Here is a 72,089-nt window from a genome sequence, read left to right as displayed (position 1 = left end):
GGGCGAGACCAGCGCCACCTGCTGCAAAAAATTCTGAAGCGGTGTTTTTCCCCATACATTTTCGCGATTTCCTCATATAAACTTCAACGATAAAAAGCGACATGTTAACTTTAGGTTGAATAATAAACTGTCACTGAATCCGCTTTGTAAATGCCGACCCCAATACTCTTCACGGGTGTTCCCCTCAGGAATAGGGAAAGATTTACTTTTTTTAATTTTTCTGAAGAGTCATTTAGAACAACGTAATTGACCCACAATTTTGCCACAATTCTACAACTTTGTACAACATTGTTGCACTCTAAAAATAACCAACAAAAAACTCGAAATTTTAAAATGAAATTCGTTGTTCTGAATGAAAAAATACCCTTCTGGGTTATTGTAGATTCGAAAAGCACATTTAATCACAGAAATTTGTCTGTCATTAAATTTCCCATAAAATGACATGTCCCAAAAAAATACATAACAGTTGAGTAACGAAAACTCGCGCTGGTTTTAAACTATTTTTTATTGTTTTCGATGAAAAATATTTTTTGCCTTCCTCGCGTTACTGAGGAAAGGCTATAAAATCACTTGAAAAATGAACTTCTTAATTTGACCTCGTAGACCCACCTTCACGTATACCTATCGACTCAGAATCAAATTCTGAGCAAATGTCTGTGTGTGTGGTGGGATGTTGCTCATAAAAAATTGCACTGGATTATCTCGGCACTGGCTGAACCGATTTGGACCGTTTTGGTCTGATTCGATCCGTCTTGGGGTCCCATAGGTCGCTATTGAAAATTATAAAATTTAGTTACAAACTTCAAAAGTTATGCTAAAAAAAACGATTTTGATAAAAGCCCAGAACGTTGTTAAAAGGGTGGTTTTTGTAAGAAGCCCCATCATGTTATACATTTTTTAGAAAGGTATTTAAAAGACCTTTCCAATGCGTCCAAGACATTGAAGATCTGACAATCCTATCAAAAGTTATAAGCACATAAGTGTTATTTACGCACTTTTTGGAGGCCGAATCTCAGATATTTTGATAAAAACGTTGTCCGGATCTCTTATGCGACCTTTCGTTGGATAGGTACCCGAGCAGACGGAAATAACTTGGGAATAACATTTTTTGATATTTGAAAATACTAGGCCAATAACATTTTCTGTTATTTATATCAAGATTTGTTATTCGTCGTTATGAATTTTTTTGTAATTGGATTGTTATTGTGATAACGGACTTATATCATTTTTAGCTATTCTTCGAACAAATCTTTGTTGTTATTTTTTGTTATTTTAACAACTAATCCGATCATCCCAATAACAGTTGGAGGTATTCATCCATAACAAAAAATGTTATTCCAAAGTTGTTTTGGCTTTCAACCAATATCAGACCAATAACAATTTTTGTTATGATAACATAAACTGTTATTAAACCCTTATGCAAAAATGGATTTTTCATGAAGATTCCATAACACTTTCTGTTATTTTAACAGTATTTGTTATTGAAATGGCATGAATTTTGTTATTACCGTCTGCCCGGGTATTCAAAAGAGCTTTTCAACGCGTCCAAAACATTGAAGATGTTATTTACGCACTTTTGGGATTTTGGATAGCACCCTTTAAATGTGAGGAAGGCGCCAACCACTAAGGATGGATTAAGTAACTTTTTTTATATTCTGAGTACGCCATCACCGCTCCTCCGTCACTGTCTATTATTTTATGGAACATTTAATTTGCTTTTTGATTTTGCAACAACCCAGCTGGGTAATTTTTCATTAAGAACACAGATAAGTTAGTTTATAGCTGGAAATACCCTGACCAATCTTTGCAACTTTCCAAACGTGACACTCGTAAGATCAAAGTTTGTTTGCTTTCTTCCAGAGGCAGAGGCCGGGGACTCGGACGAGACGGCCAACGTGATACCCGATGAGCTGGACGAGCTCGAGGGCCGCAAGGAGCTGCTGGACGAAATGGTAAACACAATCTAAAACCAAAAATCGTTTCTTTCTCCTAATTGGTGTGGTCAAGTAAAAACCCTTTCCCGGCGTGAACCCAAAGGCGTTACTAACGGGGGCTCCTTTTTGCCTTTTAGATGGACATCCACACGAGGGGCACCGAGGACAAGACGAAAAAGGGCCGTTACTGGAAGTGTTACTTTAACGCTGTTAGTTGTTTTTAAGCTGGTTTTGCGAAGATTGCGGCACGGGAGAAGCTGCTCAAGATTGGGTATGGAGCACTGAACGGGGGAAACATCTCAAAGGAAGGCCATCCAGAGGAAGTGGAAGAAGGAAAAAAATGCAGGAAAGAACTGAAATATTGTTCCAAACAAAGACTTTAAACTCACCGTTTGCTGTATAATAAAATTATACACACCCTAATATCCCCAATACTGACATATAGTGAATAGCTTTTAATTCGATGTTTTACTCGTAACGAACACGCACTTGTTTGTAAATACTCTGATTGTTTCGTTAAATATACAAACACAACACACGACTTACCAGAAACGAAATGATTCGCGGAAGTGTTACGCTTTCCATGCGTAGCGGTTTGATAAAAAGGCGGCCCTATCCGAAGTGGGAAGCTTTCCGTTCGAGGGGAGCTTTTATCACAGAGTGCATGAGAGGAGAAGTTGAAAGTAGAAAGGGAGGGCTTTTATCAGAAACGGTTTTCACTGGAGAGAGCTTTTATCATTTTATGGGGACAAGTATTCTCTGGGTATAACTATACGACGAAGGGAAAAGATAAAGTAAAGAAGTATAAAAGGTGAAATGAAGTTTACATTTTTTTAACGATGCACATCAATAAGAATTTGGGACATCGAGATTTCTCTTACAAACATTTAGAATTATTTACAATCAACTGCTGAGTTTCGAATTATTTCTCCAGTTTTTTAAGACATTTGCTTGAGCAATTTTTGTTCTGGGAAAAGTTTTAAACTGTTTTATTTATTTATTATTTATTTTCAGTATTTTTCACAAGTACAATCACTGTTGCCTAGTTGCTGTCTTTTACATTTTTCCAGACAGGTTTTCGATTAGCCATTGCTTATTACATTTGTTTGGGTAAACTTAAACCATAAGCTATAAAATCGCAATAAAAGGATTCAATGCATTTTTTTGTGATAAAACAAAAGGATTCGCGAGAAAAGTCGAAGGCCAAATGGTCGAATGGTCAAAAGATTGAATTGACAAAAGGTCGAATGTTGAAAAAGTGAAAGAAAATAATTTAATTATTATATGAGTTTTTCTGTTCTTTCAAAAAAGGTTCAATTGGAAAAAGATTTTTCATTCTTTGAAAAATGATCAGTTCTTTTAAATAGATAAAGTCTAACTTCTATTTACTTTTACCGTCATTAGGGGTAACATTGGGTCTGTGCGGTTAGATTGAGTCATACAAATTTTAGCATTTTTGTATGACCCAATCTACCATTTAGTGGCGGCCTTGGATTGTTCAGGGTCAATCTTACGATCATTAGGGGGATTTTTTTAAAAAATCATCAAAATTCCAGTGAAATGAAAAGTTGAATCAACACAAATTTACAAAACATTTTTTCTATGCAATTTTTCATTTTTATTTTATTTGGGAATTGTTAATAATATTTATAATATTAGATAAATTCTGACGTACGTGGATGGTTACGCTGTTCGCACTATTAGCGGATGATCATGGGTCTATAGTTTTCTTAAATTATGCAAATAATTTTAATTTTAATAACATAAGCAACATTTTTATACATAATTTCAACTAATTGAAAATCGACAGTATTAGAGTTTTTTGAAATTAAAATTAATTAACATAGAAAAAAGCCATAATCATGCTAGCTCAAATTTGTCATTGCATTTACGAACTATTTTTTGGTTTTGTTTTGTCATAAAATGTTAGATATTTTCAGAAAAAAAAATGTTTTATTTTTTCACAGTCTTCATCGATACAGTCATCCCTCACATTCGGAACAGTTTACAGATCGGCCAATGTTTAACAAATCATAGAAAAGCAATAATGGAACATAATGATTTGCTTTTAATCTTAAGGTGAAACTCCTCATCATCATCAATGTTGATGTACAGTCGACTCTCTGGCTGTCGATCTTCTCGATATCAATAATGCTCCATGTACCGATGAATTCTTCAGTCCCTTCAAACTGCATACTTCGATTGTCTTTATTCCTCGATATTTTCTCTTGCTTGAAGGATCTTTTCCTCGACGGTCCCTTGAATTCTATTTGCTTTAAATATCTATTCCGGTTGTCAATAATTTTACTTTCTCATGGCTTGCATAGACATTTTTCTTTGAGAAACGAAGCTTTGAAGGGTGTTTGACATTTATTTGTTTTTATTTGCTGGACGTTGCCATGATTCTTCCCTATAGCTGGTCAGCAAGAAAAAACAAATTTCAATCGAGTCTTCATTTTGCATCGTTCTGTAAACTGATGATTCTCTTCCTCGACGGTCCCTTGGATATTGACAACCAGAGAGTCGACTGTATTAGTGCGGTGAGAATGCATTGGTACAATGATGATCATTGAAATTTACATGTATTAGTCATCACGTCAATCGAGTAAAAAAGTTGTAGTGATGTTATATCTTGCTTACTTTTTAAAAAGTCCCTTGGCGCTTTGGTTGTTTTCAAAAAGTAATCTAGATATTGTTTATTTATGTTTTCTGTTATGCTGTTTATGTCATGAACATGTTCACATTTCGAGCCAAACATTTCATTAGGGCACAAAACCAAAAACCGCGATTCTAGAAAAACGCTTGCAAAAAGTGGACAACTTGTTTCAATTCCTATTTAAAAAAGAAGCTTGACTGACGGTATTTTTACTGATGATACGATAAAACATATCATTATCCTCAACTCTGCTTGAATGCTTCTTAATTTTTTGTTGATTTTCGCAATTAAACTCATAATTTAAAAAAAAGTCGTTATTGGGCCCTTTAAACTTTCCAACTGTTGTTCATAATGGGCCCTTTCTAAATGCAATTTCGATGAGAGCTGAAAGGGCACTAAAGCGCTGTCACCGGATTGTTGTTTTGAATGATGTTTACGGGCCCTTTTGTTTAGTTAGAAATAATGAGTAATTCAGTAGAAATTTTGATTATTGGTGAAGTTTTGTGATTGAATAGTGTAGATAAGGTATGTGAAACATGAAATTTCTTCAAAAGTGTACTGAACAACAGCCGCGGGACCGTATTAAATATTGTTTTTTGACGAAGTTTTTCTCTGCAGAAATCCTTGGGGAAAAGTAAACCAAACTTTTTTTTAAGTGAATTAGTGTTAAGAATGTATGAAAAGTTCACTTTATAACACAAAAAGTTCCTCAAGTACGAGAACCTAACGAAAAATAAAAGGGCACATTTGAACTTTTTTTTGGTTTGCAGTGAACATGGTTATGTGCCCTTTTGTGTTTTTGATTTTTTCAATAGGAAATTGTTTGTTATCAATCTGATTCTTGGAGGGCATGTAGGGAGTGTACTAATGAAAGGAATAGTGGAATAATCCCGAATGTTTACGTTTTGGTTTTGTGCCCTAATGAAATGTTTGGCTCGATTTTTCGATATTATTTTAGAAATTTCAGTCTGCTCCTCTTCAGTTTCCACTTTTTTCCACGTTCTGCAGCGGCAAGTGGAGGGATTAGGTGGCTGCTCAGTCCGTAGATTTTGATTTGCTTATCGGTGGATCATTCTCCCTGCTGGCCACATCCGGGTCGGCCTGATCTGGCTGCCATCCGACGAATTTTCGGTTGTTGTGCCGTGGTTTTCTTGCGATCTTTCGATTGATGTATAGACCGGCTGTATATTTTTACGTTTTATATCATGTTTAAAAAAAACATTGACCCTTGAAATCCACAAATTTGAAACACTGTTTTCTTACGATGTAAACAAACTTTTTTTTCTCTCCAGGAGTACTTATTTTTTACAAAATAATGACTTCACACTCTGAAACCAATGAAACTCATGCTTAGTAATGTTTTATGAATGGTCTGATAACTTTTTTGTGAAAATATCAGTTAAATTCAGGTGTTCCACAATTGTGGGAGGCACAATAACATCCCACAATCATGGAACAGGCAATTTGGAGGGAGTGTTTTGCTGCTCTGGATAAAATAGTCTTGAAAGGCAGGTTTTTGTTTAAAAAGTACTACTTTTACTAGTGAAATAGCAAGAGAATGTCCAAATAAAGGTCCTAAAAATACTAGGGTTGACAGCAAAGTTGCATTTTGCATCCTATTGACAATTTACCACAAAAGTGTTCCGAATTTGTGGGTGTTCCGAATATGTGGGATGACTGTATTTAATTGTTTAAAGACACCATTTCAATCAGAAGTTTCGTTCACAAGTGCCTTGTTGTAGATCCAAAATTTAAACCAAGTCCTTCAAAGATACTCTGTTTGTTTTGTAGTGTTTGTAGATCTATGTCGTCATGCTATCTTGTCGCACCCGCCATTTCGACGTTACGAGAAAAACGCGTTTTGATGTTTGACCTTGAATAAATAAAAACGAAAGCACGCAATGTAAACAATAACAAACACGTTTTGTTTGGCTGACCATTAAGTGCATTGTCCCGAAGTTTGGTTGAAGTTGGTTACTGGAGTCCCGAGATATAATTACAAATGTTTGCAGTAGTCGAGCTCGTACTTGTGTCAAACGCGTTCTGACCTGAAATTCCTCTCGCCAATTGTCGCACATACATCAATTTTCAGGGAGTGAAAAGATAGCACCACAAGATTGATACTACTTTCATATGTAAAGTGACAAAAATGCACGGAGTTTTTTCGGATTTTGTTGTATATCTCAGGATTGAAAACGAAATTTGGGGGTCTGTGAAGGTCAAAAATTGAGGCATTGTGGGCTGTACAAAATGGCGTTCTTAACTCAATTTGGCCCAAAGTAGGAAGTTTGAACTTGTAAAAAACATAACAAAAGAAGCAACGTTTTTTTAGGAATGCGACTGTTCGTGGGAAGTTTGATGTTTTAAAAGGAATTTGATCAACCCTGATTTCGCATCTATTTATACTCGTCAATTAATAGCAAAGCTGTCTCAGCCGTTTTTCATGTTTTTCAACATTTTGGAGTCAATTTTGGAAACCGCTGACGTCAATCAATCGCCGGAAGGCTCTTTTTCGAGCCACACTCGTCACCGGGTCTAAACAGATAATGTGGGTTCCTGCATGAAACCGTTGGAGTTTTATACACACAACTATGACAGCTCCTCCACTTCACAGCTTCACACCTATACCCAATCGATTGCATAAAATTCAATTACTGGATTATAATTTTTATTAGCACTTTGCACTGCAACAAACACGTTGCTGCCGGTTTGTTTTCCCGCGGAAATTCCAGTTTCTTAGGAAATCAACCAGCACGAAGGAAAGAGAGCCACCGGCAGCGCAACACGTGTTGGTGGTTTATGATGGTACACATCATTATCCTTGGACGAGGTCCTGCATGCAGCTGCGGTGTGTTGGGCAACATTTTTACTCCAATCTTCCTTAACAGCGTTCGCATAACTTGAGACAGAGGCAGATATCATGTGTCACTTTTCCTAAGATGATGATCTTTGGGTATCGTGGGCAATGGCGGCTGGACTACACTGCAAAAAAAAAAAATTATTCTACATTCCCTGTTAAAACAGAATGCAATTGAAAGTATTGACGGTCCTAAATATCTGTTATTTTTATTTTATTTTCAAGCACAAAAATCAACTCATTCAGATTTTTTTATAGTAACCATGGATACATGTTCCTTGGTTGGTCTTCTGCTCTGCTCAAGTTTACCATTTTCTCTTTTGAGACATTATAGATTGAGTAGTACGCCGTGGTCAAAAACTCAACATTTACCCTTTAAATCAGTTTGAGCAGAGGAAAAAAGTTGAACACATGGAATCGTAACGTGTATTTATACTGGTGGTCATCAATAAAATCTGAGAAGATGACAATCTTACATAACCTGATGATAAAAAAGAATGGCGATTTAATTAAAAATCCAGCAATTTGCTTCTAAAATATGGCGGTACCAGAATGCATTGCCAAAAATAATACACTCAGCCCCCGGTGTTTGGTCACTTTTTCGTTTGACACTTTTTTAGTTTGTACCCCGTTGATTGGTCAAAGTCAAATTAAAAAGTGACGAACTGTCACTTTTTACACTGTGCTCACGCACACTATCGAAACAAACGTTTGGTAGTGTGTGTGAACTCCGTGTAAAAGGGGTGTCAAACTAAAAAGTGACCCCGTTCGTTCGTTTGGTTGGTGTCAAACCAGCGGGGTTTGAGTGTAGAATGAAACAACATACATTGCCCTCTAATTGTGTCTGATACTGCGCGTATTGCCGAAAAAGACACGCGGCATACCAGCCTCAAAACGACGCGCCGCACTTTCGGCAAATGCGCGCTGTCAAATCCCATACTGTGCGTTTACTTTTTGTTGATCTTCTTCTTCGAATTGCATGGCATTGTTGCCGGGAATGTTTTTTATTACACCAAAAGTGCAGAAAATCGCTGGCAACAGTGTCTGCGGCACATTCTGAAATGCCGCGCGGCGTGTACCTTCGAGAGAAACGGACAATAGTAAATATTATATAACTCAAACTATTCTTGAAATCTGGACTTTATTTTATTAGGTCCTATTAACAAATTTTAACATTAAGTTTATCCCTCTCGTACCCTATGTAATTGTATGTAGGACCTTATCAGGTCCTAAAAACATATGAAAAACTAAAGGGCCCATCCCTTAAAAAAACTCTCAACGTATGTACACAGAAGAAATTTTTGTAACATTCATCAGGAAATGGTGACAGATTTTGTGTCAAAAAAAGTGTAATAATACATCAGGAATGGATGAATATTCATCAGTTTCTGATGACTTTTCATCAGGTTCACATTTTTACACATTTCTTTAGTATATTACTAAAAAAAGAGGTCATTTTCAACCAACCAAAATTTCAACCACCCAAAATAAACTTTTTTTGTGAAGAACCCCCCATTCAACACAACACTGAATGAAGCAATTCTTGATGATTATTTCATGTAATGTTGGAGTATCGTAACTTGATTTATTTTTGAACATTAACCCAAGTAACAAGCAAAATGCCTTTACTTCTTAACAGGTTTTATAAAAGGTTTGAAATTTGCTTTTCTGTTTTATGAAAACATTGATAAAAACTTGCTGGGTTTATGATACGAAAGTTTTAAAAATATCTTTAAGAATACTTTAAGAGCATGGAACATAGTTTTATATCACACTTCATTGTTTCTCTTAAAGCTATCCCAGAGAGGTTATTTATAAGACTTTTAAGCATTGTCAAAACTGCTTTGAAACTAAATTAAAACTACTCTGTTCTATGAAAGCATATTTCCAGATTATTTGAACTTGATCTGTCAAATCACATTTTTTTGTACAGTCGGTCGGTTTAGTGTCAAAGAAACTTTTACCAAAATTTGTGATCCCGGTAAACAAGTGATACTTTTCGCCCGTTTCCGGCTCCAGCGCGGATGTAACGGAGTACACCTATCCGAGGGTGATCGAGTACATGCCGATTTGGTCCATTGACATGCATGGGCACTAGATGTTTTTTTCCGGCACGTGTTGATCGAGTAACACGAGAATCATCATGGGCGCCGATTCCGTAGCTCCGTGAAGCCGATGCGCAGAATCAACAAGCTACAAATCATCAGTTAGGTCATCCGTTTGTCCGTCAGAGCCTTTCGAGGATAAGCTGGATAAGGCGTTCCGAGAAGCGGATAAATTCGTCGCGGAGTGCTAGTGTTTTAACGTTGGTCTAGTGTTGTTTATTGAAATCAGTGTTGTTGTGTCGACGGTAAATTCCTTTATGCGAGGAAAACTTATGATGATCCCAATCAAATAAATGAATAAAGAATATGAAAAAATGTATTTTGTTTTTTTATCCAACGATGAAAAAATAACCATAAAAAACGTTTTGGATCTACCTCCTGCTAACTAAAATTCGCATGCGCTACGGTCGCAGTACTACGCCTTTTGCTCTTGGTTAAAATCGCCTTAAAGCTCACTGCAGTCTACATGTTCTTGCTTAATCTTGAACAAGAGCTTCGCAAGAAACAAAGCTCTTAAAGTTTCTTGTACAAGAGCTTCTTAAGAAAAATGGCCCTAATAACTGCTTTGAGTAAGAGAGAATAGTTTTTATGAGTTCAGCCATATTAACACGAAAAAGCAACGGCCAAAAATGGAAGCCATGTTGATTTTTCAGAAAAAAAAATAATTAATCGGTCCATCAAAATAAAAAATCGATGCAATTTTGAACGATTCATGCCTTCGATGCATATTTTTTCGAGGTATCTAAGAAAACTGACCAGTGAAATTTTGATGGCAAGAATTTTTCAGTTAGAACGGCTGCGTAAAGTCACAGTAATTTATTATTTTGATATTATTTTATAGTTATCAATATAATTTTATCTTTTTTCATTGGCCATTTGTGATTTATTTCATAAAGAATTATTGAATTTAACGAGATAATAATTAGAACTGATTTTCCTTCCACAAATCAATTTTATCTTCAACGAGAGAAAACATCTTTAATGAAAGTTTATTTCAGTCTTGAAAACCTCTTCTGTGCGGTTATAAATTTAAGAAGCTTGAGCATAAGTTTTATTTAAGCATTTAAATACACCTGCAGAGTGTTTTAAAAATCAATGTCTATGCTGATGAGTTTTAGATGACTCCTAATAAATGGTCATGATAACCTCCTAAAATAGTCCACTTTGCTCTTAACTCAGGTTCAATGCTGATTTATTGTTGTCCTGGAGATAAAATGGCTTTATGGTCATTTTTAGCTAAGATAACTTCAATCTCTCCTCAAGATAGGTACAAAACTGAAAATGTTACTTGGGTAAGTGCTTTGGTTAATTTGACAATTTTATTAGATTTGAAATAGAAACATGTTAGATCACAAACACAGTAAAAATTGTGTAAATTTGGAAAAATGCATATTTTTGGAAGGTTAAAAATCATCTTTTATGATGTAATTTTAGCCCAATTTAGACTGAAAAAGTAATCTTACAACAAAAAAGTGGTAAAATTACACATTTTCAGAGGTAAAACTACACAGTTTTTTTTTCTGACATAAAAGATGTAACCTTTCCCAGATAAAATATGATTTTTTAACTGTATAGGCCAAAAACAACAACGACCAAAGCGTTAAATTATTTCCCACGTAAATTTCCCCGAAACGGTTCTTATCTGTACAACTTCAGACCATCACATGTAGATAAGGTTACGCGATAATTAACATCGTCATACCAACATTCACAACCCGTCCCTGGTGCAGCTGCCGGGTGTCACAAGAACTGAGTTGGTACGTATACTACACCTTTAGTACGGTTTCGTGTGATGTCAAAGTTAATCACAAGTCTCTCTTATTTTTTTTTTGCTGGTGAAGCCAACTACGAAAAAACCCACACATTTACATTTAGATATGTGATTTACGAACCGGCAATGAAAATACACGCATAGCTCCAAATTACCGAAATCCCACATTTGCAAGAGGGGGTGTTATCTTTTCCCGGGACCGGGCTGCTAGTCACCTGGAAAAGTGTGAAAGTGCTAGGGATGAAAGGATTTGGGAGCGCTTAATCTCTCCCAAGCCTCAACCGAAGCCACCCACGCAAGTGCATACAATTATCCCCGATTTTGGCGGATTTATAACCCGCACACAGGAAATGGATATCCCTCTCCCCCGGGGCCTGTCTGATAAGCCAAAGTCGTATTAAATGAATCAGTATCAATTATGCCAACAAGTCTGACCTTATCTGGTGGCAGGCCGAGGCCGTCCGAGGTTCATCAGCCATTGTTGTGCCCTAGGTAATCCTAGCCACGAAGGTAACCAACCGTTACGACATCCACAGTGCAATGTGTTTCTAGATGGAAAGTGTTGGTTAGTGGTAGATTGATTCCAGAACTGACAGCGTGGTTGACCATTGCACGTTGAGTAACACCACCCAACATTAATGTAGAAAATGGTTGACGCAATGGAGCACCCGCAGTCGAGCAGTTTTTGACAGTTCGCTCCATAAGAAATTAGAGAGCCTATATGGAGAGGCGAAATGTCACTCTCAGGGTTCCAATCGAACTGTCAAATCGGGGTTCCAATCGAGCAACAAGATCATGCAAGAACAAGGTTGGAATCAATTAAAAATAGTTTTGGCAAAAAAACGAGACTTATAACAATTACAAGTATTGTAAAACTGTTGTTGATAATAATCTGGTAGTTCTTGTTATGTTTGTGCTTGTTCGGTATAAGAAAAGTGCCAGCACGAAAGAAAAACTACAAGTTTTTCTACCTTAAATTTGAATGACTTTGGGTGTTTGAAATTTCTCCCAGAACATTTCATTTCCCTATGTAGGTCCCTATAAGAAATACATTGTAGAAAAAAGCAAAAACTGCTCGAATGGAAGTGCTCCATTGTAATGGGTTTAATGGAGCATTTCCATTCGAGCAGTTTTTGCTTTTTTTCTACAATGTTTTTCTTATGGAGCGAACTGTCAAAAACTGTTCGACTGCGGGTGCTCCATTCGTGCAACAATGTTTATTAAAAAAACATATTTGCAAAAAAAACATATTATCTTCATAGCCCAGCGAATGACCAAGAAGGTTAAAGCTGCCAGGAATAAATTAATAAACAATATCTAAAACATTATCACCAAGGGTGCAACTATTTATTTTTCTTCTAAATATCTGATAACTACAACTACAGAATTTAACAGTTAATTTAATTATACGCTACATAACAGATACCAACAAATTTTCTGTTCATTTTTATTTCTTAAGGAAGCAAACATGAGAAACTCCCCAGAATTCAATTTGATATTTTTCCATGAAATTTTGAAAAGGCCAAATGGTTTTACTAGCTGGGTAATCCTCCGCCAACTCACACAGCAGTTGCCCCGCCCCTCTTCGATTTGCGTAAAACTATGTCCTAAGGGGTAGCTTTTGTCCCTGATCACGAGTCAGAGGTCCGTTTTTTTAATATCTCGTGACGGAGGGGCGGTACGACCCCTTCCATTTTTGAACAATCGAAAATATACGTGTTTTACAATAATTTGAAGCCTGAAATGGTGATGGTTTAAAAATTTGGTGTCAATGGGACTTTTATGTAAAATTAGACGCCCGATTTGATGGCGTACTCAGAATTCCGGAAAAACGTATTTTTCAAAGAAAAAAAAAAACTAAAAAGGTTTTAAAAATTCTCCCATTTTCCGTTACTCGACTGTAAAGAATTTTGGAACATGTCATTTTATTTGAAATTCATTTAGACTTTGACACCAAATTTCTATCTCATCACCGTTTCAGGCAGCAAATTATTAAAAAAAAAACACATTTTTTCGCATGTTCAAAATGGAAAGGGGTCGTACCACCCTCCGTCTCGAGATATCAAAAAACGGACCTCTGATTCGTGATCAGGGACAAAAGTTACTCCTTAGAACAAAGTTTCACGCAAATCGTAGAGGGATCGGGGCAACTTTTCCCGATTTTGTGTGAGTTGGTGGAGAATTACCCAGTTTTAATTTTATGAAAAATTTGTGCGGTTCCTCTATTGACACTGTAAAAACTGGATTTTTACATCAGATTGTGTATCAGAAACAAATGTGTAATCTATTTTTGTGTAATTTTATTTTTCCACCGAAATTGAGGCAAAATTACACCGAAAAAGAGTTCCTTCATCAGGGGTGACATTGGGTTATACAATACTCAGCATTTTTGTATGATCTAATCTCACCCCTTAGACCCAATGTCAAATATCACAAAAGTACTTTTTAATTGCAAATTCGTTTATACATCCAAAAATGAGGTTGATAAAATTTTGCAACCAATATTTCGATTTTATAACTCGGTCAAAGATTGTTTGATCCACGCTGGAAATTTTTGAAAAAGTTGGCATTTGATGTTCCTTAAAACATATCAAAATTAAAAAAATAAAAATAGTGTTTTTTGCAAATCAAGTTTGAGTGAAAAAGAGTGAAACTAAAAATCACAAAAAATTACCTTGTATCATGTATGAATGGTATGAATAATCATACCTACAACTTTGCCGAAGACACCAATTCGATAAAAAAAAATCCTTCAAAAGATACCGATTTTTGAATTTTCATATGTCATTTTTATGGACAGCTGCCAAATTTGTGTGGAAAAATACATGGTCAAACTAATGATGCAAAATGGCTTCTTTGGGCATACCGAAGGCATCAAAAAAGCTTCAGCTGGATGAAAAAATACAAAGTCAAAATTTAAAAAAGGCTGATTTAGTTGAGAATTACCCATGTATCTAATGTTTATTTCTCCATAAAACTTTGAAAAGTAAATTAACACTCAAACGCTCGGGTAGTCATTTGACCCCTATTTTTTTTCTTAAAAATCTCATAACTTTTGGTAGAATTGACCAAATTCGATGCTTCCGGTTGCAAAAGATCCAGATTTGTCTATATTTTGAACTGTCAGATGGGGGACAAATATGGTACACTTTTACTGGAGATATTCCGGATTCCGTTGGGGTACCTCGGCCATCCTATTTGGGGTTTTGGTCAATAGAACAAAATCCATTTCACAGAAAAATGCCGGAAATGATGCAAAACTTCAAGGCATCCTTCTAATACATCATCCAGCAAAAATAATTGACATGGTTAAGTCATACGGGGCACTGGAACCGGTTCCATCTGGGCATCAATCGACATCAGCTCAGTGAACCGTTTTCGGTTGGAACCTGTTTCGGTGCCCGAAGGTCTTGGCCATGCCATGTGTCTATGCAGGATGATGTATTAGAATGATGCCTTGAAGTTTTGCATCATTTCCGGCATTTTTCTGTGCAATGGTTTTTGTTCTATTGACCAAAACTCCAAATAGGAGGGTCGAGGTACCCCAACGGAATCCGGAATATCTCCGGTAAAAGTGGACCATATTTGTCCCCCATCTGACAGTTCAAAATATAGACAAATCTGGATCTTTTGCAACCGGAAGCATCCAATTTGGTCAATTCTACCAAAAGTTATGAGATTTTTAAGAAAAAAAATAGGGGTCAAATGACTACCCGAGCGTTTGAGTGTTAAATTCGAAATATATTATAAAATTTTCATAATATATAAGATTCTGGAAACTTTTGAATGTTTTATTTGTCGATAGATACAATTTGTACAATGTTTTTTACGAAAAATAAATAGTAATATAATCACAACCTCATTCCCGGGCACTATTTTTATGACGTGCTCCCTATTGTGCAATTAGTGAAACGATTGCTCCCTGAGCGACTAGTTCCGGTGGCGCCCGATACTTAAATTTTTATTTTTACGCTCAATTAAGTTTAATACGGATTGATTACAGCTCTAAATGACACTGCAACAAGTTAACATCCTCTTCAAATGTCAACTTCACCCTTCCATGACAACACCGGCGTCTGTGGGTGGGCGTGGGTTGAATATTTAAAGTGTTTGGCACGCACATGCATCCGCACCCACTCCGGAATGGTTCAATTAGGCGCACTTTGCTGTATTTACGTGGCTTTCATGCTATGGGAAACATTAGGCTTCCGAGCATTGCCAATTTTATGCTGACTCATAAGCAACTCATCCCGAAGCTGGAGACAGATTTCTTCTATGTTATGTTGAAGATAAAATAGTCTTATTTGACTAATAAAAGGCAAATTTGTCTCGCTATAAATAAATTTAAAGTTCTGAATTAATGTCTCAACCACTAAAGTACTTTGAATAAATCGCTATTATGTAAACTTTTTAAAATAAAAATAACGATAAGTCACTTTTTCAATCACCGTCAAACTCTTCTAAGCTATCTCATTGATACTGATTCACGCTTTAGCCTACGAAGTCTTTTGATCTGAGCTAATGATGTAAATATGTTATGTTCGACAGCGTACTTGGCGGTGTAATCACTTACCAAAACATCTTACCCAGCAGCACGTGGACCAGACTCCCCTCATACAGAGCCTATTCCGCGTCAAATAAGATAATATTTTCTTCCTTTTTCCTCGGAATTTTACACACGTTGCCGACGTACAGAAACGCGTCACTTCTAGATTTTTTCCCATAACTATGCAAATGTGACTCCTCCATTGATCTTTGACGTGTATTAAATTCGCCCAGTCAACGCATATGCTTTGCTTATGTACTGCTCCCTGTTTCGTCATATCATACTTTCTTTTTAACATGCGATAACAGGCGATGTTAAAGTATGCACTACATTATTCAGCATGAGGATGGATACAACATACCTACCTTTTATTTTCAAACCACATTTACCGATTTTAAAGGTTTCGCTGTTTTTTTTATGTATTATGATTTAAATATTTCACTTTTATGACAAGTAATGGAATTATTATGAAACAGATTATATCGATGTTCGATTTTTCCTCTTAAAAAAAAAATCAGTAACATTGACCAGTATCAGGTAACAGCTAAAATAATAATTATTAACCAGTATTTCGTTCGCACGTTGTTTCTCAATTTCATCCACAAAAGCTACAAGGTATCCTCCTGTGATGCCAAATATGTATAAGACCCTAACCAACAAGCTGTGAGTTTTTTTTAATTTGGTTTCATAGCACTAAACTCAAGCTAACTGAATGCTAATAAACAATTTGAGCATGTTGGTCAATTTAGCTTCGAATTCCCACATTAGTTAGTGGTGTTTATGTCATAATTAGCCCAGATATTTTTTTTGTTTGCAAATATCTTTTCTATCAAAATTGAATGGTGTCGGTTCGGTAATTTAGCTACGGTAGATTCCTGCAAAATATTCCAGTGCAAATTGCAATGTGCTCAAATGGCATTCAGCCTGAAAAATAATCTTGTTTGGGCTAAATTCCATTTGAGCAGTTCAATTCTCGAATATGAAGAGGTTTTCTGATCGATTTGGTGGTGTATTAAATAAAATTTAAACTTTCAACTATCTAAAACTAAAAACCGTATTATAAGATTTTATTTTTTTCTATATTTAGTGGAAGAAATCAATTCAATTTTGTCTTTGAAAAAATATCTACACAGGCACTTCAAAGAATCCGTAAACGCGTAACATAACATAACCACAATTTCAAGATCATTGTGATGAGTTCTATGAATATTAGGATGCAACATACATAACTCTAAGGCGAGCATTCAGGGGCTTGTTTTGGTGGGCGTACTGAACTCAAATTCCAATTTGAGCATGATTGGACGTAACAGAAGGTTCACATGTGAGATGCATGAGCTTTAACTTTATTTTGTGTATGAGTTGTTTCCAAAACCATTTGCCCTAGAAGTGATGTTTTGGTAGCATTTTATAGGTAAAAACTAACATAATCCACCTATGTGGTTGGAGCCTTCCTCACTTATTATCAACAATGGCTGATATGATGGAATTGTACAAAAAAATCATCTATTTTTTAGATCCCGAATAAAAAAGTACATAAATATCACTAAAGTGGCCAGGGTAGCCAGATCATAAATGTTTTGGACTCGTTGGAAAGGTTTTTTGATAACCTAACCAACGATGGGTTGGATGGTGGATCCGGACATAGTTTACATACATTTAAGTGACATCCGGATATATGTGAAAACACATTTTTATACATAACTTTTGAACTACTTATCGAAACTTCAATCTGTATAAAACTCGATCTATGGGACCCTAAACCAAGTCGAATGCAACAGGTTCGGGTCAAATCGGTTCAGCCAGTGCCGAGAAACATGAGCTAGTTTGTTGGTCACATACATACATACACACACACATACACACAGACATTTGTTCAGTTTTCGATTCTGAGTCGATATGTATTAGGGTGGGTACGTTTTTCAAAAAGTTCTCGGATCAAGTTTTAGTATGGTTCCCCTTGTAGGGCATGCCCATAGGGACTTTCATGCCAAATATCAGCTCATTTGGTTGTAAACTGGCTGCGCGCATCAGGGTTAAAGTTTACATGGGAATTACTATGGGAAATTGAAACTTTTTGTTCAAACGCTCCTACAGGTCTGGGAAAATCACGCGCCAACTTCTGGTATGGTCAGGCCTATGGGGAATGGTCTGGAGAACACTTTTCCCGAAGAGAGCATATGGATTCGTTGTCCCTAGACCTGGCGCATCGGCAAACAATCCGATGTCTCCGGAATCAACGGTTTTCCCTCAAAAAGCATCAAATTTTCCTTAGCATGCTATGAAAGCTTGATGAACACCGCGACGCCATATGTCAGACAGCTATAATAAGGAAGGCAAAACGAAGGCATACCCATTAGGTTAGGTAAAGTGGGAGTTTCAAATGAATAATTTAAGTAATAATTTAATAAATTTAAATTTTCGAAAAATACTTTTGCTTTAAAAGCGTTTTTCGGTTCACTTTGGCATGCTAAACAATCCTACAAAAATCCACAGAAATTTGCCTGAATAGTGTTTAAATTTTCAGTTTTAGGCTAACTATTTTTTGACAGCTGGGCAGTGATGTCAACCATCGCGGCGCTCATTTTTGGTTCGCGGCACATTTTTCGTTTGTAGTGTTTTTCAGTTACGGAATTCAACAAAATTGTGTTCGAAGCACTTGTAGAACTCACCAACAGCAACATTTCTTTAGAACATTGTATAGCTAAAAAATTCATACGCAAAAAGTTACAAGAAGATTTCAGACCGCAGGACCAATGGTTCGCGATGCTTTCGTTCGCCTAACGCATTTTTGGTTGTAACTTTTTTTGTATTCATCAAAAATCAACACTATGTTGAGCAAAGTTGTACGATTTGGTGTGTTCTACAAGTCCTTCATACACAACTTTGTCGAATTCCGTAACTGAAAAGCACTACAAACAAAAAATGTGCCGCGAACCAAAAATGAGCGCCGCGATGGTTGACATCACTGCAGCTGGGTACCGAAAATTTTCAGGAAATAACACAAATAACAAACTACAACTTACGACTTCGGATAATTGAACACAATCTTCAAATCATAAAAAAATATTTTTAAGTGTTGTCCCAACTTGTAAAAAGATGTACAAAGTTTATTCAGCAATGTAAAAGCTTTTTGAAATATTATCCCAACTTGTTGTTCTCTGGAAAACAACAAAAAAAAAGTCAGATACTTTAATACGGCATTACTTCGAAAGTACAAAACAAATCGTGTCAAAACAAGGGTATCATTTTTTGTTTTATGTCCGCAAAATAAAGTGATTTTGTTACAGAGAAACTTCTTCGTCGATCTGGTTGGTTGGCTTAATTTTCAATGTTAACAAGTGAAACTTTTTGATTTTTTTTTACAACTTTAACGAAGACAATAAACCGTTCACAAAAATCACCCAAAAGATACAGATACAGAGAAACATCTTTTTACGCGATGCGTTACGTTTTTCTGTCGTTTTTTCCGGAATGACGCAACACTTTTGCAACATTTTAAAAGCAATTTGTAGGTTTTGTTCAGCTCTACTAAATGCTTTTTGAAGCTTGTAAAAATTGTCTATGGTTAAAAACAAATCGACGAATTCTAAAGTGCAACGCCGCCGCGTAAGAACAGGGTTTCTCTGTACACTTTCGAATGGACTGCACTCAAAATTGTATGGAGCCTTGTATGGGTAAACCAAAAAATTATAAATAAAAAAATAAAATTGAAATCTTGAACAAAATATATATATTTTTTTAATTCGGGGCTAAATGCTCTTGTGTCCTTCCAGTGAAATCAACACAGCGTAAAAAGAGGGTTATGCATCGTTATCCAGAGAAACCTCTTTTTACGCGGTGGTGTTACGCTTTTTGTTTCGTCGATTTCTCTTAAATCATAGACGATTTTTGTAAGCTTCAAAATGCGTTTTGTAGATCTGAACAAAACCTGCAAAATGCTTTAAAAAGAATGCAAAATGTTGCATCGTTTAAAAAGAAGTTTCTCTGTAATTAATAATTGAAATATAAAAAAAGCATGAGCATGAGAGAATTAATAATTGAAATATAAAAAAAGAAAGATAAACTTGTCACATGTTGCAAACAATGTGATCGCATGAAAGAACCCATGATTCTCAAAAGAGATACACGTGAAACAAAGGCTTGAATGAATAAATCATATTTAAAACTCTTCATCTTCTCATATAGCTATAAAAGTTGTTTGAAATTGGTTGTGAAACCTTCTGCTAAGGATCAACAGGTAACGCCAGTAGTAAAATTATCCCCCGTTTTCCCACAACCTGTTACCACCATGTTACCACAGAATCATAGATAGATGCGAACATCGCCAGCGACGACACCTCGGATTAGACGAGGACAGATAAAAGTGACTGTGAAAGAATGAGAAAGCCATCACCACCCCCTTCCTCTCGTTGGTGGAAAACTCCACACTCCGATGAATTGATGGTACAAATTTCTTGCTTCGTGTTTTTCCCGCCAAACTCCGGGAACATGCGTATACTGCACGACTTTGGCGCACCGCTCGCTAGATGTCGCCTCGATCGCGCTCCCGCAGGAAAAACGGCCAAACTGCCTGCCACTGTCTCCACACTCTGGGCCAGGCTGGCTGGGTATAAATATTGAAAGTTTCCACCGGAGCCGTTCACATCGCGTCTAACCGTTCCTCTCGACAGGGTGAAGAGTTCAAGTCAGGTCCTCCCAAGGTGTTGCCCAGGTCTTGTCCAAAGTGAATTCCGAATCCGAATTGATTTTGAGGTTTTGCGAGCTGCCGGGTAATTAGTTTTCTGTTGTGCTAATAGTGAGCTGTTCCTGTGCCCTCTCTTGGTGGTTTCCGGTTGAGTGACTGCTAAAACTCGGGTTTTCAACAGTTAGTGGACTATTCGCTGTAGTGCAACAGAGTGAGTAAACATTTTTAGACGTTATGCTACACTGGGGGGTGACGACGAAACGGTAGCTTTATTAATTGAAAATTAATTGAAAATCGTGGTGCAGGCCTGCTCTGTGTGACTCGCTGGACGAAATGAAAAATTCGCGCTTGATTGATGTGACAAGTTGGTGTTATTTTTGTTGAAAAGTGATGGAAAATGTAATTGAAATAATTTTTTTTTCGAATTTCAAAATGTTCAGGAATGTTTTACAACATGAGTTGAATTTTTGTTTCAATATTAAACTCTGAAAATCCAAATGTCGAATAATTTTCGAATATTATACAATTGGTAATGACAACGAAAGTAACCAAGTAAATTCGAACATATTTTAAACAGCATCAGTCTGTCTATCCTTTATTTCATGTTCAACTTTGAAAATCGCAAAAAAAATATTTTTTTTAATGTTTGTTTTTGGTAAAATTGGTATCGTAAATCAAGGTGGCATTGAAAGGATGTCAATTTATTTTTCAAATATGTTTTAATCTGTAAGACTTTTCTCATGATTTATATTTTTGAAACATGGAGGGGACTTGCTACAATGGCAACATTCGTTTATATATAAAAAAACCATTGATGGCTTTGGTACACTCAAACCCCGATGGTTTGACACCAACCAACTTTTTAGTTTGACACCCCTTTTACACGGAGTTCACACACACTACGTTTGTTTTGATAGTGTGCGTGAGCGCCGTGTTAAAAGTGACAGTTCGTCACTTTTTAGTTTGACTTTGACCAACCAATGGGGTATAAACTAAAAAGTGTTTGTAAAACTAAAATCCACCGGGGGTTGAGTGTAGTCACTTTTATTCTTAGAAATTTCGATCCTAAAAGTGAGCTAAGGAACGTCAAATTTATCATTAGTATGTTTTTTAATGTTTTATTTGAAACAGTTACAATTTAATGTTTATTTAACTATGTTTTTATTAGCTTTGATTAAGATTAACATAAATTTGAGGTTTTGTAAAGAAAAAGTTCCAAGTTTAATCATAAATAGTTTTTTAGAAGCCAAATTTTTGGAAATATAATTTCCTTTTATAAGCTGAAACTAGGACATTTTTGGACTCTTCTTGTCACACAGTAGTCAATTATTACCAGCAGAACTTTTAAACACTCCAAGGCCCAAAGCTCCAAAAAAGTTGGAACGGTAACTTGAATCCGCTGGTTCTTGGGCATAACTCACCCAGTGTAGACGATTCTTTTTTCCAGATTTTTGTTAGAATATCTAGGTCAGGGGTGTTTAAAGTTTTTGAAGGCCGGGCCAAATTTGAAGCTTAAATGAGCTTACTGGCCAAATTTACAAAAAAAAGTTATTGAACGAACTAAATTACGTTATTTTTAACTTTAAAAGATTTAATTTCTTTTATTTAAAAAAAATCAAATCAAAATAATAGAAACGACAAATTAACGGTTTTCTATCGGTATTGTTGATTTTATTATTTTAGATTTTTTAAAATTAGTTTTTTAGCTGAATGTATTTGTGCTTTAAAAAAAAGTTTTTTTTATTATATTTTGAAAATGGTTACATTACATGTTGACTAATTCATCTAAAGGCGTAATTTTATCTATGAGTTAAGTGTGGCTAATGAAAAATCGTTGAGAGCCAAAATTTCAACATTTCAACGAAAAAAAAAAGTTATAAAATGTTTTATGCTTCCGTATAGTTGAACTTCAATCATAATTAAAAAAAAAGATTCTACTAAAAAAATATGCTAAAAAACAGTTATTTGCATCCAAAATTCGCTAAAATTCAAATTATTTTAAATAAACCCAAACATGCTCAAATGGTTCTAAATGCAAAGGAATGCATATTTAATTGATTTCATCTGATTGCACTGAAATTTTTTTTTTAAGTTTTGAAGATTTTTGAAAATATATTTTTGCTCCTGGTTTTTCGAGCCAATTTTTTAATAATGGGGGAGGGTAGGGTTGATCGACGAAAGCTTTGTAAAATATTTGCAACAAACTTGATCCTCCGATTTCCACATTTTGTCTGCCTGAGTTCGAACCCCGATGGAAGTGCAATGTAAGTTTAAGGGTCAGTTCATAAAAGGGTCATTAAGACTTGCAAATTAATAAAGAAATCTTATATTTTTGCAACTATTACAGAATTCTACCCAAGTCAAACTTGAATTTTTTTTTTTTAATATTTCTGAAATGTTTGATGAAAGTTTTGACGATATTTTCTAGTTTCACTCACATTGAATCGTGTGAAATTGTTTTAATTATAAAATATTTTGAACAAATTATTTGTATTCTAAAGTGGGGATCAAAATATTGATAAATCATGTTTTTTTATTAATAAAAATTAAAAAAGATTCGCATAAAAATGTTTAAAATAAACATTATTTTTGAAAAAAAGTATAAAATTACATGTGGTCCGCGGGCTACAAAATATCACCTCGCGGGCCACGTTTGGCCCGCGGGCCATACTTTGGTCACCTCTGGTCTAGGTGATCTTGGAACTTTGCAGAACTCTATTTGATCAAATCTGCTAGTTTTGCAATCAAAAATTTCGTTCCAACATTTTTTTTCGCGTCCGCAGAGGCAGTTGTTTAAAAAAGTTGGAACGATGTTTTCGCTCACACAAATGACAGATTTGATCAAATTGAGTTCTGGCAAATTTTAGAATCAAATTATTGGAAACAAGAATCGTCCCGAGCAATTCCATCTCAAATCAGGAATTTTTCTGGTACTTTTGTACCCGACCCTCTCCGATTTCAATGAAACTTTGTAGACATGTTATCCTAGGCCTATATAAGCCATTTTTGTGTATATGGAGCAAATAGTACTCGAGAATAACATTTGAGAAGGGCGTAAGGTATTTAAATATTTTAGTATTTTGCAATTTAAAAATTACTGTATCTCGAAGCCGTTGCATCGTATCAAAAAGTGGTCAAAGACAAACTTGTAGGAAATTGGATGGGCTTTCTGATAAAAATACACTGAAACAAAAATACACGCCACTTCTATGAGATTTTTTGATTTTTAAGTCTAAAACTTAAATTTGAAGGTGATGTCACGATTTTTTTTCGTTCAAAATTTTTTAGCCTAAAATGTTACTAAAAGACTGACGAAAAAAGCAGGATGGTATGTCTCTCCTAAAAAATACAAAAATCATTTACTAAAACTGTTTTTTTGAAAAGTGGTCTAAACGTCAAAATTTAAAAAAAACCGGTAGTGGGAATCGATTCTCCAGACAATTTTACATAAAAGTCTCCGTATTGACCATTGTCCTATGTCCAATCCTTGGGAAGATACAGCGGTTTTAAAAATAAAAATGTTGAAAAAACGGGATTTTTTGTGGTTTTTGACAATTTCTATATGACAGACTTGGTTTTTCAGTCTCGTAAATATTTTTAACGGAAAGCTCGTCCAATTTCCCATAAGTTTGCCTTTGACAGCATTTCAATGAGATGTAAGGGCTTACAGATATAAGCTTAATTACATTGCTTATAACTGAAAATAGAATATTTTTTTTCAGTGTGGTTGAACCAGGATAGTAAATTTGATTACGTAAATATAAAAACGATATAAATCAAAAAGCTGTCAAAGGAAAACTTATGGGAAATTGGACGAGCTTTCCGGTAAAAATATTTACGAGACTGAAAAACCAAGTCTGTCATATAGAAAATTCAAAAAACCACCAAAAATCTCGTTTTTCAACATTTTTATTTTTAAAACCGCTGTACCTTCCCAAGGATTGGACATAGGACAATGGTCAATATGGAGAATTTTATGTAAAATTATCTGGGGAATCGATTCCCACTATCGGTTTTTACTAATTTTGACGTTTAGATCACTTTTCAAAAAAACAGTTTTAGTAAATGATTTTTGTATTTTTTTAGGAGAGACATACCATCCTGCATTTTTCGTCAGTCTTTTGGTAACATCTTAGGGTATTTCCTCAAAAATTTTGAACGAAAAAAAAATCGTGACATCACCTTCAAATTTAACTTTTAAACTTAAAAATTGAAAAATGACATAAAAGTGGCGTGTATTTTTGTTTCAGTGTATTTTTATCAGAAAGCCCGTCCAATTTCCTACAAGTTTGTTTTTGACCACTTTTTGATACGATGCAACGGCTTCGAGATACAGTAATTTTTAAATTGCAAAATACTAAAATATTTAAATACCTTACGCCCTTCTCAAATGTTATTCTCGAGTACTATTGGCTCCATATACACAAAAATGACTTATATAGGCCTAGGATAACATGTCTACAAAGTTTCATTGAAATCGTAGAGGGTCGGGTACAAAAGTACCAGAAAAAATCCTGATTTGAGCTGGAATTGCTCCGATTGATTGAGTTATGCTCGAGAATCAGCGAGTTGAAGTTACCGTTCCAATTGTTTTGATAGGCTTGGGTGTCCGTGTAAGTTCCAGTGTTAAAAAAAAAACTAAAAAATATCACAGCTTGAAAAGCTCAATTGTTTTCGTCACACGAATTTTGTAATTCAGATTATTTTGTTAACACATTCTTTGAGAATACTGTTAAGAATGTTGACATTTTTGTACACTTTTTTTTGAAACACGTGGTTTCAAGCATTTAACAGCTGTCAGTCGTTTCAATTGGCGAATTTTGATTCGCTCATTCGAATGTGGTTCCATTCGAATCAACGAATCCTCTTTGTATTTCGAAACAGTGTCAACCGCCAGAAATCAGCACAATGATATTATTTAGGGGAACAGCATCTAATTCCAGTGTGTCTCTAATGTTGCCTTATCAGCACATTAACTTTCAATTGCAGCTCACAAAACGCGTTTTCAGCTGAAATCGGGTGTAAATAGTTCAATAGGAAGTGGGAAAGCAAGTTTCTATAAATAGTTCTGCAAATTGGATGGAGTTAGGAGCGAGTGCTTACCTGCCGAACATACGAGAATTTCTCCTATTTGCCCCAGTTTCAAACTTTAGTTTCAAAAAAGCCTAATCATTTCTACAGCCTCATACTATTTACAATTTCTTCCCGCATTAATAGTGTGAGTCATTTTCCATGTCCTACTTTTACGATTCCCGATCATAACCACACTCAATTTCCGCACGCACACGCACATCCGTTTCTGTAACCGTTCTGTGTGTGCCAAATCAATCAACAACGGCTGAATCGAGGACAATGCGAACCTTTTTACGACTTCCGATAATTGTTTAATATCGGACGTGCAACACGTAAAATTACTCCCAATCATCGGTGGCCGCGTGCAGTTCCGGCTTGGCTGCGTAAGGTCGGTCGTTCTATTGTTGGCCTAGTAATTAGTTAAGGTTAGCAAACATTTGAAGACTTCGAATTTCAAGCTTCTAGAGATTTTATGACTCCGAATCCGTACGATGACTTTTTCGGTTTTGCACGAATTACACAAATGTAAAAACAAAGATTCTTCAAAATAAAAAAAAAATCAAAAAAACTACAAAAAGGTCGCGACACTTAAAGATCAATTAGAGCAAACAAAACCCTACACCTTCCAATCGTTTTCCCATAACCTCACACTCGGCTCAAAAGGGGATGGGGTGGCTGATTGTTTGTTGTTTTGCTCCCGGAAAACAGACATTCCTCCCACTTGAACGAGTTTTCTCGCTCGAGGTTTACGACGCGCCCAAACGCATTGTTTTGTTACTGTCCGCCCAGTCCGGAGGTTTCTTTTTTTTATGACAAACTCCATTCGGCGTCGTTAGGTTTATGACCTAAGCTACAAGCCGACGTTCGTAAAAACCCTGTGTGTCCTGCGAGTCCTTTGTTTCTGTTCGGGACTGTGGTTCAATTTGCAATGAATTATGTTTTCAAATAAAATTAACACGATTATCGCTTTTTGCAACATCATGTTTAAATTAATTTTTATCAAAAAATCAGAAACGAAAATGATGCTAATGAATTGAATCGAAAACATCAAACATGAAAACTTTAAATTCATAATTTTGAACCACAAAACTCAACAACAACCCACTGTGCAATATCCTCTTGGGCTGTATCAATTAAGAATTGTTTTGCAGTTTGTTTGCAAGTGGTCTCGACTGAGTTCTTTGTTGTTGTTGTTGATGCCCGTTGTGATGCTTTCTTTCAGTGCTGAAAATATGAAAAACGATTAGCAAAAAGTCAACCTCCGGGAGACGGAACCATTTGGCAAGAAGGGGACGATTTATTGGGTTCGGTTTGAGGCAAAATTTGTTACTACGCCAGCACTGAGTATGGTGGACTGTTTGTGAATTATAGCTTTATCGACAGTTTTGGGTTGTTGTGGAGGAGTAAAACGAATCCCTTTTTTTGAGAATTGAGGATTAAAAATGTGAGTCTTCAAACGAAACTTTTGGTCGATATTACAGGTTGGTTGGTGAAGTTTTTTTTATGGCCCTGGGTTACACAACTACATATTTTGAAAAAAAAAAAATGGAATAATTCCACTGCATTTCTACCAAAAATATGTTACAGCCAACCGAGTATATAGTATTGATAGCCGGGCACAGTGGTTCAAAAGGCTGTTTTGACGAACTTAATTGATTAGAGCAAAAAGTAAGCATTTTCGTGCTTCGACATGTTCTACAACTTTGTTCAGCGTTGTTATGGCCTACTTTTGATGAAATTTTTTTTTTCAAAATACTCATCACAGTAGGCTATGGAATTTCTAACTTTTGACTGTTAAGAGATAGAGCTTTGGTGTCTTCGGCAAAGTTGTAGGGCTGAAAATTTCCACAAACTTTGTCGAAGACGCCAAAGCTCTATCTTTGCGTTGAATACCAGTTTTGGAACCTTTTTCATAAATCCCTGCCAAAAACCAGTTTTTTGACTAAAACTATGTTGAACTTTGATTTTAGACGATTACAATGTTCAGAAGAGTTGTCAGTAATATCAAAACAAACAACTTTGTCGAAGACGCCAAATTGATAGGAGCTATATGTGATGAGTTATAGCAAGATTTGGTGATAATTTAGCTAGTTTTCGAGATCGGTATACAAAGCCTCGGGCAAATTTGGGCAAAAACCCATACAATAGGCTTCAAGTTCATTTGTCCGAAGGTTTACGGTCATAGATTTCCGAGCATTTTAATTTATTTTATTTTTGATTACTATTTAAATGCATTTAGGACACTTTTAAGGCACATAAGCCATTTTTGCGATATATTCTCTCTGGCCAGGGGTTGGTGCAGTTGGTTGAGGGGCGCCGAGACCGATGTTTGTACAAAATTTTCATATCAGTTATAACATCCTCATTACTCTCATTAGGTATTTAAAACAGAAAGGGCGCTAAATTGTAAAGAAGGACTACAAATAACTAGATAATTAGGATTAAAATATAAAAAAAAATTAGGGCGTTAAAATCAATTGTATGATTATTTCTACCGAAGTGTTTTTGAAAATTCATACCTAATGATACATTCATCAAAGAAGGGGCGCTCAAGTGACAGAAAGTTCAAGGAGTTAAGATCTTTTAAAAATAAAAACAGCATTCATATTTGAATCAATATTTAATGAAGTTACATTCATACCTTCCAGAATAAAAAATGTCCAACTACATGTTATTTTCATGTTAATTAGGCTGTGAATCACAATCAGCAAAATTCAGAAAAAAATATGGTCATATTTTGAGCTTCTTTGAGTTAGGAATGATTTTAGCATTAAAAAATATATAAAAATGAAATATTGAAATATTTTCAGCACGATTTCTTCTTTTATAAACAACTTTGTGCATTGTCTACGCTTTTTCAAAATACTCAAATAATCAAATCAAAATCAAATTATTCGCTCTACAGCATTGCCGTGGCGTTCTCGATAGCGAGATTCCTACTCGAAACTAGGTGCCCGAAGGCTTGATTGTTGCAAACTTCTTTTTACACCTAAACTTCCATCCACCCCAGGATTCGAACTGATCAGCTAACCTCTAGGTTAGACCGGGGACATCATTTACTTCCCCATCAGACGGAAGGCGTCAAATCTCGTCTCGAAAAATTCCACCGGGACCTTCTGGGATAGAACCCAGGCCGACTGGGTGAGAGGCAACCATGTTTACCCCCACAACACGGGTCCCGAAATATTACAGTTTTGAAATAGGAAAACTGCTTTATGACCAACATTATTATTTTTTCAAGAAAGCTTTGGTAATGAGAAAATATTCAAACTTTTAATTTCTGAAAGTGAGTTTCAGTTAAAAACAAAGAAATAATATTTTATCAAGGTTTGAAAACATTCATTTAGCTTTGTAGAAATAATTTTAACTAATTAAAAATAAATAAATAAATTACCGATTAAAAATTAAAAAAAAATTACGAAGAATATTCCCAGACATCGTATCGGCGAATCACTAAAACTGAATGGTTAAAAATTTCCTCATATTGTTTACCTAATGTAATGATCTTATTATTATCATTAAAATAAGTTTCATCATGAATAGTCCTGGATTTTTAATGATCTTCAATTGATTTTTACGAAATTTGGTTCTGCCGCTGATTGATTGAGCATTCAATTCTATGCATCATTCTGAAAAATAAATTTAACAGAAAACTAAACACTGCTATCGATTTTATTAAATTTGAGAAAACAATAAATGTTCAATTCAACTTATCTAATATTAATTTGAAAAGTAGTACATGAAAAACTGTGTCCCTGAATTAAACCATATTTAGATCTCTAATTGCAATTATAAAATCAAAACTCATTGAAGCAATCATTTACTATTAACATCAATTTATCAAATGCTGGTAAATTTTGGAGGGGCGCCAAATTGATGCTTCGCCAAGGGCCCCGTGGACCCAAGGTAAGGCTCTAATTACATTTCTAAAATTCTAAAGATACAGATCTTTGGAAGGAATTTTTGATCGATTTTGAGTCTTCGACATAGTAGTAGATATAATTTGTTGGTAACTTTTAATTTCCCTTTTTTACTAAAAGTTACTACTATTTTTTTCTGATACACTTTTTCAATGTTTCACTAAAGTACTTTTTGATTGCAAAATAAGGTTTTACATCGAAAAATGAAGTTGAAAAATTTCTGCAACCAATATTTCGATTTTTGAAAAAATCAGTATTGATCTTAATATTCATAACTCGGATTTTATGCCCGTTCTGAAAATTTCTGAAAAGTTTTAGTGACAAAAAGTGGAATTAAAAAACAGCAAAAACTTGTTTTATCAATAAATCAGTGTAGTCCTTATCCATATCTACAATTTTTGTATGGACAGCTGCCAAATTTGTATGGGAAATTATATGGACAAACTAATAACAATCACGCAAAATTGGCTTTTTTTGGGCATACCGAAGGCAACAAAAAGGTTTCAGCCGGATTACAAAATACATAAAACGTTACTTAATTGTGGTTCTTGGTGCCTTCCTCTCATTTATAGAGTGATTCCAACCCCCCTAAAGTGTCCACATGGTTTACGGATTTTCCCTAACGTGATCGCAGCACTTAAGAGGTTCTAATAAAAAAGTGACATAGATTAGGCAAAGATTAATATCACAACTGATCAATGATGTCATAGCATTATTATTAAAATGCCTGAAAATCAGTTATCAACAAACTCATTCCCCAAATATGACACCCCCCCCCCCCCCCCCCCCCCCTTCCAAATCGATTCAATCCTAATTACCGCCCCCAAAAAACATCGAACAACTGAAATTGAAAAATTAAGCCCAACCAGCATTCATCGCCGTTTGAAGCCTTTCATACCGGGTTGCCCCTAGAGCACGGGAGATTAAAATTAATTGGACTTGGAACGCTCAACAAGTGGCACTTGTTGCGTGACAAGGGTTGGACGCTGAACGGCGACCACAGAGTTGTGGAAGTGTGGAAAATCGGAAGCAACAGGTTTGGAAGCGTTTTTCATTTGCGTTGAGATGAGATGCTCAAATTTAGTCAAAAAGTTTGTTTTTGAAATACATATTTTTCAGCAATTTGACTAAGGATATAAATTATAAGTGTATATTATCAATCATAAATATATAGATTATAGATATATACAAAATATAACAAAGAAGTGAGGTAAAAACTGTACGTCACTATTGATTACAACTCACTAAAGAGAATTTTCCTAATTTGTGCCGGGGAAAATTGAAAAAACTCCACGTGGGAGGAATGAACACCTGAGTGAAAAAAAATCTGGCACCCAGGAAGTGAGTGGTTTGTTTGCTGTGTTTGCCAGCCAGCCGTATACGTCACGATGTGGACACATGAAAAATGATATTTTAATGTGGGCTGGCATGCTTTCAGTGTACGCGTCACGTGGAAAAGCCTACCGGCACAAAACAGGGCGGAAAAGTGCAATTTTTCAGGATCCTTTTTTGCTCTACTTGTTTTTAAAATTGCACAGTTATTGCAGGTGACAATTTTTTTTGCGGTTATTTTCTAGAATTGTGAAAAAATTCCCTCCAGCGAGTTTCACCTTAAACAATGTGCCTTTTCCAGCTTTTGTCCGAGCGAGTGCTAATGACAGTAAGTTATTTGTAGAGGTGGGTTGAACTGCGAAAGGACACAGCTAATAAGCACACGGGAGAGATGTGATTTGCGTTTATGTTTTGTTTGTCTTTGTTAGTAGCTTTGGTGAGGAGGACAACAGCTTTGTACGAAGTGGGTAGGATGACCGTTTCCAGCAGGGAAACTAACAATACGGTGGCCCCAGCAAAATTGTGAGACACTTTTGCAGCTGTCAACAACGGTGTTTTTTACTTTCTTTTTTTGAAGGTGTGAGGCACTAGGGTGGTGCTTACAAATTAACTATTCAAAACAAAACAATATCAATAAAAAGTGTCAATCATTATTTTATATCAATGTTTAAATTTTGAAAAAAAAAAAATCAGAATACTTTTGTTAAACAAAACCGCATACTCGACAAAAAATGTGCAATGAATTAAAAAAATGCATTTTTTTATTATAATCGTCAACCAAATTCTAGGCACATGGTAAAAGATAATTGACCATCGCTCTTTAATGCAAGGAAATTTAATTAAATATTCTTCTCAATGTATTTACAATTTTATTTAAAATATTTCAATCTGTCTCTATCAAATTTAATAAAAAAAACAAATTCTGCAAAATATTTTAATTATTTTTGAACAAATCTCTTTTCTAGAACAAATCCATTTCCATGAACCACCCTAACCCTCCAAATTTAACGAGCAAGGTAGCAGCACACTTCTGGAAAGCTGCTGGTGGTCTCATGTTTATTTTTGGCCATTTTGCAGCATGCTGATTAGATGGTGTCAGTTAACACCGGCTGACTGTTTGCTCAAGAATTTCGACACATTTTGCAAGCTTTCTGGAAGATTCTCGTTTCAAAAATAAAAGTGATTAGCTTTTCCTGATCTTACACTTTTTCAGCCGCTGAGTTTCATCATCTGAGTAGAGATAGAGAGGGATGACAATTTCACAGAAGGACTCCAATCAAAAACACATGGACACACGGCAGGGATAAGCAATGGGTCACTTGTGTAAATGTTATTTTTTCCCTTTCCAACCGCCACCATGGAACCGTTCAAAAAAAGGTCAAATTTATGTGTATAGCTAGCAACAGTGGTTAGGTGTGGCGTGGAAATGACAGATAAAACAGGGTGAAAATGATGAGCTCTACAAGTTGCTTGGTGAGAAAGCTTGGGAATCCATCCATGCCTTCCGGGAATGTTTCTGGAAAAGGTGTTAATTTGGTGAGCATAGGTATGGTGTTGATGATGTACGCGGAAGTTCACGTTTGATGTCGTTGGGGGTGTGGTAATGCTCAGTTGGGATAATTACTTTTGATGATTGCTTTCTGGTAATTATGGTCTATTTTGTGGCTTTTAGAGTTGCTAAGGAAAAATGATTGATATCTTTAAATTAATTTGTGTTTCTTCATTGTTTTATTTAGCATGTTTGACTGCCAAAAAATCTTGAATTTGCAGACTCATCAAACGTGGAGGTTCATGCTCCATTCCTGAAGACACCGGAGGAGACCGAATCTCATCGAAACAACTCGTAAATAATATGCCTATTTTCTTTCTGTTATTAGAATATGGTATGGGTTTTTTTATGCCTCCATTCCATTTCCGCAAAATCATGCCCTTCCGCAAAATAAAAAATGAGCAAAATATAAAACAAAAAATTATGAACATACTTTTTCCTAACATTATATGACTTTTACCGAACTGTAGTCCCAAAATGCATCATTTTAAAAAGATTGGAAGTTTTTATTTGATTGAACATGCATAAATAACAAATTATGATGAAATTGAAAAGATACTTATTGCTTCCATTATGATGATGGAAGGCACTATCATATGGAGTTCCTAAACTGGAACTTTGTTTTTGATTATTTTAAGCATGTTTTAGCGATTCTAGTATCAACTAATTGACATTTGATTTATTTTTTGTATTTTTAATCCGACTGAAACTTTTTTGGCGCCTTCGGTATGCCCAAAGAAGCCATTTTGCATCATTAGTATGTCCATATAATTTTCCATACAAATTTGGCAGCTGGCCATACAAAAATGATGTATTCAAATTCAAAAATCTGTATTTTTTGAAGGAATTTTTTGATCAATGACTGGAATTTTTCGATCGATGTCTTCGGCAAAGTTGTAGGTATGGATATGGACTACACTGAAAAAATTATGCACGGTAAAAACATTGGTGATTTTTAATTTAACTTTTTGTCACTAAAACTTGATTTGCAAACTAAACACTGTTTTTATTTTATTTTTTTATACGTTTTCAAATCAAGACTAACATTTCAAAAGGGCGTAATATTGAATGTTTGGCCTTTTTGAAATGTTAGTCGCGATTTGAAAATTTTAAAACTATTGTTTTCGAAAAGTTCGGAAAATTTCACGAATGTTTCATATATTAACATTGAAAATCGGACCATTAGTTGCTGAGATGTCGACGTTAGAAAATGGTGGGTTGTTTGGGTGAGACTTAGAAAACATCTATTTTCCTGTTTTAAACCTTCGCATGGAAATATCTCAGCAACTAAGAGTCGTATCAACAAAGTCCAAAAATGCAAAATATAGATAATTTCCTCAGCTTTTCAAAAATATTTTTTTCAAAAATGAAAAACTGCAGTTATTTTCAAAAAAGTCACCTAAAAATGGATGTAACTTGAAAACGGTGCACTTTATCAAAATTTCACTAAAGTACTTTTTGATTGCAAATTTGATTTTACATCAAAAATGAAGTTGAAAATTGTTTGCGACCATTTTTGTCAATTTTTTGAAAAAATCAGTATTGATTCAAAAATTCATAACTCGCTCAAAGATTTTTTGCACAACCTGGAAATTTCTGAAAAGTTGGCATTTAATGTCCTCTAAAACATATCAAAAAATAAAAAAAATTAAAAACAGTTTTTTTTTGCAAATCAAGTTTTAGTGACAAAAAGTTAAATAAAAAATCACCAAAATTTGTTTTACCGTGTATCATTTTTTTCAGTGTAGTCCGTATCCATACCTACAACTTTGCCCAAGACACCAAATCGATCAAAAAATTCCTTCAAAAGATACAGATTTTTGAATTTTCATGCATCAGCTGCCAAATTTGTATGGAAAATTATATGGACAAACTAATGATGCAAAATGGCTTCTTTGGGCATACCGAATGCACCAAAAAAGTTTCAGTCAGATTAAAAAATACAAAAAAAAATCGAATGACCGAAATCTGAGAGAACTACTCTTGTAACTTTTAAGGATCGAGTTGTTCAGCTTTGGCCTATTTGACAACGTTATAGGTAGAGCTAGTGATTTTTAGTGATTTCATGAAAGCCGCGTAATCCGCATAATTCGTGAAATTTGCCCATAGCCGTAAAATTTGGTAAATACCGCAAAATTCTAAATATTTTATTGTCAAATTGTACCCAAGGGTATTCAGCATTTATATTTCAGATTTTATAATTCATACAATCCACAAGATTTTCAACAGTCATTTTGGAAATCATTTTTGGAGTTATTGTTTATTAAAATGTTTAATAAAATGCAGATTATTGATTGATATTCTCAAGCATCATAAGTAGGCTCAGTGATTTTTCACGCTCGAAAATTTCAAATTTCACGGGGACCTCAATTTCAAAACACCGAATTTCACGCAAATTTCGCGGAACGTGAAAAAAGTTAAAATAACTCTGAAAATTTTATGTTTAAATCACGAAAACTACTTTTTATGCGTAATTATATGTTATTCTTCGATAAACTAAAAAATCCACACTAAATTTGAGCGTGACAAAAAATCCTCCAAATTTTCAAAAAAGTTTCAACCTGTTTTATGGATGAGCTCTATATATTTTTTGAAACAAAATGTAGGGCATGCGTATTCTCATTTACAGAACTGCTTCACTGCTAAAAAGTTTTCGCGCATTTGCTTCTGTTTTATCATTTTATTAAATTTCATATCAAAGCAAGATTTAACAATCTTGTCCAGCCAAAAAGAGTAAAATAATTTGAATTTTCTGCGACATTTACTGTCGTTCTACGCATAATTTTCCCATGTTCAAAAAAGGGCAACTGAGAAAAACGCGATTGAAATTTTTCGATCGATTTCTGTGTTTCTACGCATAATTGTCCCGTGAGTCCCTATTCGCCCTGTATGTCCCTAATCACCCCGGTTAACATTTTATCACCCTTATTTGTAATCCTCTTACAGCTAAACAGGTACACAAGATGAAATGCTTCTTAAACTCATGATTTCGTGATAGAAAATACTTGGTGGGACACTTATGCGTAGAAGTTCAACGATGGGATAAACAGACTTGGTGTTGTTTACAATGATTTTCTGAACAAAGTATTAGATTTTATGTGTTTTTCTGAAAATATACGTAAAATTATTACTTGTGATGTTTCAATGCACTCCGATGCAATGGCGCACTGCAAATGTTAATAAATGACAAGAAGAGTGCTAGGCGTCATCTAACCTAAGGCACTCTCCAGGATCCCTTCGAAAGATTGGCTGCGCTAGGGTCTGATTATTAAATATACGTAAAATTAAGCTTAAAAATGATAAAAAGTCAGAATCGTCCAAAAATGACATGGGACAATTATGCCTAGAACGGTAGTTTAGCACATAAAAAAAATATTTTTTGAGGTTTTCATCTCGCTTATCAAAAACTGAATTTAAAATCAAAAGGCAAAAATAATGTAATCTGTAACAAATGCAACATTATTATTGTAAATGAGAACAGAAAACATAAAAAGTAGTATTTTTTAACTTTCACGGAAATCATCAACCCAAATAAGCAAATATCGTTAGGACTCAGAAAGAATCTGAAATGTTTTAAACAGTTTTAAATAAATACTCTTCATTTTTATTTATTTTATTATTTTTTTTCGTTTCAAATAAAATAGCAGTAAAATTTTTATTGCAGCGAACGAAGATATTACTAAATTTAGTTAGTTTCTAAAAGAAACTGAACAATTCTTCAAATGATACATATCATGGTTTTCAATTGAAAACTTATAAAATTTACTTAAACAGTCTTTATGGATGATATATTTATTATTTTGTTATTTAAAAAAAATGATTTGAGGAAATTGATAAATTTCATGAATTTCTCGCCGTCAACGAAATCGTCAAAAATCACTAACCCTGTATTAGTAATTGAACCAAGGTATTCATTTGCTTAATCATACAGTAATTCATTCCTATTTGAGTCTGATAAATTATTTTAAGAAATATCGTTACAAATCCCCACAAACATAAAATTTCACGGAATTTCGCGGAAAAAGCCAAATTTCGCGGATTTCACGCTGTCCGCGAAATCGTGAAATTTCACTAACCCTAATCATAAGCTTTGGTTTTAACATGCCATGGATAATACAGGCAGCATAAAGAGAAAAAAAAGAGTTCCTAAAATCGTGAACACGCGTTCATGAAATTGAGAATCACGAACAAAATCAAGCCTGCTTCGGAGAGATCGCTGGCGGCAATTGGACTCGGAGTAGAAAGAGGGTTGGGTGCTCACCCCATTCAAACCTTCGGATTTCAAGGTTCGAGCAGAAACTTGCAACAGAGACCACAAAAGACCTGGCTTCGTTAAAGTGGATGGTTTGATTTGATTTTTGGATAATACAATATGAAGTTGGAAGCATGCTATAACACATGAAGAATTTTTTTTCTTTTATACACGAATTTAAACTAATAATGTGAAAGAACGTCATTTGAAACTTCAATGCACAAAGCAATTTTGTTTTCTCTGTACAATTTATTAAAATAACGATGGAAAAATTGCATAACGCACAAGGAAAGTATAAAAACAATGAATATTTTGGTCTAAATTGAAGATTTTTTAAATTCAATATGGTTTAAACTACAATACATGTTGTAAAATATTCATTAAGATTGCAATTTAATAATTTTATGATATCGTGTAGTTTCAATTTTGTTGCCGTGTTAAATCACTAGCCCTAGTTATAGATTATTAAATTTGGTCTTTGAAAGTATCTGAATTTCCAAAAGCGCCTCCTGCTCACAAAATTGCAGGAAAATTGGTTTTCCCTTACATTTGTTCAATTTTCCCCAAGCAAACAGCATGATTCGAAAAAAAAAATCTGTTTTTTTTTGTGTTTTATCATAAGAGCGACCTAGGCCGTGATAGGGTGGTCAAAAAAATGGAAATTATCGTCGATTTTTGCAAAAACCGCGTTGCGCGTCGAAAAACCCAGTTTTATTTTAAAAATCCATACGAATCCTGTTGACGAAACATCACCATTTTCACATATTTACGTAAATTGAAATCCGATAAAAATATTTTCAACCGTAGGATTTGATCCCGTGACCTCCAAAACCGCTTTTTAAGTTTTCATACGACCTTTTCAGATATAAGGCTTAATTTTTCGAAACTTTAAACTATTTTTTGCTCAAAAGCCTATCTAATCATTTTTCATTTGCGTCTAAGACAGCAAAAATCGGTTGAAATGGCGCGGAGTTATGATTTTTTGATAAGTGTGGTTTTTGCGATGTTTTGCGAATCGACGAAAATTGCCATTTTTTGGACCACCCTAAAACGGTGTAGATCACTCTATTGGCCTAACAAAAAAATAAGGGTCTAATTATTTAGGCCAAGGAACCCCAAGTCCAATTTTGAGCCCGACCAGACAACTTTTGTTTTTCTAATCAAACTGTTTTCGTGGGAATTGCTGTATTAACCTGGCCATGGTCTTCGTTTCGTGCATACACTTATGCTGCCGTTTTACGACGATATGATGTATACGCCATTTTGGACATTTTCAATTTTATTATACAGTCCGATAAAGAATCTCACAAGCTATTTCCTGACGAAAGAATTTTTCAAAAAACTGATCTGGGGCCCATTTTATTAAACAAACAAACAATGATGTACCAATTTTACTCATCATGATGTATTTATACATTGAGAATTGATAGAAGTCAAATTCAATACTGTTCGAATGTTGATTTGAGGTTCTGGGACCAAATCAAGACTGGGCAATATTTGATTACATTATTTTGATTTAATTCTTAAGGGGACGTCCATTAGGCGTCATCCATAAAGTACGTCACGTTCTGAGGGAAGTGGGGGTTTCGAGCCAGCGTGACATTGCGTGTTAAAATCATAGGGAAATCGTGACAAAGGGGGGTGGAGAAATTTTTGGCTGATTTTAATGTGACGTACTTAATGGATGACACCTTATCCACATCCAAGTAGACACTTTTTTAAAAAGTGTCTTGCGGACAATTGTTCATGCAAAAAATGTGTTTATGGAGCGGTTCCGTTAATCTGGAACATCAGAAAAACATGATTTTTCCAGCTTTTGTTATAAAATCAACTCATGGTCCAATAATTTCAACCGGATTTTTTGTAAATCATTACATACGTACACTACATACTATCTCTAACTGTATGGGATCGATTCCCACCAACTGTGGCCGATCCGGAACCGGTTCCAGGGTACCACGAAAACGGTTCCAATAAGGGTATCGCTAGAAACCCGTCATGTTGCATATTAAACTTCATGAATTTGAAAATTATGACCATCTGAGGCATTGTTGGAATTCGAGCGAGAAGAAGGAAAGCATTTCTCGCTCGCGAACGAGGGAGAGAACTTGTAGTACTTTTCTCTTCTCGCTCGCGCTCGCATTTTCGTTCGCGTTCTCGCTCTCGCCGCGAGCGTTCGCGAGCGCCTCGTGCTAGCCGTTCGTCCCAAGCTAGCAATTTATTTATCAGGCTTATGAATACGAACCAGGCGATGTTATAGAGGTGTAACTTCAATCGCTGTGTTGTTTTTTGTTCGTTTCTAACAAGTTCAACTTCTCGCGAACGGGCAATTCTGGCTCGCGAGAAAGCCCGTTCGCGAGCGGAGGAGAGCACGGGCAATCGGTGAGTTTCTCTCGGCAGCTCGAGACTCGCGGCGAGAACTCGAGAGAGAGAAAATTTTCTCGCGAGAGCGCGATAATACCAACACTGAATCTGAGGTCATGCAAATATTCTCTGACCCAACCTGGTCACTCCGGAACCGGTTACCGGTGGCCACAGGAGGACACTTCCGGAGTGCGCAAGGAAGCATACCATATGCGACATATCAAACTTCATGAAATTGCTAATTATGACCATCTGAGGTTATGCCAATATCCTCTGACCCAACCTGGTCACGCCAAAACCGGTTACCGGTGCACGGAGAAAAAAGAGATTCCAAAAGTTCGAATATAGTGTTCAAATCTCATGGTACGATTTCCAAAAACGTACCATCGGATTTGAACACTTTGTTCGTGGTTCCCATTTTCATGAACGCTTGTTCACGTTTTTGGGAACTCTTTTTTCTCCGTGTGGCCAGTGGGGACACTTTGGGAGTATGCAAAGAACCCTACCATGCGACATATCAAACTTCATGAAATTGCTAATTATGACCATCTAAGGTTATGCCGATATCCTCTGACCAAACCTGGTCACGCAGGAACCGGTTACGGCCGGCACTTTTTTATATTTCCCTAATAAAGAGATTTTTTTAAAAGAAGTGGTGGACGAGGGTCGTCTGAAAATGTAGCAAGTTTTAAAAGGTTATATTTTAACAAAAATTGTATTTTATTAACAATTTCAAAATTGAATTGAATTGAAATATCATTGCAAAGATACAGAGAAAAAATAAGTTTTCTCAGTGAGTCATATTTTCGATTGCAGATATCTTAACTAAACGTTTCCTTCATGTTTGGTTCCAATCGTTGGAACTCGAATCCAAGAGTGTACTCAGTTTAGTATAATTACTCATATGGGACACTAATGCGGACATGGGCAATATGTTTTCATGTTAAAACTTTTGTAAATAGTTACTTTCATTGTTTCACTCTTCAAATATTAGAAAAAACTATTCTGAATGAATACTAAGTAAAAAGTCTATTGTCCAACTTCAGAAATTAATATCTATCAAGTGGTCACGCTTCTTCTGTCAAGGAGTGTCCTTACCCAAAGCCACAACCAATTTGTCAACTGGATGGCAAAAATGAAAACAACCATCCAACCCTGTATTCCAACCACGAAGTCGTCCTTCCGTTCGCCACTATTAGTCATTATCCGTTTTCCTGTCCTTATGCGAAAACAAAACGATAATAAATTTAAATAATGTCGTTTCGTGGGACCTTGGCTGCTGCTCTTCAAGGGGCGTCGTGTGACCAAGCATAACTTTGCACACCCTCGCAAAAATCGAAGATGATGACATTTCGCAGCAGGTTTCTCTTCCTGGTTCAAGATTCGACGGCCTTGAATGATAAGAGTGTTGATGCCCTTGTCCTCTCTTATCCGACTGGGGGCGGGAAAAACACAATCTTATCACAGCGGAGACTAAATCCTTTCACCCCATTCGGAATTCTACAACATCATCGTCGTGTGTAACCAATCTGGTTGGCGTGTGTTACATAAATTCCCGGATGTTGGCGGCGAAACGGAACCACTTGATAAATATTAATCTTCATCATAAGACACACACACAGAGAGAGTGTATCCGTTTCTTCGACTAGGTCTTGGCGGTAAGGCAATTTGCCACATAATCTTCGCCTGCTGGTATGCATCATGTAACGCAACGTGCTTCACCGCAAACAACCCCTGAATGGCTACTATCGCGAAGCATCATAGAAAATTTATTTCCTCCTTTCGCCATCAAAGTGTCTGTTTTTGCTCGACGGTTGGAAAAAAGTGCAGTTGCATTAAATTAATTGCATTTCTTCGGGGTCTTCCTTTTATCGGAGCTTTTAGTGTATGTTAAACAAAATCAATCCACTTTAAACTAACGAAATCTCTTTTTCTCCCTTGGATGTTCTTTCCAGGTTCAAGTCCAGGCCACAAACACACACCGTTAATTACGTCAAATCGCCCTTTTAAGCACACACGTAAACCGCCAGCCAACCCACACGATGGTGTCCCCCAGTGCGTCGACGTCCTTATCGACGACATCCTCCCGGCAGACGGTACTGGCGCTCATCCTGGTACTGCTGTGTGTGGTCAAACTGACCAGCGGACGACCACAAAATGCAATTGACAACCAGGTGAGGGCAGGGTTTGACTGAATTGAGTTACAACGTGAGAATAGTATTGCCTGAAAGAGGGTTTGACGTGACAACAAAAATGTTAGTGTTGGGTGAGAATGATCTCACTGGAAAAACAATGGTGTTTCCATCACTTTTGAACATTTTAAGCATAATGTATTATGATTGAAGTCAAAACTATAGCCGAATTGAGGTTCAAAAAACTATAGCGATTAGTTTCAAAATATATTTTGATAGCCTGAAAGAAGCTTTCAAGCCAATTTTATTATCTCGCGGTCTAAATTGAATTGGGTTTTTATTTCAAAGAGCTCCAGAGTAATTCTCTACCAGTTCGCAAATAGCCTTTTTGGTGTTTACGGTAAAGTTTGAGGATACGCTTAAAACTTTTCAGAAATAATAGTTACTCGGAAATTATTGGATCGATTTTCAATGCTAAATTGTAAAACTGTTGAGATTTTTTTTGCTAAATTTTAAAATATCCTAAATAACTTTCAATATTTAGAAACATACAAAGATAAAAAGTGTGACGAATCTTGAGATTTCAATTTTCCGGTAATCGAGAGTAAAATTTTGCATTTTTCCGGAAAATTATCTTTTTAGAAACAAAAAAAAAGAAAGAATCACCCTGTTAGCATCACTTTAAATAATTTATTTCGTTTTGTTTACACACATTGCCATCTACAAAAGTGACGTTATACCTGCAAGTGTAGTAGAGAAATAGATGTTCCGCCGAATAATCAAGAGGACGATTTTTTGAGTTTCTTTTTAACGATATTTTGTGCGCGAGAGCGAATAGCCATGCTCTGTTCAGATTGTTTTCTCTTGATGAGCGTCAAAAGATTTTCTTTTGATGATGATTCTTCCATCGCTGATTATCAGTAAGTCACCGTTATTTAAAGCAATATTATTTATATTATATATTTATATCAAAATAAAGATAGAAGACCCCTTTCTTTCAACCGAAATACGATTTTTTTGCCTTCCTCACTGAGGTAAGGCTATAATCCTGCTCTAAAAATGAACTTTCTATTAAAAGCACCTAGGCCTTCATGTATACATATCTACTCAGAATCGAAAACTGAACAAATGTCTGTGTGTGTGTATGTGTGTGTGTATGTGTGTGTGTATGTATATATGTATGTGACCAAAATTCTCACTGAGTTTTCTCAGCACTGGCTGAACCGATTTTGATCGAACCAGTTGCATTCGACTTGGTTTAGGGTCCCATACATCGCTATTGAATTGTTTGAAGTTTCGATAAGTAGCTCAAAAGTTATGTATAAAAATGTGTTTCCACAAATACCCGGATCTCAATTATATGCATGTAAACGATGTCCGGATCCATCATCCGACCCATCGTTGATTAGGTAATTGAAAGGCCTTTCCAATGAGTCCAAGACATTGAAGATCTGGCAACCCTGTATCGAGTTATGACCACTTAAGTGATATTTATGTACTTTTTTGAAGCCGGATCTCACTTAAATGTATGTAAACTATGTCCGGATCCATCATCCGATCCATCATCCGATCCATCGTTGGTTAGATAATTGAAAGGCATTTCCAATTAGTCCAAAACATTGAAGATCTGGCAACCCTGTCTCGAGTTATGACCACTTAAGTGATATTTATGTACTTTTTTGAAGCCGGATCTCACTTAAATGTATGTAAACTATGTCTGGATCCATCATCCGACCCATCGTTGGTTAGGTAATTGAAAGGCCTTTCCAATGAGTCCAAGACATTGAAGATCTGGCAACCCTGTCTCGAGTTATGACCACTTAAGTGATATTTATGTACTTTTTTGAAGCCGGATCTCACGGGTGTACCCCATTTGGCATAATGGACATTTGGCATAACGGGTTTTTAAGAAGGACGTTTGGCATAATGGACGTTTGGCATAATTGGTCCAATACATCAGGGACGTTTGGCATAATGGACATTTGGCATAATGGACGTTTGGCATAACTCGTTCAAAAATTATCAAGGACGTTTGGCATAATGGACATTTGGCATAATTATTACTAGATTTTATTTTTGTTTTATTTTATAAGTACTTCTCATTTTCACGAATGAAAATGTATTGTTTATTTGCCTTTTTTATTCAACTTTCAGAGATTACTGTTAGTTTTTTCGAAAAACTAGGTATCTCTTTATTTTTTCCCCAACAGTAAATTGTTTCCTTTTTGAATAATTCACAATAAATCTTTTTAATGAAATTTTGATATTTTTATTGAAAATTTAGTTTAAAGAAAGAAAATATCTCTTGTTAGCTTTACATTTTCCCCTTTCAATATAATAAGCAATAATATTTTTTGAATAAAATTTTCCCTTTTATATGAAATTCAACTTAATGATGAAAAAACCTCTTCAAATTTTCGACAATTGAGCTGTTATAATGCAATTTTCCCTTCTTTTGATCATAATTTAACTTGAAGAAGGAAAAAACGAAACTATTGGCACTACGCCCCCCGGGGCATGGCCTTCCTCTAACGTGGGATTTCTGCTCCAGCGCCTCTGACGAAACAGGAGAAACCGGGACCGACGTTTTACTTCACCATCCGATAGAAGCTCAGTGGATAAGGCGGGAATCGAACCCGCGTCTCTTAGCATCATCGGGATCGGCAGCCGAAGCCGCTACCCCTGCGCCACGAGACCCACTGAAGAAGGAAAAATCTCTAAATAAATCCACAGTTCTACCGAGAGAATTATGCCCTCGAGTCAATTTCAAGAAAAAGTTCATCCTTCAAAACAAAAAGTGTTGTCTACGGGAATTGAACCAAGAACCTTTAATAGAATAACTCAATAACTAAACTGCCTTGGCCACAACAGCTTGGTGACACAAGAGTAGTCAGATGTCGATGTATGACCCATGTTGAAGATTTACTGTTTTAATTAATTCATGAAATTAATTGTTTTGCAGATTTCGATTTTACTTTTCATTAAATATTTTGCAATTTAGTTGTTTTATGAAATTTTACCATATTTCATATACAACTTAAGAAGGGAAATTCTCTAATAGATGTTCTCTTTAAACATTTCTATCATTTTTGCACATTTTTTCTCTGTTGCTTTATTTTTGCAATAAAGTTGTGTATGCAATTTTCTCTTCTTGTATTTATTTAAAACTAATCTTAAAGAAGAGAAAACTGTTGAAATTGCTAATTAAATTGATTTTTTGAATAGAGGTTGGTGAAAAACATAAAAATAATGCGATTGTCAAACATTTGAAGAGTGGCAAAATGTGAATCTTTAAAGAGACTTTTCCTTCTATAAGTTTAATTTTATATAAATGAAGGGAAAATTTCATAAACTAAACAAAGGCAATTGTCAAGTATTCAAAACGTATTTTTTATGAGATTTTCCCTTCTAAACGTTGAATTTAAACTAAAAGAAGGGAAAATTTCATAACAACTCATTTGTCAAATATTTAAAGAATGAAAAATGAACATCCCTTATTAAGGTTGAATATTAAAGAAGGGAAAATTGCATAAAAAAAACAATAATTGGGTCCTAAAATGAAGCTTAGATAGCTGATATTATTGCTTACAGCGATAAAGCTTATTTTTCTGAGTACAATGACCCTTTGTACGACCACAAAGAGTTTAAAATGGATTTTTAAATCAATTTTGAAAAATTAACCTGGCGGTCCTTCTTGACAGAAAAGTTCCTACTTGACAGCTCGTACCTAGGGGACCATAGTTGATCCATCGAAAAAATGTTGTCTTGTCATTATTTTTGTTTGCATTAAAATGCATAAAAGTGATCAGAAATGGATTTTGATCGTGTTTTTTACCATTGCACATAAAAATTGACATAGGGCTTTAGTACCCAATTGCAAAATATTAAAAAAAAAACAAAAACTGCACATCTTTTGAGAGATTTTACCTTCTTTTAGTTTTAAAATTAAAGAAGAGAAAATTGCTTTAACAATATTAATTGCATTTCTTTAATGAAGAGCAAATGTACATACATTCTTCAGGTTGAATTCAAAAAAGGAGGGAAAAGGGAAAATAGTGTAAAATCTTTATTGCAAAATATTTAAAGACTGGCAAAACTTACATCTCTTTGTTAGTTGAATTTAAAATAAAAGAAAGAAAAAAATAATACAAAAAATTAGCTGCTATTTCAAAAGGAGAAAAATCTTAATTTTATATAGACACATTCTAAAAAAGAATTTTAAATAATTTTATGAAAAAAATGCATTATAAAGCTTTTAAAGTAAAACTATCTGTTTAGAAAATAGGAAAAAAGCTATAAGTTATTATTCTTTACAAAAAATTATACTAATTTAACAAAACAAAAAAAAAAGCTAGCAAACGTCCATTATGCCAAATGTCCATTATGCCAAACGTCCTTGATAGTTTTTGAACGAGTTATGCCAAACGTCCATTATGCCAAATGTCCATTATGCCAAACGTCCCTGATGTCTTGGACCAATTATGCCAAACGTCCATTATGCCAAACGTCCTTCTTGAAAACCCGTTATGCCAAATGTCCATTATGCCAAATGGGGTACACCCGGATCTCACTTAAATGTAAGTAAACTATGTCCGGATCCATCATCCGATCCATCGTTGGTTAGATAATTGAAAGGCATTTCCAATTAGTCCAAAACATTGAAGATCTGGCAACCCTGTCTCGAGTTATGACCACTTAAGTGATATTTATGTACTTTTTTGAAGCCGGATCTCACTTAAATGTATGTAAACTATGTCTGGATCCATCATCCGACCCATCGTTGGTTAGGTAATTGAAAGGCCTTTCCAATGAGTCCAAGACATTGAAGATCTGGCAACCCTGTCTCGAGTTATGACCACTTAAGTGATATTTATGTACTTTTTTGAAGCCGGATCTCACTTAAATGTATGTAAACTATGTCTGGATCCATCATCCGACCCATCGTTGGTTAGGTAATTGAAAGGCCTTTCCAATGAGTCCAAGACATTGAAGATCTGGCAACCCTGTCTCGAGTTATGACCACTTAAGTGATATTTATGTACTTTTTTGAAGCCGGATCTCACTTAAATGTATGTAAACTATGACCGGATCCATCATCCGACCCATCGTTGGTTAGATAATTGAAAGGCCTTTCCAATGAGTCCAAAACATTGAAGATCTGGCAACCCTGTCTCGAGTTATGACCACTTAAGTGATATTTATGTACTTTTTTGAAGCCGGATCTCACTTAAATGTATGTAAACTATGTCTGGATCCATCATCCGACCCATCGTTGGTTAGGTAATTGAAAGGCCTTTCCAATGAGTCCATTGAAGATCTGGCAACCCTGTCAAATGTATACTTCCGCATGTATTTCGTAAATTCCCGGGAAACGGGAAATATTTTTTCTCTGGGAATTCCCGGGACGGGAAATTGGACGCTCTAAATGAGGGGCTTTAAATGGCTTGTCTCCCGAGAACTTTGTTCGGAGAATTCCCACTCAGCATCCCCTACACAGAAAAAAAGTTGAATTTTGGAATGTTGAAAATTTGGTAGGTTGCCAATGAGATTTTTCATAATTAATTATTCCTAAGTTATCATTATCACATATCACTTCAAAACAATCCTCTTTATTCATAATTTTAAATTTCCTAAATCTGTACAACAGGGTGGTTCAAATCTGGGCTTTCTCGGGGCTATCCTTGAAATCACTGTACATTCATTTAAAAATTTGATTTCGCATCTCAAAATATTTTTGAAATATTGTTTGACAATATTAAAAAAGGCGCAAAACATTTCGTCGCTCTCGTGCTAACTTGTCTAATGTCGATTTTGGACAACATTGAGTAAAGAACGCCATTTTCTGCAGCCTCAACTTTTGACCGTCCTGATCCTAAAAAATCGATTTCAATCCTGAGATATTTAATAAAAACATGTGAAAGAAGTTTCAATCTTGTCCAGCTATTTTGACACAGCCTGAAAATTGATGTAAGAGCGACAATTGATTGACCAAAGGGATTTCAGGTCAAAGCGCGTTTGATACAGGTACGAGCTCGACATTTCCAACTATAACTCGGGATTTGACAACCAAACTTCGGGAAAATGCACAGCATGTTTAGCCTTACAAAACATGTTTGTTATTGTTTACATTGTGTGCTCTCGGTTTTGTTTATTCAAGGTCAAACATTAAAACGCGTTTTTCTCTGAACGTCAAATAGTTAGCACGACAGCGTCGATTTGTAGGGACCTAGGATAAATCGACCACCGAATCGAGCCCCTTAAATCCCACAAAAAGTCACTTTTGCTTCCCCTATTGGATGTGCAAGGTAAGCACCAAATTCGTAAAACGCACAGTTAAATTGTAACTCATCCCACGTGGCTCGGAATCGCACGAATTGTACCGATCCTTACGTTGAAATGGGATAACTTTATCTTCATGATGAAACAAAAGTGCAAACCAATTTGGTATTATCAGGCTCTACGATGTAAGGGTTCTCAATGCTTGATTAAAATAAAAGTGTTTCAGGATTACAATAATTGAACGTATTCCAAAACAAAAAATTATTATGACTTTTGAACATCCCCTTCTATGCTTTTACCACGAATGGCAATATGTTTGCAACACTAAACAGGCACTGTGCAACCACCTGCTGCATCCCGGCCAGAGCACGAAGTAGTAAAAATTCCCACCAACCACTGTGAAGTGGCACACGTGGAGTGCGTTACGCCACTTGGCCGGAATTTATGTTGACATTTTGACGATCGATTGAAGTCTTGGTTCGACTGGGGGATTGCACCAGAACATAAAAGCAAATCCTGTGTGCGTCACGGAACTACATCGGAAGTATCCTTGCTTTTGTGCTGTGAAGTGCAGTGTGTAAATACCTAGAAGTTAAGTGACTTCCAATCGTTTCGTGAGAATATGTAGGTTTGCAAAGGATTCAGGACGATAAATGCCACGTGTTGACATTTACAATTTCACGGAAAAAGCGAACATTATTGCTTTCTTGAACTTCAAGGAAAATTGTGGCACCTTTTTCTGCAAAACTTTAATCCATCTTACATAATACTATAAAAACCCACCTTGACAGAGCCTTTCATTCCTTCCCACAGCTAAAAATTACGTCCAATTTAGGAATTTACATAATTTCACTCATCATTAGGTGGAAAATTGTCCTTCCCTTCCCACGAGTAAAACTATTTTCTCTCGCTAATTAGCCGCGAAAAACGTTGATCCGAGATTCGCGGAAAACATTTTCCTCATCTCCTGCTTGTGTGTGTGTGTGTGAGCTCTTCTCAGAACTAATCGACGGTAATTTAAACCCTGAAACTTGATGATGCTGTGAGTTGAACAAAATCTTGAACTAAATTTGCCATTTTGTCTATGACTTTCCACTAAAGAAAGTGTTTGCAACCGTTGGCATCGGCGTTCCCAAGCTTTTCAGTTTTCCCTCAAGGCCTATTTTTGCCACCCCCACACTAACTAAATCATTATGTTGAACCAATTAACTCTTTTAGAAAACAGGGAAAACACTGTCAACCGTCTTGTAAACCAGACGCTTAGAGCATTGTGGGCGAGTTGTTTTGGATCATTTTCGTCATCATTAGGAAAATTGTTTACACAATAGTTTTCACTGGGATTTTTTTTTTGCAGGATGCCCCCGAGGTGAACCTGAACGAGCTGCGGAAAATGTACAGCAACTACAACCCGTACGTTTCGAACCAGCTGGACGACTACGGTCTGGACCGGTTACAGCTGCAGCTGCTGGCCCAGTACGCGCAGAACAAGTGAGTTTTATTAATTTTTTTTTCGGTTTTTAAAAATAGTTTATTTACCCATTGTTTGTGTTACAAACTACCATAACCTGCTCTTAACAAATGTTCAAACTATTTCCAAAAATAATCCTTATGTTTTTTCGCTCATTCCATCTATGCTCTCTTATTTCCTTTTTCAAAACAAATAATGACGGTTCTGATACTCTCAAATTGTAACTGATTGTTTTTACTGCAAGCCATAAAGCTGCCTTTTCTGATTCGCTTTTCTCATCGAGATCTAATTGAAGAATATCCTCTAAATCAATTACATTCATTTTATATCGATTTTGGACAATACGACTACTCCATTCCCACACTTTTTTTGCTCTTGGGCACTCTTTTATTCTGTGTGAATTAGAATCAATTCCACCACATTTGTCGCAAACAGCTGACGTCAAATTTCCAATATTGTAACTTAATAATTTTTCTTTGTTAGGTAATAAATCATTTACGAAACCAAACATTTTTGCCCGATCTTTCATTTCGAGGAAGCTTTCACTACAATTTTTCCAAATTAAAGTCCACTTTAAACTCAATTTCCCTTCAATAGCTGGTGATTCACTATTAAGTGAAACAAAATAATTATACATCAATTTTACAGTATTTAAATTATGATTGGCAACAACTGCCTTCCCTTCATTCAACCATTCCCTTGCATTACGTGTAAGTTTCTGCGGTGAATCTAAATCTATCAAATAGATTTTGCTTCTGGATCAACGAGGCTAAGACCTCCCTTGAAAACATCTAAATAAAGTTGTTTTCTATCTAATTTAAAAATGTATCCTTTCCAAATAAACTTACCGCACGCTGATTTTATTTGAGCTAGATGTGAATTTGCAGGTGGAAACAATTGTGCAACGTACCATAATTTCGATAAAATATAGGTGTTCAAAACAATACATCTTTCGATGATGTTAATTTTCCTTACATTATGCTGAAGCATAGATAAATTGATATTAGTGACAAGTCGTTTATAATTATTATTCACAGTACTTGACCAACTTTTCTCAAATATAACCCCAAGAACTTTCAATGCTTCAGTCTCTTTGTTAAAAAGTGAGTGAGTTGAAAGTGTGAACTTTGAGGATCATTGTTCGGTTTTGTGTGTGTGTGTGTGTGTGTGTGTGTGTGTGTGTGTGTGTGTGTGTGTGTGTGTGTGTGTGTGTGTGTGTGTGTGTGTGTGTGTGTGTGGTCCAATCCAATACCCGCTAGCCGGTAGCGAAATTATGGGAAAGTATAATTTGTATCAGACTTTTGTATGTGCCGAATGCTGATACAACTTATCTTAGTCCCGAGTATAAGGTGGTGATAGCCCTCGCGCTGCTTCCAACGATCCATTTCAGAATGGCAGAGATCCTAGCGGCCCAATTCCGAGGTCGTTGGGCATTGTCCGGCCCCGCCTTAACATAGAAGCAAGCACCGGACGGATCCTTGATCTATCTTAAGACTCCCAATCCCTTCTGGCAAATTAGGCATCAGAGCGAATAACAACATGTTTTATAACCTTCAGATGGCCGATTGATTAGAGTCCCAGACCATCAATCCAAAGGGTGTGAGTTTGAATCCCACCTGATTCAGGTTTGGTTTTGTGCATGTTCAAAGTTCCAATTCCTGATTCAAAATTTCAAAGGTACTGACCGGAATTTGATCTCTGAACCTTCTGCTTGTGAGGCAGATCATTGTTCGGTTTTGCGCCAAAATGTGCCATTTTGAAAACATGGCAACTTGAAAAAAGGCTCAAAATCACTTAAAAATGGTTATAACTTCTTAATAAAGGCTCAAAACATTCTGCTGTCTTCTGCAATGATGTGTTATTTTATGCCATAAACAACTCTTCAGAACATAGTAAGCCGCTAAAATGCTAACATTTTCAGTTATCACCAAAAAAGGGCTTTTTTGGACCATTTTTGCAAAAATGGCGTATATCTTGAGTGTATTCAGAGCTACAAAATATGGCGCCTTGGACAAAATTTCATGAAATTTTCTCCGCTACAGCTTTGCCCAAGACATCAAAGTCCTACAACGTAATCCTACAAAGTTAGTTTTTGGTTGACACCCTGGAAGGTCGTCACCCTGTATGTCAATAACCTTATAAGGTAGTCCTTATCAAGTACAACAACTCTTCCATTTTACTCGGACGTCAAAGAAAGGAGTTATCAATTTATTCCACTGAATTTTGCCATTCCGAACACTGTGCAGAGTAACCCAGTAGTATTAGGGTCGTTTTCGGCCTTTTTGAAAATTAAATTTGCTATAACTTTTGCTATGCTTATGCAAAAGCCTTGAAATTTTTGAACATTAAATTTATAGCATAAATACACAATTTAAAAAACAAATACACCTCAGACGACCCCTACACAGAAAAAATATGTGAATTTACTCGACACGGAAAAAATGAATCACATGTAAACTCAGTTGATGTAAACTTGAGACTCGACGTAAACGGTTGAATCACACGTAAAATCATGTTTTTACGTATAATTTGTCGCAAATTTACATCAATTTGCATTTAAATTTAAATGTTTAATGACGTGCAACAGTGTTACATCATAAATGATGTAACATTCGGAAATAGTTTTTTGTGTGTAGGAGAGCGTCCATAAAAAAGTTACTTGAAAAGTATTGGGGTCCCTTACGACCCCAAACTTTAAAAAATCGTCTAAAATACAGTTTTTGACCGATTGTGGTTCTTATGATCACAAATGAAAGCTTAGGATGTCTCCTTTCCGACGACCTGTATCTTCGGCAAATTTCAACCAATTAGGATGCTCTGGGTTGGTAGATTGAAATAGCTTTCAATTTAATGGAGTTTGATATGTCGGATGATAGGGTTTATCTCATATCCCGAGTCTCAGAAAGGTCTTTTTTCGGTTGTAGCCGATTCCCGGTGGCAACAGCCGATTCCGGGTTTCCAGGTCGGTTTCGGAAAGGTGACATCCTAAGCTTTCATTTGGGACCAAAAGAACTGGAATCGGTCAAACACTTTTTGACCATTTTTTAAAGTTTGGGGTCGAAAGAACCCCCATACCTTTTGTGTGATTTTTTTTAAATACCAAGGGAAGGTTAAAACGCTTTTGGGATGCTACAAACTTGAGCTGAGAAATCATGGCTTGTAATTGGACAATCAATAACATCATGTCTGGCTGAATGCTTTTAGCCTGTCTCATTTTGAGGTCATGTCGAGGAATATAAGGTGCTTACTTCTTGAATGATAGAATGTGATGTCAGGGTCAATGTAATCTTAGTCAAGAAAACATACTAAATACTATCTCGCACCTTTTCTTTAATTTACTTAAAATGTAACAAATTTGCTGAAATCGTTCGGAATCAATACACAATTAATTCTTTTTAGGTTCATATTGTTTTTAATGATAGATTGTTATTTTATTTTATTTATTTATTTAATCTGGTAGCGTATGGTTTACAACTTTTTATTTGTTATTTGTAGTCCATAGATCATGGTTGTTGTCCATAGATTAAGATGCACTATCAACATTTGACCAAAATTAAAGTATTTTGCTTTTCCAAGGCTCATTTAATTTAGGGTAGTTTATTGTTTTCCAGTTAAATTAATGCATGTAGCATTTAGGAATTTCGTACAGTCCAGAGTCGAGATAGTAATTTGAATTTCAGGGAGAAAAAAATTGCCAATTTTCAAAATTTCTCACAATTAACAATCAAGGCCTACTAAGTACACGACGTAGCAGGCATGTGTCTCATAGGCCAGGATATGCTTTGTTATTTATAACAAAGCAAATCATACTATAGTAATTTTGCCACTGTAATCCAATTTAATTTTGAGCTATGAGTTTTGTTATAATTTGACCTAAAAAGTCTTTAAGAGATAAACAATTGTGTTTAATTCATTTCAATTTCCTCTTCCATAAAGCCAATCATGTTGTTTGTCTTAACGGTATCCTTCTCATTTGCCCTATTTTTCAGTGCCATCGGCGGCGGCGGTGGATGGGACCAGCTGTACCGTGCACCGGAGATGAAGCGCCAGATCCGGTACCGCCAGTGCTACTTCAACCCGATCTCGTGCTTCAAGAAGTAAGGCGTCTCCCTCCGCACCGCACAACACAAAATGTTAACTTGAATGCAAGAAACCTCAAGTTGTTAATACCTCTCCCATTCCCAACATTCCCCTCAAGTTCGTTGTAAGAACACAACTGTTTGTATTTATGAATGAAACCACTCTGAAGACAGTGAGTTTAATCGCTATGGTCCTACCATCGGTACTACTAAGGGAAAAGTTAAGAGCTACTCGTTAGTACTACGGAGTAGGACGTAGATCAGGCCCCCATTACACAAAAGCACATATATTACAATTTCTGTAGAAGATACCAACAAAAAAGCCAACAAATCGACTTTTATCTAGTGTTTAAGGAGGATCTGCGACCAACAACACCTTCAATCACACACACACAACCATCACATCTTCTCCAGCAAGACCGGAAGTGAATGAAATTTTGCTTTGATTTTCGCTAAGTAAGTCAACTTACCAGAAAAGACAGGAAAAACTAAATAAATATAATAAAACCAAACGCTAGTGAGTGCAATACCCGGAGGCAATTTGCCGTTTCTCTTTGGAAAGCAAAAGAAGATTGAGGAAGTTAATCAAACTAGTCAGCGCTATAATTAAATTATTTGTAAATTTATTGGGAATACACTGTGAGATAATACAATTAAAAAACCCCAAATGTGTCATAATGATTACTATTTTGCAACACGCTACTGTATTTACTTGAGACGAATAAAACTTGTAGAAATCATAATGAAATGATTAAATAAACCATAATTCTTTTGTTAGCAACTCAAACCCACTGAACAAACACAACAGGTAGTGGCGTAACAGAGTTACTAAATCATCTAAAGGGAGGTTCGAATTACGACTGGTCTGGAAGAATCCTATTAATCACTAAGGGCCAATCCCTCCTCCCAACAGACAGACAAAAGATGTCATCTTTATCGCCTCGCCAATTCGGTTTCCTTTTTCCCCCACTGCACCCTGCAAAAGGTGTGACTATCAGGTGTCGTCACGACGTCACCCCAAAGCGTAATTAAGCATAGTGAAACACCTTGCTGAGCAAAAGTTCGTACCAAGAAGAAATAGTTAATCATCTGAGGGACTCGATCCGATAATTTGGTGATTGCTGGTCTGGAAATGGGAAACACAACAATATGGTGAAAATGGTAGAAAAGCGACGGAAAATTTGATGAATATTACATACCGTTGCATATATACAAACTCGCACACTTATACAGCCAAACACATATAATAGATGGAATTGTTACCCACGCAACTTTCCCAGTATTTGTATAATATGATGTAAGAGCATCTGTGAGATTGAACTCTTTGTGTTTAATAAAATGTGGCAGCTACTGTTTTACTTTCACGATGTCTTACGTGAGTTTTATTCAAATTTGTTTCCAAAACGTTATCCAGCGATGTTGTAGGCTGACAAAAGCCTCAACTACTATCAATATTTTTCAATGAAATATCTATTAACATTCCAACGCCCAAGGCTCCAAAAAAGTTGGAACGGTAACTTCAACTCAATGGTTCTCGAACAAAACTCAACCAATCAAGATGATTCTTCTTTCCAGTGATTTGTTAGGATGTCTAGATGATTCTAGAACTTTGCAGAACTTAATTTTATCAAATCAGTAATTTTTGCGATCAAAAACATCTTTCCACTTTTTTTTTGAGTGTAACAAAAAATTCGCCAAAAATTTCACGGAGGCAGTTGTTTAAAAAAAAGGTGGAACAATGTTTTCGGTCGCAGAAATTACAGATTTGTTCAAATCAAGTTCTGCACAATTTTTAGAACCCATGTCGCACATTTTCTTGTCCAACTCAGATAAACATTCGATGTCAACTTCAACATAATTCGTTTTTACACTTTCTATGGAACCTACAGCGCTTCACGTCCACAAAACTCCTCCGCCAACATCTGCATCTGCACGCAAACTTGGGAAATTGCCTCCAGCTCAATAGCTCAATAGTTACAAGGTGTCTGCTACATGAAACGACTCCTTTTTCTGCTCACATGATTTGAAAAGAATATCCTAGCTGCCCGACAAGACGGATATGCAAATATTAGCCCTCTTCACACACGTAGGACCGAGCGTGAACATAAACGATATGTACAGATATGTACATATCGACCAACAATAAACGCACGTCGTGCAGATTCCACAGCTAGGTCAATATTGATAAGCTTAATCTTATGTTTGTTGGATTTTCAAATGCTGCTGGCGTTGAATGATGTTGCTATAGAAATTTACTTTTATAGAAATCCAAACTGTTTTCACTGCTTTCACCAACATGTTTTCAACTGCTTGATTCATTGCATCATATGTAATCATTTCGCAAAGATGAATTGAAAACTAATTTAGAAAAAAAAATATCAAAAACATAAAAAGAAAATAGAAGAAAGAAAAACGCATATTAAATAAAGTCATAACTAAAGCAAAACTCCATAAAACACAATAAGAAACAAGTCAAGTTTATCATCAGAGCTTTCCACTTCCGGGAAATTCGTCGCTTCTTTGCGCTCGTGGTGAATAATTGCTGGGCGTTGCAAGCACTTCACTTCCGAGAAGCTTCCGCACGAAAAAGCTCGCCGTCAGTAAACTCACCACTGCTTGCATGGTCTTAACTTGCGTGCAAGTGAAGTTGAGGATTGAAAACAAGCTGCAACGTTTGAGAAGCAATTTGTTTTAGACGGAAAGTGGGATGCCATTGAATGTTGTTGAAATTTAAATGAGAAATCACTCTTTCAATGAAAATAATGAAAAAGAAAAGTGTAGAATCATATATTGGTAACATTTACGTTATCCATCGCTATATATATAGCAAATGTTAAAACAATAGAATCTATATCAAGATTTATCTATTTGAGTGGGTACCCAACAAAACCAGCAAAAGGAATTAAAAATGGGTATTTCTGCGGCCATATTTGTTTTAGAAAAACATTCAAATCTTAATTCAGAATGTTTCAAACAAAAAATGGTTGCAATTGAAATGCAATTATCAATTGAAATGCAATTAGTTTATTGGTTTGTCCACGCACTGGACACAAGTTTCGGCCGTCCCGGATCACCGACGGCCTGTGTCCCCAAACTTCACTTTCCCCAGAACCTTCCTTTTCCTGCATGAACTTCCTTCCTCCTTTTCCTTTATTCCGCTCCTTGCATGCCTCCTTCCTTCAATCCTGCTGCATGTTCTCTCCCACTAATCACACCCGCGACTTAGTATTTCGGACTTGGTTCAAGTAAAATTGCCGCTTTTACTGTGACGCGAACTGAACTCCGCGACGGTTCGTTTTAGACTTGACTTTTATTCAATTATGTATTCTGTTTACATCTGTTATGCTGCGCCGAGATGACAGATCTCGCGTAGCAGTGGTGCTGGTTTTGGGGTTTGTGTATGTCTGTACAATTTGTGTCGTTTTGTCTGTAGGTATTTACATGTTTGGTGTAGGGCTTACAAGTTGGTATGTTGTGTGTTTGCATGTAATTTGTGTGTGTTTTACAGGTGGGTTAGGTAACTAGGGTAAGTACACTTATTATTGTCTAGGGTTAGTTGTCAGGGTTGCAAAACATCAAATTTCATTATAAAACAGTCACTTGGTATTTAACATTCCGGCCGCCAATGAAATTAGAGTTTTCACGGGCGCAACCGCGAATGGACACATATGGACGAGACATGTGGTGGTCAAGTAGATGACGATCACTTGTGGTAGTCAGGTTGAAGCATCTTCTTCTTTGTTTTCCCGCTACAGCTTCCAGTGGCCGACGTCGAGCCGGCGGTAGATGTCCAAGTGGCAAGCTGTAACGAGAAGAGGTGAGCGCAGGGGCTGCTGGTACGGTAAGCGAGTACTTAACTTGGGTTAAGTCTCAGTCACGGGGTCCAGTTTGTCTCCCAGACCCACGTGACGAGGCTTTTTGCTGGCTACAGATGCTCCTCGTACAACTGCTGGGTTGGATCGACGGTTCTGGCGCTCTGGTGGATTGTCGGGCGGCATTCTTCAGCTGGTGTGGTTGTTGCTGGAAAGAATGGGCGACTGAGGGTCTGGTAAGAGAGGAACACAATGGGTACTTGCCTGTAATCAAGTCCCAGCCGCGGGGTTCCACGAACCCACACGGCGAGGCCTTGTTCCTCTTTACAGATGCTCCAGGAACGCGCTCGATTCCCCCGAGCTTGGGCCAGGAGTCCACTCGACTGGCGACTCTTCTAAAGAGTGAAGACCGGATCTCGCGCCGGCGGCTCCTTCCCCGTGCGAGGCCAGGAGTCCACTCGACTGACGTGCGGATGCGTGAGGCTCCACCGTGACCGGTAGAGTGCGAGGACAGCTCGCTGGGTCGTTTCGGTTCTCGTGATGACCGCTGTAACCCGAACAACGCTGCTTGTGTTTGGACGACGATGTGACGTCTCCGGAGTTGCTGGATGTCGTTGTGCCAGCGCGACGTATACCGTGGCGAGAGTTGCTGGAATCCGCTCCAGCGGGTTGGTGTTCGTGGTGAGTGTAGCCGGCCGCCATCGCAACTCGTGCCGATGTGCTGGCTACCTTGCAGCTTGGCGCGCTGCTTCTTGGTTTGTTGGGTGTGTTGGCCGGCCGCCATGGAAGAACCATGCTTGCGGCGCCGGTACGCTTGGTGTGGATGGCTCTCGCTGAGCCGAGGTGGTCCGATCCCGCCCAGGTGGCGGAAACGACGATTCCGGATGATCTGCCTGGTGAGATTCCGGAACTGGTGGGCACTGCAGAAATCGCGCGTGAGTTTCTGGCAGTCGCGTGTTGTCCCGTTTGGCACGGGTTGTGCTTTGTCGATCTGAATCGTCCAAATCGACGGCTTGAGCAGCTCGTAGCCGGCCATGTGCAGACCGACCGCTGCGACGGTTGGGTTTGGGGTCAGATCTCGGAGTAGGCTGGTCTCTCGTAGCTCCATCGTGCGCCGACGGACTTGAAATCCTGCTGAAGCGGGTTCGCAGGGCACATTGAGAGGGCTATCCTTATCTGCCACGATGCGACGATCCTCGGTGGACTCACGTCGTGGAACTGGCACGGTCAGTGGGGTGTGGTAAGGATCTTCTGTTGGGCTTGACGGAACGGCATTGCTGACACCGTGTGCGACGGTCTGCAGCTCGAATGCCTTCATCGGTAGAGAGTCACGCCACCAGATTCGCAGGAACAACTGGCCCGACGGTCGGACCAGAATCTGACGGAACATCCTCGTGATGTCCGTACAGACCGGAAGCGGGTGCAATCTGGTGCACGAGATGGCGGTGAAGTTTACCTGGATGCCAGGGGTTTCTACAAGAAAGTCCTATTCCGAGCGACAAGAGTCCTCGAAGCCGGCACTGAGCGTAGGAGCGGAGTTCGTCTGTGGTAGACGCGTAAGAACGTGCTGTGGCAGAGTATCGACCTTGGCGCGGCTGATCTCCCGCACGTGCCCGAGCTGTGCGCGCTCGGCGGTGTGCTTGTGGGAAAGCTTGATTGTGTAGGAGTGCGTAGCGTAGTGTAGGTTGTCCGTCAGCTGCAAGAGCAGCTCTTCGCGTTTGGGGAAAGCTCGAGGCAGGACTCGAGGCGCATTGTCCAACAAGCAGCGAGCGAGCTCTTGAAGGACGTAAGAACACGAAGTGGACCGAGATTGCCGAGAAACTTGGCACTGTTTCTGGCTTGGCATAGTGGGAGCGAGTTGCGAGTGATTCACGTGGGACAGAGAGTCGTGCTTCTCGCTGCACGATCGGCAGTGCGTGCCGGAACATTCGTAGGAGGATTGGTTGGGCGATCGCAAGTAGCTTGGGTTTGAACTGGTTCGACTTACCGGATCCGTCCCATGGGAAAGTGGCTTACGGATGTCCGGACTCAGGCGGAGATGGTCGCTGCCGCGCTTGGCGCACGGCTTCGTCAGCTTCCCGTCGCGTGGGATGGCTGCCGACGAACTGCTTGCTGGCTTTGCTTCTGCTGTCACTGTGGGAGCGACAGGCTTCATTGATGGCTTGGAGCGGGAACTTGCTTGAGCTGGAACTGCCTGCTTTGGCGCAGCAGACTGCATTGGTGGCATGGCACGAGCGCTGAGTGTGACGTTCGATGTGATTCCAGTGGCTGAGTAACCACTGGACGCTGGTACAGCCTGCTTTGGCACAGCAGGTGTCGAATGCTTGGGCTTCCGGTGTCGCCTGGTTGACTTCCGGGTTGGCAAAGCGGTTGAGGAACCACTTGTTGGCTGCGCTTCCGGTTTTGGCGCAACAGGAACCGACGAGGTTGGCATAGATTCGGAGGAGGAACTGTGCTGTGCTGACAGCGGCGACAAAACGGCTTGAGAAGCGGCGGCTGAGGAACCGCCGTGGGGTTGCGCAAAAGGTTGCGCTGCAGCATTACAAGGCAACGTGGGCAGCGGCGGAAGTACCAACGAGTTCAAAATGTGGGCAGAAAGAGCGTAGTACTTGCCGTCGAACTCCATCCGTTCCAGCTTCAGGTTGGCTGACGTCATCACCTCAAGCCTGGCCACGATGTCGAAGTACCGGTTGTACACCTCTTCCAGCTGCTTCTCCCACACTTCCGGTTGCTCCGTCAGGATCACTTCCGGTCCGCAAACTGCAGAACGCTCCAGTATGACAAGAGAGTCAAGCAAGATCGACTTCCGCTGCACCAATTCTTCTGCCATTTTGCCTTCGTGACGTCACTTCCGGTCACACACGCGCACGCAAACTTCCGGTAAATGTGTCCAGAAATTTTGCTAAATGTTTCGCGAAAACTTTTTTGCACTTTTATTTTTTCACAAAACTGCCGATTTGACCCACCGTGGGCTATGCTTCTTGCGTGTGTGGAACGTAAACAGACCGAGCAAGTGTTGGTGAACGCACTGCTGTTTGTCGTCGTCACCACACATTCACTAGCGGTGCACTTTGCTGCTGATGGCGGAGAACCTTGTCCCGATTCCCACCATTTTCCTTCGGGCACAAAATGGTCACTGGAGACGCTTCGGTTCGCGCACTTTTGGCCATTTTGTTCTGGGGCACTTTGTTCTTCGGGGACACTTTTGTTACCCGTGCGACGACGGGGTTTTCACACTCCGGCGGACTTTTCTTCCACACCGGCACTGGTAGTCTCTTCGATCCGGCTCGAAGGACCAAATTATGTCCACGCACTGGACACAAGTTTCGGCCGTCCCGGATCACCGACGGCCTGTGTCCCCAAACTTCACTTTCCCCAGAACCTTCCTTTTCCTGCATGAACTTCCTTCCTCCTTTTCCTTTATTCCGCTCCTTGCATGCCTCCTTCCTTCAATCCTGCTGCATGTTCTCTCCCACTAATCACACCCGCGACTTAGTATTTCGGACTTGGTTCAAGTAAAATTGCCACTTTTACTGTGACGCGAACTGAACTCCGCGACGGTTCGTTTTAGACTTAAGTTTTATTCAATTATGTATTCTGTTTACATCTGTTATGCTGCGCCGAGATGACAGATCTCGCGTAGCAGTGGTGCTGGTTTTGGGGTTTGTGTATGTCTGTACAATTTGTGTCGTTTTGTCTGTAGGTATTTACATGTTTGGTGTAGGGTTTACAAATTGGTATGTTGTGTGTTTGCATGTAATTTGTGTGTGTTTTACAGGTGGGTTAGGTAACTAGGGTAAGTACACCTATTATTGTCTATGGTTAGTTGTCAGGGTTGCAAAACATCAAATTTCATTACAAAACAGTCACTTGGTATTTAACAGGTTTATTGGGGGAATTTGAATGAAAAAGTGTTTTGCATTTTACACTGGTTCACTTGTTTTGCAATCATAAGTTTTCAAAAAAGGTAAGATTTGACGGAACAAACAATTTTAACAAAAAAAATTTTATGCAATGTAATTGCCATAAAGATTTTTTAATAAACCCAAACATGCTATAAATTATTCTAAACGCAGGGGAATCTATTTGAAACATTTTTTAGCTGATTGCATTTAAATTTGAAAGTTTTTTGAAGAAAAACAAATTTTGCCTCCTGATTTTTCGGGTTTATCATAACGAAGGCAAAATATTTAGCGCGCTGCTGGAACGTCAATGTGATGTGAGCTTCCCCTGTGGCGCCATCTTTTTCGGTGGACGGTCTGAAAACTTCATTTAAATTCAAATCTGCCATTTACTCCTGATTGATGGAAAAGATATTAACGTCTGTTTGTCTCTGTTTTATTTTAATATTTAAGACGTATTTCTCGAAAAAAATAAACCTTAGATAAAAATAACTAAATCCGATTTCTGAAATCAGAAAACTGCTGAGAAAAAGTTTAGTAAAAAAACAAATACATTCAAAACCCGATGGTTTGACACCAACTATGAACCAACAAATGAACGTGGTCACTGTGGATCAATCGGACCGCGCACTGGACTCACAATCCAGAGGTCGCCGGTTCGAATCCCGGGGCGGACGCAAAAAATTCTAAGTGTAAATATAGGTATTCGGTGCCCTCTCCCCGTGCCATACCTTCACACTTAGGAGACCCGGGAGGCGGAGTCTTGTCGCAAAAAGAACGATACACGCCTGTGGATCCGTTGACGAAACCGCAAGGTATAAGAGGGCCACATTATAAGGTGTTACGTCGATTCCGTTTTTCCGTTTACACGGAGTTCACACAGACTACGAAACGTTTGTTTTGATAGTGTACGTGAGTGCCGTGTAAAAAGTGGCAGTTCGTCACTTTTTAGTTTTACTTTGACTAACCAACGGGGTACAAACTAAAAAAGTGTCAAATGAAAAAGTGACCAACCACCGGAGGTTGAGTGTATTAAGATTTCTAGATTAAATTTTCAAAAGGTCCTATCTGCATAGGAAACCCATTAGGGATAGATTGTTTTGAAAATTTAATCTAGATTTCATGTTAACGATTCGTCCAATTTCGGATGTCAAAAAACAATAATTTTTGAATTCTAGGTTCCCTCTGAATAATAATGCAAATACAGCAGTATTAACCTGATGGTTCTAGACTTAGTAACGTTTTAAAACTACGATTTTTAATTGGTCAGCCAAACAAAACGTGTTTGTTATTGTTTACATTGCGTGCTCCATGTTTTTATTCAAAGTCAAACATTATAACCCGTTTTTTCGGAACGTCGAATTATCAATGGGTCATTCCAGGTCAACTGAGTACACTTTTGGACTCGACCTTCACCGATTTGGACCAAACTTGGAGGGAACGTTCCTCTATTGATAGTTAACAGAAATCTCAAGTTTGGTGCTGATTGGACCATCCCTCTATTTTTGGTACCATTTGATGATTTTCTAAAAAACTTTTTTTTCTTTTAATCATAACTTTGCAACTATTTGAGCAAAAGACTTTCTACAGGTTGCATTCTATAGAAAATTGTCTAAGGAGTTCGATAAAAATAACATTTTAACTCTTAAATAACCACTAATATTATATTTTAACGTTTTAAGTTTAAAAATCCAGTTTTGACCATTTTTTGTATTTTTATTTGTTTTATTTTATCACTATCGTGTTCCCCGGACAATTTAACATAACAATCAATGTAGACCTCAAAATATTTGCCTCAGATGATTGTACATTCGGCTCAAATACAATCCTGCTTTGTTTTGACTGTAAATTAGGTTCATTTCTGAAGTCTGAGCTTTGGTTATTTTTAACTGAAATTTTACCAATTTCTTTCATCCGTTACTATTTCATTACATTACTTTTCTCAAGTTGATTTTATGCAAAATCTTCCAATCTTTCGAATGAAAATGGTTGCGTAATGATAAGTGGTTGCGAACACGGTCAAAATTCAAAATTAAGAGTAAGTTTCCCAAAAACTTTAAAAATTACCCATGAAAAAATAAGTTTTGAAATGTTTATCAAAGTCCAATTGAAAGCCCTCACGATTACCTTTCCAACGATGTATAACTTTTTGATGTTTGGTAATGTATTTTGGGAGATATCATTTCTCCAAATTAGGGCATTTTTTCGAAAAAATCCAAAATCCAAAACAAGTTTTTCTTTACAGGTGGCTAATGGCTGACATTTTCATTGGTTCGGAGGTTGTTTTTATGGTTTTTTGGTGCGCTGAATCGAATGAGAACATTGCCGTAACGATTTGAGAACATGTGCATCTAGTGGGACGGTTTCAGCGAGAATTGCTCATTTTTTGAATATTAATGATTGCAAAACTGAACGAGAGTAAAATGCATTCTAATCACTTTTTTCATTCAAATGTTGAATCTATGGCTTGTCATTTCTATTTTTATTTTTTGCCCCCTTTTCGACCCCGGTCAAAGTCGAGGGACAAAACCTTTGAAAAATATTAGCATCGGCCTTATATTAGGTCCACTTTGAAAACATCTAAGATGAGACCGAAACAACTTTTTGAAGTGTTTAAAACATAGTTTATTTTTATTGTTTTCCATGCGTAATAGCAGAACTCTAACATACAGATACAGTACAACTGCGCTTCTCGATTCGCATCCATATATAAATCATGATAAATACTGATAATAATGTGTGAACTAAGGGTCTTACCGAATAACGTTTTAAAAATTAAATATAAGTGTACGTGTACAATTTTGACAAGAAGTTTTTTTTTACTTTCGAAACGATTTTTTTTTCTCCTAAAACAATCTAAAAGAACTGATTTCGTAAATCATCATCAGCTAAAACCAAATGTTTTCTTTTTAAAACTGAAGAATTTCGATGCGCTAGTGCCGTCGTCTTTTCCTTCAAAGTTAGTTTAAGTCTTTTATGTGTGTTTGTTGTGTATTTAAGTTAACGCTTGCTTGTAACTTTTCGATCCACAAATCGCAACTAATTAGAAATAAATATGTGTTTTTCTTGTGTTTTTTTTTCTTGCGTGCATTTTCTCTCACTATCTACTAGCATTAAATGTTGTTGTTTTTTGGAGGAAGAATCTGTGTGTAAGAATCGTCGTAACAAATAATATTCATAATATTTTTTTTTCTTTATAATAATTGCAATAATGATAATAATTATAATGTTTTAATAGAATCTACTATTCGACGCTAATCGCTACAGAACAGGGTCGATCGCCCCACTTTCGACGGGGCGCGTGCGTCTCTCGGAGATAACAAGACTTACGAGCTAAGTAACGAATTAAAATGTAATATTGTACATGTCCCGGCGAAATGATCCTAACTTGAATTTATTAACTTTTTCTCCTTCGTGTGTCTCTAAGTACGTATGCGAAAGGCAGTGTTGCACGCCTTATTTTGATTTTTTTCTTTTCTTTTAGTTGTAATTATTGGAAATCAATCACTGGTCTGGATGGGTTCAAACGATTTTTTTCTGTTAAATTGTCTAACCAACCGACCCGTTGCTGGGGGGTCGGTTAGTGGGCGTCGTGTCCCCCTTGTTGCTCATCCGGCTGGACGGGGTCGGCGGGGTGGCACAGAGCGCGCACGGACAGGGACCGCCGAGCCGCTTGGCCAGCATCGACTTGAGCTTCAGGGCCGGGCCCAGCTTCATGCCGAGCGAGTTGGTCAGGTGTTCCTCGGTGAGCAGTGGCAACCCGGCGCCGTCGATGCTCTGGTCACGAAAGTTCTGTAAGAAGAGAGAGGGGAAAGAAGGAAATGTTTTAGTTTTTTTATGTGCTGCTGATTGTAAATAGGCGGAAGCAAAATCGTGTAGATTTTTAGAGGTTTCCAGAGCATAAACTCAATGTTGAGTTATTGATGCAGAACATTTCCTGTCATGACAAGCATAGGTGCCTTTCCACTAGATTTTAATTAAACTAAACTGAAAAAATAATAATGTCGAATACATCAACTTAAGAAAAAATGTTCGATTTCACTTTTCGTCGTCAAAGAATTCAGCGCACAGTTATAGTTCACGCGTCTGACCACATTGTAAAATTCCATAAAATCCAACAACTAAAAAGAGATCAAGAGATCCCTCTAATAATAGGTAAAGGCCCTCTCTAAGCACCAATAACCGCAAAATCAAAAGAGGGAAATCAGGGCAACAACAAATGTGGCGGCGCTGTTTTTGAGGCAAACTCAATGAAAAAAAAACTGACCAGAAAACGAAAGAAGTGAAACAAGTTAAGCCAAAGCGAAACAAGAGCATTCGATCCTGAACCATAAACACCATCTACCGTTTCAGCAGCATGCAATATGCAGATCAGGGTGGTGCATCAACCACCTCCCCCTTTTCATCTCTCCCCACTCCATTCACCACGAACCAAGAGTTCACAATAAGAACAGAAAAGCAAAGAAAGAGCAGGGGAAAAGGATTTGTGGCACGCGCCTCGGGCTAACATCGTCACGATCCTACTATTAAGGCCTGGGCGTAATAACTGGGTGCATCTGTTATAAACTTCTCGGACGCTGGCTTCTTGAGCTTATCGGCGGGTTGGATTTTGATGTGGTCCTTCCTGATCCTCCTGTTCCTCAAAGGCACTTCTTTTTTCTGCACCGTTGTCAGTTTGACGTGGACGTGGAGAACGTATCCCGACAGCAAGACAGGGACGACCTTGAGTTTGAGGGTTTGAGTTTGGGAGAAAATTGGATTCAGAGAAATGGAGCAAATAAAAATGAGTTCACCAAAATTCACATACATATTTTTTTCCTCATGAAACAATTTGAAGATCTGTCCATGTTTTAAAGAATGCAACGACAAAAAAAATCAGATTAGATTGTTTATAATGAAATAAAAACTCTGAAAATTTTAAAATCAATAAGTTTTGCATAACCTTAAGCTTTGAACTTGAAAAATGTTTCTTAAAAATTTGGTATGTGACAACTGCAAACAATGTATTGCAATCACTCGACAATTTTGAAGTTGTTGTCAGAAAACGCTTCAGTTTTATCAAGGTATGACAGGTTTTGGCTCCCTAAGCATGCTGCAATTGAATTGAATTTTAGTCATTAAATAAAATTGATTTTTTTTTGTATAAATGGTATGGAATCATGTTAAGTAACCTTGATTAAACAGAGGCGTTTACTGACATCAACTTCAAAGATGTTGAGCTGTAATACAGCTGTAAGACCACATTTTTACCATCTTTTCGAGAAATGTTAAGATTATTTAATCGGAGCCAACTTTCTTATTTTTTATTGTTTTTTTTTCGATTTTCAGGAGATAAAAAGAATTTTTAAACAATATCCACAAACAATAAATATAACAATAAACCTGTATACTGTAACTGAGTATACTTTTTAGCCCGACTTAACAGAAATCCCAAGTTTGGTGCCGATTGGACCATCCCTCTATTTTTAGCACCGCCCTCTTTTTTTGGCGATTTTCTAAAAAACTTTTTTTTACTCGCATCTTTCCAACTATTAGACCAAAAAGCTTGCTTTTTATAGAAAAGTGTCTGATTTAATTGAAATATAATACTAACAGCCTTTCGAAAACAAAAAGCCAGGTGTCCAAGGAAAAACTTGTTGCGCTATGTGCCAGTGTTTGAATTGCAAGCCCCTGAAAGTAGGCCTTGTGCTTATGTTTGTATTGGAAATCCAGATATTTTACTTTCGTTTCGGGCTTTTTCTCGACAATGGTTTGGTTTTGTTTGAGATATTCAATGATTTTTATGTAAAATTGACCGAGGAACGTGATGGTGATCAAATAAAAAAATAACAAAAATAGGGAATTGGTCAAAATCACGTTTCAAAACATAAACAGCAAAGAAACTATACTGGGATACAGTATACACGGAGAAAAAATAGTTCCAAAAATCGTGAACAAGCGTTCATGAAAATGGGAACCACGTGGTACGTTTTTCAAAATCGTACCATGGGATTTGAACACTTTGTTCGAGGTTCCTATTTTTATGAACGCTTGATCACGATTTTGGGAACTATTTTTTCTCCGTGTAAGGATTTTTTTTATTTTTGTTGAATTCCTTAGACAATTTGCTATAAAATGCAACCAGAAGAATGTCTTTTGTTCTAATAGTTGGAAAGTTACTAGTAAAAGAATAAAAAATTTTTTAGGATATCGCCAAAAAATCTGAAGAAAAACAACAAAAACAGAGGGATGGCCTAATTGGCACCAAATTTCAGATTTCTCTTATCTATAGATAGATGAACGTTTCCTCCAAGTTTGGTCCAAATCGGCGTCGTCAAATCAGCATTATCAATTGACACACTGAACCTGTTCCGTTCATTACCACGAGGGTCTAGTCCGCACTATTCGACGCCTCCGTGGTGATAGCTCGGGGGCCGTTAACATTTTTGCAACATCGCAACAGGCAAGCATAAACCGTTGCGATCCAGTTGTGTCCAAGGGGAAAACTCCGACGTCTCTAAGCATTCCAAGATCACCCACCCATTCAGAGGTCCTGTTATCGTACTAGTACTCCACTCCTAATCATCATCATCTGGGAAGCGTGCTAGATTAACTCGCACCACACACTAATTTGAACATAAGGTAAACACACGTGGCGAAAAAAACCGCGACCGCGGAACGAAGTACACAGGCCAAACTGCACTTCTTCAGGCATGCCCATTTTTTATGTTGATTGTATGCACAATAATTATGCTCGCCTCGTGTGTGCATGTGCAGGTTTCTTCCTGCGATGCTCGTGCCAAGTTCAGCACACTTTTCTCTCCTGCACTAGGGGAAAGTGGGGCAAGTGTAACAAGCTAAGGAAATGCTCGTTATAACCCATTAAAAACGTTAAAAAATCTGTCGGATTTTTTAGAATCATCTTATTCTTTTGATAGAACAAGTTTTTTAAAAAATCTGTTTTTTAATGTCAAAAATTGATTTTAAAATATTTGATTTTCTTGATGTTCTACTCAACGAGTGGGGCAAGAGGAGCAATGCATGAAAAAACATGCTAAATTTACTAACAATTGAACTATTATCAGTTAGATACATCAGATTAGGATGTATTTGAAACGTTTCTTTCATTTTTAGATTAAAAAAATATTTTACTAAAATTTGATCGTTTTTACGAAAAAAAAATTACTTAGATGATAAAAAGTAAATTTTCATAATATTATTATATCGTGTATGGACAATTTTTTTAACGATCGTTTATCAGTTTTTAAGAACTTTTATGTATTTTTTTCACAATAAAATATGTTGCTGCAGCAATTCGTATTTTTTTCCATACTAAAAATCCATATGGTACACTTGCCCCACCTAAACAAGATTTTTCAAAAGCTCTTTACAAAAATAACCAAAACATATATCACACTTTATAATACGTGCAAGTCATTGGTAGAAACACTTCTGATCTAGGAAAAATAGCTATTGATAAAATGAGCCTTAAAACGAGCCCTAAGCCTTATTTTGTACTTTCGAAATATTATAAGGAAACAAAGGTTTTGAAAAAAACTTCATTCAATTTTATGCCTCGTGGCGTTTACGTCGTTTTGGCGGTTATGTGGTAGTAGAATCAGCTAATTGCATTGCTAGCAACAATTCCTCATACTGGAAATAATCAAAATTGTAAAAATTACGGCCTTACGAGCGAATTTTCCTCTTGCCCCATATGGTCGTCCTGCCCCACCTTCCCCTACATGCCCGCCTGCTGCCACAAATTACTCAATGGAAAGAAAAACGAACCTCGGGGATTTTTTCCTCCGTCCAGGTATGTTTTACGGGACGTGGTGGAAGGAGTGCAACAAATAGTGCAGTTTCTATTGCATGGTCTGGTGAACTGATTTCCAAACTATTTTTGTCCACTAGTGGGGCCCAGTGGGTACTGCTTTGGGAAACACTGTTCAAGTAGCTAGTGGATGATAGTTACTACAGCTTTGAGTCTTGAAGTGATTGATTTTTGTTTTATTTTTTATGCAGTTTTGTAGTTTTGCTTTATCATAATAAGTTTTTAAAGTTAAATTGTATTCCAAATATTGGAACATTGTATGATTTGCACATATTATTGTCTCTCACTTCCTTCAAAATATCCCACAAAAATCAGGAAAAAAATAGATATCGGTAAAAACTATATTTTCAAATTAATAACTTGTCAAATTTATTATAAAACAATGTTGACGTTAATAAAGCATTTTTTTCTGTCAATTAAATGCTTTTAATATTAAAAAAATAATATTGGGAACAGAGGAGGACGAAATTATTCATGTGGTGCCAACAGTTTTGAAGAAGTGTTTTTTTTTAATTAAACTAATTGATTTAGATTAAGTCATAGTTGTTCAATGAAACATTATTTTAGTAATTTTGAAATACGTTTATTAGGATGTAACAAAAATTACTTTTTGGCGGGCCCCGGGTTTGTTCCGGTGGGCATACTAAGCCCAAATCCCAAATATAAGCTTGATTGGACGTAACAGGAGCTGGCGCTTTGCATTTGAATTTTAAATGGGATTTAGCACATAAAAAAGATTTTTTCATAAATGTCATTTTTTGAGGCATTTTGGCCACTAATGCATTTATTCTCAACATCACTGGCGTATAGGCCAGATCCTTGCGCATCTTTTAGTATATATAACATTGATATTTGGAGCACCCTGGAGCTCGGTACAGACCTTCAAAGTTTGACAATTTTTCAAAAAAATTGTCCCCGGCAAAAAAGATATGCGTCGAACCTCGCGACGCCTGAGACGCCATTTGATTTTGCTGGAATCGATTTTTCGAAAAAATGCCTTTGAAGGTCTGTACCGAGCTCCAGGGCGCTCCAAACATCAATGTTATATATACCAAGGATCTGGTGTGCCAGATCCCAAAAGTGGCCAAAATGCCTTATTTATGAAAACATATTTTTTTACGGGTTAAATCTCATTTAAAATTCAAATGCAAAACGCCAGCTCCTGTAACGTCCAATCAAGCTCATATTTGGGGTTTGAGCTTAGTATGCCCACCGGAACAAACCCCTGAATGCCCGTCAAAAAGTCATTTTTGTTACACTCTTACGTATATACTTTTCCAACTTTTTGCAAATGCTTTCTTACAAGACAATTTTTAGCACTTTTAGGGACTAAAATAACTTTTTCATGATTCTTCATAAACACTGAGTGAATTTTCCAAGATTAAATGTATCTATCTGTGCCCTAGTTGCTCGAACCGAAATTTAATTTAAAGTAAAAAATGCATAATTTTGGGATATTTGAAATTGCATATTTGTGACAAGGGCCTGTTAGTTTACAACTATTTATCAGGTAAAGGAGGTACAGAAACTTCTAACAAAAAATGAATCAAAAACCTTGAAGATAAGTCAACTTACTAAACTACTTAAGTTTTTATTTATTTTTGGGCTGTACCTGCTTAGATTTTTGGATTTTTTCAATAAGTTAATTTTAACACTTTCTGAATAAGCAAAATAGAGAAACTTTTATCATCTCCAAACTCATTTACGCCAATGGTAGTATCGCTTGCTTAGGGCGACTCCCAGACATCTACCTTTCACAACTATCAAATCCACGCGACGCTTACTCAGCCCTGAACAGTTCTCTACGATCGATATTTTTTTTTATTTTTTTTTTGTATTTTTTTTTAATACTGCTCAAACTTTCATGATACCTTCGGTATGCCCAAAAAAGCCATAACACAAGCCTGAGTTGATACATTCAAAAAACTCATTTTTTCATAAACACTTCAACCTAAATTACAAAAATGGCTCTAGAAACTTCCCGTTTGAAGATAGAGCTTTGTGCTCTTCAGCAAAGTTGCTCAGAATGGTGTTCTCTACAACTTTTTTGAAGACACCAAAGCGCTATCTCGTCATCCCGCCAAAATAAAAATTCTGAACCACCCTAAAATTTGGACCACCCTAATGCCCACCATACCAAAAGATGCCTCTATTGACCCTGATCATTTGTCCCGAAGACATCAAAGCTCTAAATCTTAACGTGTGGCCGCTATCAATTTTGTCACGCTAGATTTCGGTTTCGGACCACTGTGCAATGTTTGTATGGAGAATAAGGGCGGTGCATGTAATATGTGGGAGTAGCGATTTTTTTTTTTGAAATTAAAAGTGCACGTGCTTTTGGGTACCCCAAACTTCATGCTTCCCCTCGAGTTGAGTCGCAGTCATTTTTGTAATTTTTGTAGGTTAGTGTAATTGTTCTATTGATTTCCTTAAAATTTGATCAAATACCAAATCTAGAAAAGACCAATCCATAGAGTCGACCCAAACTTCCAAACAAAAGTGGGGGAGACACAACGCCCCCGGCATGAACTGCCCTCTCTTAACTGCAACTGCACCCCCACACAAACAGCTGATCGCAATCTAAACCAGCACTTAATTTGCAAGTAGCAACCCAGCTAGTAGCTTACTACCAAATCAAATCCAAATCTCCCTCTCTCTCTCTCGCGGTCCACGCGAACTCCATAATTCGAGGTTTGTTGGCGGGTGCGCGCGCGCCATCTTTCGGCTCTGGAAGCATAAAAAGCGCGCAACATTATGCTCGCGTGGTCCGATCCGGCTGGACGGATGATGGGCGCTGACGGAAAAGGTGGCGCTCTCGAGCCACGAGCCCCAGCGCGCGCAATTTGTAATTGAAAGGTTCGCTCTCGGTTTACTCAATGAAAGTGGTGGTGTGGGGGGTTCCGCTTCTGGAATGGGAGGCTCATTGTAATAAATCTCCAGCTTCCCCCTTCCCTTCGTACTCTCGCAATCGAGAATTGCAGCTTGCGATGCACCTCGAACGCGCGCGCACACAGCATGAAACATAAATATAGTAAATGACTAGCAGCCACCGAAATGAACCAACTAAGCTTAGGTTGAGGTGGGGAAGAGGGGCAGGACTCAAGATTTACTATTTCAGTTTCAATCAACGTTGGTGCTGGCAGCGAGGGCAGTCAAGACTGTAAGCGCCAATTATGTTAATAATAATATTCAATTTTAACTGTTTGTCTTGATGAGTGCAGAAGCTAAATCTTGGCGGGAGGGGGAGGGGAGAAATGCAAGTTGGCTGCAGGAGCAAAATATGGGGGAGTGTTGCACCCCCATCATCGATCGAACTACTGCGGCTGCTGCTGCTGATGTTGGCTCCGTCGACGAGAAGTGGGATATTTATCTTTTCCCTGATTTACTTGATTACTGGGTTGTGCAATGGAAAGTTGCTCCATACTTCCACTGAGCAAAAATGCTGTTTGTTCTAAAAAAATGGGACATTCTAACATTTAAAGAAAAAGTATATAAATAAATAAGACGGCTTAATCAATTATTTATATTCTATCAAGTATTTTTTAGATCTTCTGTAGATATTTT

The 72,089-nt window shown here is 37.0% G+C and overlaps 3 protein-coding genes across 5 annotated transcripts in view; 2 read left to right on the top strand and 1 right to left on the bottom strand.

Moving 5' to 3' along the window:
* LOC120424963 (uncharacterized) overlaps positions 1–2,475 on the top strand; it is an 8,817-nt gene extending 6,342 nt beyond the window's left edge. Inside the window, exons 3-4 of one of the 3 annotated variants that reach the window (XM_039589317.1) lie at positions 1,861–1,952; positions 2,072–2,475. In XM_039589317.1, coding sequence (XP_039445251.1) covers positions 1,861–1,952; positions 2,072–2,158 — 179 coding nt within the window. In that variant the 3' untranslated portion in view covers positions 2,159–2,475. Of the gene's footprint in view, positions 1–1,860; positions 2,007–2,071 lie in introns of all 3 variants that reach the window. The other 2 variants (XM_039589320.1, XM_039589319.1) reach the window with 2 other exon arrangements.
* Positions 2,476–20,510: 18,035 nt separating this feature from the next.
* LOC120424962 (uncharacterized) lies at positions 20,511–54,368 on the top strand. Its single transcript, XM_039589316.2, has 4 exons — positions 20,511–20,764; positions 40,999–41,217; positions 48,809–48,942; positions 52,912–54,368. Exons 2-4 carry the CDS (start codon positions 41,086–41,088, stop codon positions 53,021–53,023), a joined length of 378 nt encoding a protein of 125 aa, XP_039445250.1. The 5' UTR covers positions 20,511–20,764; positions 40,999–41,085; the 3' UTR covers positions 53,024–54,368.
* A 9,416-nt stretch (positions 54,369–63,784) lies between these two features.
* The window catches only part of LOC120424966 (homeobox protein 5), a 127,056-nt gene continuing 118,751 nt past the window's right edge, over positions 63,785–72,089 (bottom strand). Inside the window, exon 7 of the mRNA XM_052706939.1 lies at positions 63,785–64,507. Coding sequence (XP_052562899.1) covers positions 64,265–64,507 — 243 coding nt within the window. The 3' untranslated portion in view covers positions 63,785–64,264. The remainder of the gene's footprint in view (positions 64,508–72,089) is intronic.

The sequence above is a fragment of the Culex pipiens genome, chromosome 2, assembly GCF_016801865.2.
Source record: "Culex pipiens pallens isolate TS chromosome 2, TS_CPP_V2, whole genome shotgun sequence".
NCBI lineage: Eukaryota > Metazoa > Arthropoda > Insecta > Diptera > Culicidae > Culex > Culex pipiens.
The sequence above is the reverse complement of the archived record's forward strand: the minus strand, read 5'-3'. Positions and strand labels throughout refer to the sequence as shown.

Bases quoted from the DNA above. Each gene is read 5' to 3' on its own strand.
- LOC120424962 (XM_039589316.2), top strand. From the start codon at position 41,086: ATGGTGTCCCCCAGTGCGTCGACGTCCTTATCGACGACATCCTCCCGG. The intron at 41,218-48,808 runs GTGAGGGCAGGG...TTTTTTTTGCAG, and splicing joins AAAATGCAATTGACAACCAG to GATGCCCCCGAGGTGAACCT. The intron at 48,943-52,911 runs GTGAGTTTTATT...CCTATTTTTCAG, and splicing joins GCCCAGTACGCGCAGAACAA to TGCCATCGGCGGCGGCGGTG.